General features: G+C 37.4%; 8 protein-coding genes and 1 pseudogene across 9 annotated transcripts in view; 4 read left to right on the top strand and 5 right to left on the bottom strand.

Moving 5' to 3' along the window:
• LOC141610830 (putative phosphopantothenoylcysteine decarboxylase) overlaps positions 1-1408 on the top strand; it is a 6606-nt gene extending 5198 nt beyond the window's left edge. The window contains exon 3 of the mRNA XM_074429089.1: positions 873-1408. Within this exon, the coding sequence (XP_074285190.1) occupies positions 873-1163 (291 nt within the window). The 3' untranslated portion in view covers positions 1164-1408. The remainder of the gene's footprint in view (positions 1-872) is intronic.
• A 16397-nt stretch (positions 1409-17805) lies between these two features.
• Positions 17806-21588, top strand: LOC141610828 (glyoxylase I 4-like). The gene is made up of 3 exons (XM_074429088.1): positions 17806-18269; positions 18532-18637; positions 21002-21588. The coding sequence occupies exons 1-3, from the start codon at positions 18115-18117 to the stop codon at positions 21251-21253; spliced, it is 513 nt and encodes a 170-aa protein (XP_074285189.1). The 5' UTR covers positions 17806-18114; the 3' UTR covers positions 21254-21588.
• A 3094-nt stretch (positions 21589-24682) lies between these two features.
• Positions 24683-25511, bottom strand: LOC141612667 (auxin-binding protein ABP19a-like). The gene has a single exon (XM_074431474.1). The coding sequence runs from the start codon at positions 25420-25422 to the stop codon at positions 24784-24786; it is 639 nt and encodes a 212-aa protein (XP_074287575.1). The 5' UTR covers positions 25423-25511; the 3' UTR covers positions 24683-24783.
• A 3403-nt stretch (positions 25512-28914) lies between these two features.
• On the bottom strand, positions 28915-29847 carry LOC141612666 (uncharacterized). Its single transcript, XM_074431473.1, has one exon. The coding sequence runs from the start codon at positions 29685-29687 to the stop codon at positions 29172-29174; it is 516 nt and encodes a 171-aa protein (XP_074287574.1). The 5' UTR covers positions 29688-29847; the 3' UTR covers positions 28915-29171.
• Positions 29848-33377: 3530 nt separating this feature from the next.
• LOC141612811 (protein NUCLEAR FUSION DEFECTIVE 4-like) lies at positions 33378-36245 on the bottom strand (annotated as a pseudogene).
• Positions 36246-36952: 707 nt separating this feature from the next.
• LOC141610827 (ferrochelatase-2, chloroplastic) lies at positions 36953-44362 on the bottom strand. Its single transcript, XM_074429087.1, has 11 exons — positions 44072-44362; positions 43847-43910; positions 42323-42638; positions 41690-41833; positions 41459-41560; positions 39463-39566; positions 39214-39340; positions 38766-38918; positions 38388-38488; positions 38092-38293; positions 36953-37491 (listed from the first exon to the last, which is right to left on the bottom strand). The coding sequence occupies exons 1-11, from the start codon at positions 44118-44120 to the stop codon at positions 37267-37269; spliced, it is 1587 nt and encodes a 528-aa protein (XP_074285188.1). The 5' UTR covers positions 44121-44362; the 3' UTR covers positions 36953-37266.
• Positions 44363-46311: 1949 nt separating this feature from the next.
• On the top strand, positions 46312-48354 carry LOC141610826 (uncharacterized). Its single transcript, XM_074429086.1, has 3 exons — positions 46312-46567; positions 47145-47376; positions 47700-48354. Exons 1-3 carry the CDS (start codon positions 46464-46466, stop codon positions 48102-48104), a joined length of 741 nt encoding a protein of 246 aa, XP_074285187.1. The 5' UTR covers positions 46312-46463; the 3' UTR covers positions 48105-48354.
• On the bottom strand, positions 48239-53486 carry LOC141610825 (uncharacterized). Its single transcript, XM_074429085.1, has 9 exons — positions 53321-53486; positions 51382-51567; positions 50951-51039; positions 50684-50743; positions 49887-50132; positions 49739-49801; positions 49172-49240; positions 48850-48895; positions 48239-48758 (listed from the first exon to the last, which is right to left on the bottom strand). Exons 1-9 carry the CDS (start codon positions 53328-53330, stop codon positions 48679-48681), a joined length of 849 nt encoding a protein of 282 aa, XP_074285186.1. The 5' UTR covers positions 53331-53486; the 3' UTR covers positions 48239-48678.
• A 3049-nt stretch (positions 53487-56535) lies between these two features.
• Positions 56536-67521, top strand: LOC141610824 (polyadenylate-binding protein-interacting protein 3-like). 2 transcript variants are annotated; one of them, XR_012528420.1, is made up of 16 exons: positions 56565-56930; positions 58503-58701; positions 59009-59170; positions 59323-59459; positions 59650-59840; positions 60021-60201; positions 60284-60526; positions 63204-63289; positions 63693-63747; positions 63853-63886; positions 64331-64647; positions 65100-65444; positions 65618-65871; positions 65926-66541; positions 66633-66695; positions 67134-67521. XR_012528420.1 is itself a non-coding variant. In XM_074429084.1 (15 exons), the coding sequence occupies exons 2-15, from the start codon at positions 58569-58571 to the stop codon at positions 67161-67163; spliced, it is 1878 nt and encodes a 625-aa protein (XP_074285185.1). In that variant the 5' UTR covers positions 56536-56930; positions 58503-58568; the 3' UTR covers positions 67164-67521. The 2 variants fall into 2 exon arrangements, 1 of the variants encoding a protein (XP_074285185.1); XM_074429084.1 differs by lacking the exon at positions 65618-65871 and having other exon boundaries at positions 56536-56930; positions 65100-65246; positions 66443-66541.
• The last annotated feature ends 3305 nt before the right edge of the window (positions 67522-70826 follow it).

Here is a 70826-nt window from a genome sequence, read left to right as displayed (position 1 = left end):
ACATGTCAGTCTGACTCATTTTAAACAAATCTTACAGTATATTTTAAGAATTCTTCTTGCCAGCTGTGTCGACGAAAACGTCTCAACTAATATTGAATCACGTTCTTATTATCATAGAATACATAATTCAGACATGATTGCTTCATAGTTTTTTTTGTTCTTTGACATAATAACAATGATAGCGTATCACACTATCCGTGGTTTTAGATGTGCTTCAAGTCGTAATCGTAGAATTGGTCGCCTTGTCATGAAATCAAATAATAGGGCATCGAAGTATGATGGTGGTAAATTGACAGCCCTAAATCTGTGTAAAGTGGTCACGATGATGGAGCATTTCGGCTAATTTTATATCCTGCTTTAACCCCCTTGTCTCTGTAAGGGATACTGTATTAGTTTGGGGATATAAAGGTTAGCACCTTAGCAAAAGTCTGTGTGTAAGACGATCTCGAATGTGACACAAACACCATTACTTTTCCTTTTAGCTGTATGATTTATTTATTCATCTCACATGTAAAACTATAACATAAATTTTTTCAAGAACTCTGAGCTGACAAAATTACGTTAAAAAAAAGACTCGATCATTCAGGACTGTTAGATTCACAATGTTTGGATAAACTTTTCTTCAACATCTTTGTTGTGTTATTTTGATATAGGCAGGGGCGGAGCCAGGATTTTAAGTCAGCAGGGGCAAAAATTTTCAGCGGGGGCGGAAGGGTAATATTATAAGGGGACCTTGAAAAAATTCGAAAATTTTAACTAAAAATTTCGAAATTTTGAAACGTCAGCGGGGGCGACCGCCCCTGCTAGCCCCTTGGCTCCACCACTGGATATAGGTAGTATTCCTACAGTTAACTGATCATCATCTCTTGTAGGTGGCCGGTGGATTATGCGACAATCTGCTGACATGCATAGTACGTGCGTGGGACTACGACAAGCCCTTATTTGTTGCCCCTGCTATGAACACTATGATGTGGAACAACCCTTTCACAGAAAAGCATCTAATGTCAATCGATGAGCTTGGTATAACTCTAATTCCTCCAGTCACTAAGAGACTGGCTTGTGGAGATTACGGGAATGGTGCTATGGCTGAACCGTCTTTGATCTATAAGACCATACGGTTATTCTTGGAGTCACATCCACTACCACCTACCTCGGCCGTCTAAGGTTTGCTCTATTTCTTTGGCCCCTTCTACATGAAGTCTAATCGTAATTGAAGAATATGGTAGTGTAGACAATGTGTAGTAGTACTATGATTTGTTTGTATATTTTGGTGATTTCCTGTTCATGTTTCAATTATCAGATTGAAATCTATTTTACCTCTGTACTTTGTGCTCTATTTGCCAATTTACCCTACTGTCACTTCTTTGTCTGGCCTTTTCGAGCTTCCATGCCCTCGAAGTATCAAAAACACGACTATGATTTCTTACACGGGCTGACCCTTTTCATCCCAATTCGAGTTACTCCCTCCACCGCAATCAATTATTTGCGTTTTCTTTATTTAGATGTCTATTTACATGATGCTTTTGCATATGCATCATGTAAGCTTTCGTTTTTAGCATGCACAAGTTGGTAATCTATTCCGTGTGCAAGTTGTTTTTTCACTTTTCTGTACTCTCTCGTATCCTTGTTCTTTGTGCAAAAATAAACGTAAAAAATTCATCAGGATTAAGCAAGTAATATCTTGATTTTTTTACGTGCCTAGGCGCCTAACCAACCGGACATTAATCACTTAATAGTTATCATGGGTCGGTCTAAGTTCGGTTTACTCAAACCTTGTCGAGTCACTTATCGGACTTTTATTGTGTCGATTTCGTTGCTCTGAAATTCAACGCGAAAATAAAGAAGCTACTAAAGGGAACTTACTCTTGTTTTTCAAGGAACATTGAAAAGCATAGTTTGGTAACAATCAATATTCAGTACATGTCAGTTGTGTATATAAGTCTATAAGAATACATAGGAAGAAATAATATATTTGTTTTATATACACAAATATTGATATGTGACCTGTCTTAAGCTTAAGACGGATAATGCCGTCTTAGACGAGGATCTGTGCAATCGATTATTACCGACTATGACTATTTGGATGGATCCAAAAAAGAGCCGTCATCTTGTTGGCCATTAATTACATGATTACAATCCATTAATTAAACTAATTCAAGTACTACTAAAGTACTTATTAGATGGTTTACATGTTATTTTGTCATTTTTGTCAATGTTGTTCTTTTGGTTCATGATAAGTCGCGAAAGTATGTTAATTTTTTTTTTTTTTTTTTTTTTGATTAGTTAAGAAAACTAGATTGATCCTCTAGAGTAGGACCAACCTATCTCATCCTTTCGAATGAGGGAGGTAAGTTGAAGCCACCGGCTATCAAACCACCTCGAAAGAGTTGGACATGAATGTCCAACAGAAGCCATGAAGTCAGCAACCTTGTTGGCTTCACGAAATGTTAATATTTTTATTAGTCGGGATATTAGCGAATTTAACGCGTAAATTTTTTAAGAGTGCGTAGTGATAAGTAATAACAATGACAATCAAAACTAAGATTTAGGACCAATATAGTAAATTAAAAGTCGTTTAGGCTATTTGTGATGTTCTTTTTAATTATTTAAATTGAATTTAGTTGACTTTTTTTTAAGAACGAAAATGAACTAATTAAAAGAAAATGCATATGGTATGCATTTAGAATAAACAAAGGCAAAGATACAATAAATACTGTCCCTATTTCACTCTATTATTATGGATACGAGTCAATGAGGGCTAACTAGACTTGGTCATCTCATGTCCGGTTTGTTTAGGCAGGTCGGCTAGTTATGGTCTGTATCGTGGTTACGTCAATTTGAATCTTGAGTCGCTCTAAGGTTGTTCGTTTCGAATCTCGGGGTCAGGTCTCTCGGGTCGGTTGGAACTAGTTTTGCCACTTCAAGTAAATGAAATAGATTTAGCATAACATATTAAATTTTTATTTTGTTTAAATAGACTCCCACCGACTATAACAAGGTTCACTAATTTTTTATGCAAAGTTTTTACAAGTACAGTTTAGTTCGATGTTTACTATCCCGTAATTTACATTACTTTTTTTACTCAACGCACTACACTTTTTATCGCGTTGAGAAAAAACCGTATTGGCGATCGTGCAAGAAAGAGGTGATGGGCCAGGCTATATAGCTTCCATATCCATGTGAAGCCAAAACGTTGATTGACCTTAAGAATGTGCTAATCATATTTGTTCCTTCCTTAAGTAGCTGTGATTGTTCTTCAATTATAAGTGATATATAATCATCCGTCAATTTAATTATTTTAATTTAGATAGCAAATGTCCGTACCTAACTAATAATCGAGAAAAAGATTACGCATCTGAGGTAGTATCTCATACCTTGTAGTTTTTGATCGTATACACATTTTTTCTGAGCATATTACCATTTATAAATATAGTTTTTGAGCATATTATATTTTTTTAGTGTAATGTTTTAATAAATATGCTCAAAAACTTTATATTAAAGCATAACTCAAAAACTTTAAAATAAAACTCAGAAAATAAACAATAAGAGGTACTACCTCAGATGTATAGTCTATGAAATGCTAATAATCCTACATAAAAAAAAATTCTTAATTAATTAAGCACCCTATTACAGAGTACAATTATAGGTGATCAATTTTTTTACTTACGAAATTAAATCCCCTAATGACACAAGAACACCAAAGTATCGTTAACAATAAAATAATTCGCATTTAATTATTTCAATTTAGATAGCAAGTGTCCTCGAGTGTCTTGAGTATACAGATTTTAAAATATTAATAAAAATATTAGTGAATATTTAGACATGGTTTATTAAATGTCGACGGATATTTCCGTGTGTCGTGCAAGTTTCTGTGTGAACACGAACATCCCAAATGATAGAAGTGTCTTTTTTTTTTTTTTGGTACATAAAAGTTTAGGTTCAAAGGTATACCCTACCTAGTCCAAGGCCATGCGGACCACCAACCTCTTCGAGGACTTAAAATGGTATTTACAAATCGTCTACTAACAAGACTATATTTTAACTCAATGAGAATTAACTCCTAACTTTATAATCAGAAAATAAACTCTTTACCAATGAAATCAAGTCCGTTGATAAATGATAGAAGTGTCCGTGACTCCATGCTTTCTCAATGAGGACTCTCTCCATTTCCTAAAAGAAATGGAGAGTCCATTTCTTTTTAATGGACAAGATTTCATTTGGGGACGATCCAACGATTCGGGTTTTATCACGATAAATAAAGGCAAAATGTAGTAAAAAGAGGAGTGTAATATAATATTACATTGTGAGAGGGAAATGACGGAAATGGAGAAGATCCATACTCATGCTTTCTAGTGTTGCCATCAATTAGAGTATCTTTCACCCAAAAGACAAAAACAAAAACAAGTAGAGTATCTAGTACTTATCAATCAAAGTCCACCCAAAAATAAAAAGTAGTATCAATCAATTCAATTAGCACCACAACTAAACTTTAAACATTGCATCTTCCAACTATCTAACATATCACCACTGTTGCTACAGGTCCTTTTCTTATTTTCTATATTCTCCTCTTGCAAAATAATTGCCTATCATCAAATCGTATGTATCACTTCATAACTATACTAGTTAATCTGGTCGACGTTTACTTAAACCTAATTATATATCTATAAACATTTAAATTGCACCAATTCTTATTTCAGACCAAGGTATCCGTCTTATTAATAAGACGGATACCATATTCTCTCACAAAATACCCATTTAGGGTGAGTGGAGAAGCACATGGGAGGTCCCACCTTTGTCCCCTCTACCCATTTCCTCTCACACAACGACCCGTCTTAAAATCCGACCCGTTTTAAGCAAGACTTACTCTTTAAATTGAGTACATATCAACTTTAAAATTAAGATGGATTAAATAACACCTCATTAGAAAAGATGCGATTGACTTTTTGCTAATCCCCCAAGCAATTTTCTTCTATCAGTTGTAGAGGTGACAAATGGGTTAGTCCGATCGAGTATGGCAAGGTCAGTTTGGTTTGGGTCATTCAGGCCTGACATATATTTCGGGTCGAGTTGGGCCGTCATTTCGGTTTTCGGGTGATCTATTGTCGACTCACTTTTGGGTATGGGTCATTTTGGGTCGGGTCATTTTTGGGTTAATGGCTGAAACACTTTAGATAGTACTATTTTAATTAAGAAATACAGTACTAGTTTGCAAATTTAAACTATTTATTAAGAATTGTTCTAACTTGGCGATACTTTATTTGATGCATATAACATTAATATGACTTAGTACTTGTCATTTTGGGTCATTTTGAATATGGTAAATTATGGGTCGGGTATTCTCGGATCAGGTCATCTCGGGTCGGGTCAACATTGGGTCAATCAAGGATCAGGTTGGGTCAGGTCAATTCGGGTTTCGGGTTTCGGGTTACTTTTAGGTCTCGGGTCAGTCTTATCGGATCGGACATTCAGGTTAGGTCAGCTGTGCCAGGTCTAATCAAGAACTTGTGTTGTTGAAATAGTTGATCTTTTTTAAGACGAGAATATTTATCTTAAGGTCAAAACGAGTCAAATAACATCCTGTTAAACATAATGAGACGAGCTTTTTGTTATCCCCGAAGCTCTAAACAATTAACTTTTATCTCGTCTAACTTACTTGAATTTCATCTTAAGTTCGAGAGGGATATCTTCTCCTAAGTAACAATTAGCAGTCCGTCTTGCTTCAGATCGCCTTATTTTAAACCGCAATAAAACCTTTCACAAGTGAAAAGTGGGACACCCTCATGTGTTTTCCCACTCACACCCTAAATGAGTTTTTTGTGAGAGGAAATGGTATCCGTCTGTCAATTTTAGACGGATATGACGGTCTGAAATAAGAATTTATGAACAACTAATGATGCTAAAATGGAACTAATCATTGATATGTGTGACAGAAGGAGGGAAGAGTCGAGAAGTATCTAAAGCGGTGACGAGTATGTCATAAACAGATGTCGCAATTAAGTTGTTCGGCAAAAACCACATCTATCAATCTATCATTCATTCTATCCTACTGCAGCTGCTCAAACGTTGATAGGTGTAACTTTGCGGAATTATTTGTCACTCTTCTCTTTTATTTTCCCTCAAACAAATCACCGATCAATATCATCCAACCAACTTTTGATTGACGGACACTTGGGTTTATATGGTCCAGAACCGTTCCAAGTCAATTCCGGGTAGACCTGGCAAAATAAATCTGATCCAAAAAAATCGACCAAAAATATATGAATTGGATCATCCGATATTAATAAATTAAATAGCATCTGAAGCCTGACTTAATCCGAATCGAACTGAAACTGAATCGAACTCTATATTAACCCAATGATACCCGAACATGAATATATCTGAACCGATAAGAACTTAATTGATTGACTCGAATGAAAATTGTTTATTTTCTCATAAATACACTTAAATTTAGGTGTTTTTTCATTAATTCTTTATTTATTAATAGCATCCCCTATTTACTAAATGAATAAGCGAAACTCTTATTTTTCCCGCCTAAATAATATTTCCCAAAATAAAGTGTAGTATTTTTAGCATATACTATTATCTCACAATCTTTTAATGGCACAATCTTTCCTATTTACTAAATGAATACGCGAAATTCTTACTTTTCCCGCCTAAATAATATTTTCTAAAATAAAGTATAGTATTTTTAGCATATATTATTGTCTCACAATCTTTTAATGTCACAATCTTTTAATAAATTTAATATTTAAAATATTCTATATTATTTCACATAGTACATAAATTTATCTTCATTATTATATGATAAGAAAAACTGTATACTTTTTTTAAAATAATTGTACATAAAAATTCATTGACTTTTAATGATAAGAAGTTGCACAAAAAATGTTAATAGTAAAAATATTTTAAAAATAACATCATTAATTTCTCGGTAAAAAAAAAACTCATTAAAATATTCATTTCATGACTTTTTATAATTTTAATTTTTATTGCTCAAATTAAAATAAAGTGGTGAGAAACGTAAGAAAAATAAGTGAATTATCAATTTAAAATCCATAAATAACACGGAGTACACTTGTTCCGGGTGTAATTCCAGAGCAGATATTTGTTACCACTCGTAGCTCGTAGAATGACGTCTTTGCTTGAATCCTCCTTTCGGTCTCCTGAAACGATGAACAAACTGAGGGCTCGGCTTGGGGCCGAGCGAACTCACTCCGACGCTCAAGTCAGTAAACTTATGGGATAAGTTGTTATTTGACTAAATGTATATTGTAGAGAGATAAGGAAGATAATACCAGATGAATAGTGATTCTTAGGTTAAAATGTGGATCCTTTCCTCAATGAAGGTTGAGGAGTATTTATAGACTTTCACCCTTTGTCACGTAGTGGCCAAGTGGCTAGCAGGTGAAAAGACCGTTCTACCCTCGGCCGATGGACCTATGGCAGGCCAACCGAGGGTTCTTGGATATGAGTACGCGGATATGTGCCCCGGCTGGCAGGTTGCCATGCCGAGACCAGTCGACAGTGCCGATGGGTCAGACGGCTAGGGTGTCTAAGTCGTTGACTTGTTTGCGGATATCTTTGACCTTGCTCAATATGTTGACTTGGTCAGCGGTGCAGAATATGCCCCATCAATTTGCCCCCAGCGTAGTCTATGCCGTGGTATGGGCTCCGATGTATGTTTGAGCGTATATTCTGCGTAAGTAACCCAGTTAAAAAATTTTCTGCATCGGCTTCTTCTACTGCGTCGGCTTCTTTTACCTCGGTCTGGTCTTTCTTAGGCCGTACCATATCCCCCCTCCACATGGATGTGTAAAAGGGCATCCGATGTGGAAAAGAAACTGACGCTGGCCGAGACCAGGGTTGAGAGTGCCGGTTGTTTTTGATTGCCCCCGGCCGGCGCTACCTAGCTTGGTTGATCCTGTGGCCGGCGGAGAACAGATGCTTGGGAATTTGCCGAGGAAGGTGAATAGGCGGAGAGATGTGAACGGGCGTGTTGAAGACGCTTGGTCACTGTTGCATTGATTGACGTTCAACTGTTGCAACGATTGACATCCCGTGGTTGCATGTCCGACACGTGTCTGCACGCTGATTGGTTGACGCTTCATGGGTTGTTCGCTGATTGGTCCTTCTTTATGGGCTTTTCCCTATAAATAGGGGAGTTATTCCGTGAAATTGGCCACCAATTTCATTCTCCAAAATTTTCTTCTCTAAACTTTCAAGGGCTTCATTGTCTTCTAATTTTCGGAGTTGTTATTCCGGCGAGTGTTTTTCTTCAAGGTAAACAAACAAACTTCCCAATTTCTTAACTTTGTAAGTTTTTATTGTAAACATGTCTTCTGCTGATGCCGGGACTAGTAAACCGGCGCCGGGGGGTTCCCCGTCGCGTCTTGGCGAGGAGGAGAAACTGGACGCCCTCCTGATAAGGCCTGGGGGCCCTAGGTCTCCTTCTCCTGAAGTTGATCCTCAAATTTTGGAGGAATGGGAGGATGACGATGATGTCGACGATGACGCAGACGATTTTGGTGATGATGTTGAAAGGGCTCGTCCTAATGAGGGGAGGCAGTACGTTATGGATCACGGCGACGCCTGTAAGGTCCGCCTTGATCGTGCTTGGGCCCATAAGTTCGCCAGTTGTTCCGGCGAGACGTTTTTCGAGGGCCACTTCTTCTTCGGCAGGGAATACAAAATTGTTATCCCTGAGGAGGGTCAGGCCGTCTGTTGCCCTCCACCGGGCTACACCGGCGTATACATGCGGCACTTGGAGTACGGGCTCCGGTTTCCGCTGAATGAGTATGTTATGGCCATTATTAGGGCCATGAACGTTGTCGTTGCCCAACTGCACCCGTTGGCCGTGAGGACCATAGTCGGCTTTGTCTGGCTTTGTCTCTTCAAGGGGGAGGCCCCAACGGTGAATTTATTCCGCCGGCTTCATCATCTCCAGCCGTCGATCTCTGGCCGCGTCGGATGGTACAGTGTGCACATGGAGAAAGGTTATGTCTCTGTTGACAAACTTACTTCTTGCAAGGATTGGAGAGATCGGTGGGTGTACGTTAAGGTGCCGGATGACTATCCGCTGCCCCGCTCCTTTCAGCACCAAGTGAATTTGCGGTGTGAGACTAAGGCGGAACATGACAGATGGGTCACCCGGAAAAAGCTCAAGATGGATGCCAGCAAGGTCATTCTTAAAGAGGATGAGAAGTCAGCGATGAGGCTTTTGAGGCGGACAAGAGTGGGGTGCCGAAAAGATGGATTCCCCCAACGCAGATCATTCTTCGATGAGCCGCTCGCCATGTCGGCCTCATACCGGCCCTAGCACAGGGTGAGTGGGGTCGGTGTGAGGCCCATCACCGCTCTCAATGTTCCTGTTTTTCGAACTTCGATTTATTTCTTCTACTTAATTCTTGCTTTGTTTCCTTCGCACCACTTTGGACCGGATTTGTCCGAGGATATCCTCCGAGAATGGGGCCGCACAAAGACAAAACCGTTGCTAACTTGCATCCCAAGGCTCGACCCATGACCGCAGGACGTCGCGGATGATCTCATGGACCAAGAACAAAAGCTTGAATGTGGTGGAGGCCCGGGCGAAGGTTGTTAGTAACATGCCGCGCCATATGCGAAAAACAAATCCTTCGGCGGCGATGGCGTCGACATCGGCTCCCACCTCCCATCCCCCCGTTCGTAAAGAAGACGGTGGAGATCGTTGATATCACCAATGGGGATGACTCCGATGAGGAGGGGTCTCCCCTTGTCCGTAAAAGAAAGGAGACACCTTTACCGCCGCCGTTGCTTCGCCGCCGACGAGGAAATGCGTCCTCCCGCCAAGAAGGCCAAGCACGATATCGATCTATCCCGTGGCTCATTTAGCCGGTTCATTAGGCGCTGCCGATGACAAAGCTCTCCGATGTCCATGTATGTTGATACGATGCTTTCTTTAAATTTTGCGGATCGGCCCGTTGTCGGCCGCCGCTCTTATTGAGCAAAGTGGAGGAGAACCCCGCGCAGTGGTGATCATAACGTCACCATTGACTCTTCATCCCGTAAGGCTTCCTTTTCCCGATTGCAGGCTAGTGATCGAAACGTCACCGCGACTCTTCATCCTGAAGGCTTCCCCTTCCCACTTTGTAGCGGAAAGCGAGGTTGATCAAGAGGTCGGCGAGGTGGAACGAGCTGACCGGTGCTCGTATCATGGAGCAGGAGAAGGCCGCGGCTCAATTCGCTTTTGAGCTTAATGCCACTAAGAAGGTGGCCGCGAAGGCGAAGCCGGATCTCCTCAATGAGCGAGGCTTAGGGGGATCTTTGAGAAAGCGCTCTTGGGCCGAGAGAAAGCTCGGGAGGACGCCGAAAAGGAGGTCCTTGTTGAGAGAGCCAAGGCCGAGGCTCTGCGGCCGAAGTTGAAAAGTCACGCGGCGAAGTGTGACCTTGTTCGAGGCACGCCGACCTTTATTTCCAAAGCAGAGGAATGAATTCAGGAACGGTTTCAGATCCCGGGGAAGGTGATTCGGAGCAAGGAAGCCATCATCAGACAAAAGGACGATGACATTGAGATGCTCCAAACCGTCATGCTCCCTAACATGTGCGCCGAATTCCGGGATCTGGCCGAAGAAGCTGCCAGGGAAGTGATTGGAGAGCTCTTCCCTCTTGATGGTTCCTTTCCGTGGGGCAAATTTAACGAGCTGTTTGACGACAAGCTCGAAGCTAAGGAGAATGCCGTGGAGGAGAAAGCCAAGGAGGCGGTGAGGGTGAAGATAGAGAAAGAGGCGGCCGAGGAGGCAGCAGCCCTTGCTGAGAAGGCTAAGGTGGCCAAAGAGGATGCCGAGAGAATGAGGGCAGCTGAGGCTGCCGAGGCTGAGGCTGAGGCTGCTGAAGCTGAGGCTGCTAGGGAAACTGCTGGGTTGCCCATCGAAGAAGATGCTGCTACCGCTGCTGATGGCGAGCAGCAACAGACATGGGGAGATGATATCTGTAACCCTTTGCCTTTCTTTTCTTTGTATTTTGTACAACTTTGGTAGGTGGTCTTTTGGCTTATCCTTATGGGGACGGCCGTCGTTTGCATTTCCTGTAATTTGTTGAACATTTTTAATAAGAGCTCGTTTCTTCTGCCTCCGGCTTGGCCGAGGTCTTTACCTCATTCCTTTTTCTTGTGCTAATAGTTGAGCGTCTCAATCTGTACTTAGCGTTTTCACTTTGCCTCTGGCTTGGCCGAGGTCTTTTCTCGTCTGAGTTATTCTCTTATGTTATTAATTGAGCGTCTCCTTTGTTTCCGCCTTGGCTTGGCCGAGGCAGTCTATAGTGCGTTTCTCAACTGTGTTTAACGCTTCTAAGGCGTTTTGATCGCTTTGCGAGTATCAACTGCGCTGGTCGTGACCGTCGAGGTGTTTGTTTCCTGAGGGTGATTGCCATTCTTGCCGGTGTGACAGTGTGAGCCGGCGTCTGCTCCTTGTTATTGACTGTCGTGGCGTCTACCACTTGGAGTGACTGCGACGGCGTCAAACCTCTTGGGGTGACTGCCGTGGCGTTTACTACTTGGGGTGACTGCGACGGCGCCTACTTCTTGATGGAGACTGCCGTGGCGTCTACCACTTGGAGTGACTGCGACGGTGTCAAACCTCTTGGGGTGACTGCCGTGGCGTCTACTACTTGGGGTGACTGCGACGGTGCTCACTTCTTGATGGAGACTGCCGTGGCGTCTACCACTTGGAGTGACTGCGACGGCGTCAAACCTCTTGGGGTGATCGCCGTGGCGTCTACTACTGGGGTGATCGCGACGCGCCTCGTCTTGATGGAGACTGCCGTGGCGTCTACCACTGGAGTGATGCGACGGCGTCAAACCTCTTGGGGTGACTCGTGGCGTCTACTACTGGGGTGATCGCGACGGCGCCTCGTCTTGATGGAGATCGCCGTGGCGTCTACCACTTGAGGATCTGCGACGGTGTCAAACCTCTTGGGGTGATCGCTGCGTGGCGTCTACTACTTGGGTGATCTGCGACGGCGCCTACGTCTTGATGGAGACTAGCTCTTTGTCGGTATGACAAAGTGTGAGCCGACGTCGCTATCGATAAAGACCGCCGCTCTTGTCGGTATGACAAGGTGTGAGCCGACGTCTGCTTTCTAAGCGACTATGGGGAAAATGAACATTTTGATGGAAGACTTGGACGATTTTTCATTAGATAAAAAAAAACATGCGTCGGGTGCCCACAAATGTTTTGGACACCTCCGCCGCTACATAGAGTTTTCCCGAGATTACCAGCGTCCTAATGGCTTATCAAAGGCACACCTTCCCGATCACCGCTAGTTACATCCATGAGGTCGCCCTCCTGTTGTAAGGATAGACTTTTCCCTTTCTCCGATTTCTTTGCCACTTTGAGGGATTGCATGTTGCATCCTCTCGCGCTATCCGGACGTTGACCACCTCGTCTTTCTCGTCTTTGGAGACGAGCTTATCGCTTCCCCGGTCCGAGACATACATCGGTGTTAGGGCCCGGATGGACATCACTGCGTCGGCCTCGCTCGGGGTGACTCGGCCTATGAGAACGTTGTAGGCGGACGAGCCGTCAATGACCACGAACTCGGCTAGGACATTCTTAGCCGCATTCCCTTCGCCGAACATCACCGGAGTCCGATTGACCCCATGGTACCAGGCCGGCCCCGGAGAAGTCCGTATAGTGGGTTGGTGCGGGGCTTAAGTCCTTGACTTTCGTGCCGAGGCCGAGGAAGCACTCCCCGAACATGATGTTCGTGTATGCGCTGTGTCAATCGTGCACCTCTTGACCAGGTGGTTGGATATGTCCAAATTGACTACAAGTGGGTCGTTGTGAGGAGCGATGACTCCTTCGTAGTCCTTCCTTCCAATAGTCATGTCGGGGATGTTGGAAGGGGGATCGTTGTGTTGGGCACAAAGTTGATGGCCCGATATAGCTCGTTCAGGTGTCGTTTGTGCCCATGGGCGGACCCTCCGTTCTCGTTGCCCCGATGACAACATGGATCACTCCTATCCGTTCAAGACGGATTTCTTATCTGAACCGCCGGCGTCGGTCTTTTTCGCCTTTGGCAACGTACTTGCCGAGGCTCCCCTTCCTGGATCGCTCTTCAATGGCATTCTTCGGATGTCGCGAGTCGTTGGTTAAATGGCTGGTGTGGCCGTGGTACTCACAATCTTGGCTCGTGTCACCGTCACTTTTTGGCTTGGGGTCTCTCCCACTTCCGCCCTCGTTTTTGCTCGGGCGAAGATCTCGGCGGGCGATACGACGAGAAGGGTTTTATCATTATACCGCCTCGGTGGTACGTTCCCGAACTCCACCCGCGCGCCGTCGAGTCCTCGTTTCCTGGCAGATTTGTCAGACCGTGACCTATTATTGTCACGGCGTCTTTCATCGGACCGTGACCCGTTGTTGTCACGGCGTCTTTCATCCGGATTGTCCTCCCGGCGGCTCTTCTTTTCTGAGTGCCCGGCCTCGCTGGGGCCTACCCAGGTCTTGTGATAGTCCTCTACCTTGATGGCTTGGTCGGCCATCTTCCTAGCGGCGTCCAAACCCAGACCTCCGCACTTGATGAGCTCGTTTTTTAAGTCTCCCCTTGGGAGGCCTTTCATCAGCGCGAAGGCCGCCAGTTCGGGATTAATTTCTCGAATCTGCTGGACCTTTCCGTCGAACCTCTTCACATAGCTTCGTAGAGACTCGCCCCCCTCTTGTTTGATAGTTAGGAGGTCCGACGTCTCCACGGCCCTCCTCTTGTTGCAAGAGTACTGGGCTAGAAAGGCGTCCCTTAGGTCGGCGTAATAGTATACCGAGCCGTCGGGAAGCCCCTTCTACCAACTTTGAGCCATCCCATGCAAAGTTGTTGGGAAAACTCGACTGCACCTCATCGGGGCTGCTCCCCATACCGACATGTAAGACTCGAAAGCCTCGGCGTGGTCGGCTGGATCACTATCTCCCTTGTATGATATGGGTGGCAACTTGAGCTTAGTTGGCACCTGGACTTCTAGGACGTAGGCGCTGAGGGGCTGTCTGACCACGTGTCGAACGACACGCGGCGATCGGCTCCTCGCGTTCCTAGTCCGGCTCCTCCCCTCGTAGCGGGAAGGACTCCTTCTTCGACTCAGGCTTCTTCTCCAACTCTGCCGAGTCGGACTCCTCCTCGCTCCTTTGGGGTAAGCCTCGTTCATGCAATGGGGACGCTATCCTCCCATGAGTGCGGGAAGGACTTAGGTCTACCACGCCCACTTTGGGCTCCCAGCGACTTGACCGGGTCGGCTTCTCCTAGTGCTCCGCTCAAATTTCTCGAGTCACATTTCGGGCCCGGTCTCCTGGACGGTTTCCGCCGCTCTTGTCGGCGTGACGGTGTGAGCGGGCGTATTACCAATCGTGTCCAGGAGCATTTTCGGTTTTGCTACGTCAACCACATGTCCCATGATGGTGACCTGGTTGGGGGCGGCGTGTCCGTGTTATCGGCATCCCGAATTCCGGTTGGATTACTCCGCCGGTGGAGGGCTGCATGACTCCAGAATTGTTGAAGGTATCATCTTGGTAGAGTGCGGTTTCGTCGGTCACGACTACGTCTTGTTGTTTCGACATCTTCTTAGCTCTTTGGGTGGGTTTTTTTTTTTGTTTGGGAATGAATGTGACTAGCTTCTAGTAGCGATTCCCCACAGACGGCGCCAATTGTTCCGGGTGTAATTCCAGAGCAGATATTTGTTACCACTCGTAGCTCGTAGAATGACGTCTTTGCTTGAATCCTCCTTTCGGTCTCCTGAAACGATGAACAAACTGAGGGCTCGGCTTGGGGCCGAGCGAACTCACTCCGACGCTCAAGTCAGTAAACTTATGGGATAAGTTGTTATTTGACTAAATGTATATTGTAGAGAGATAAGGAAGATAATACCAGATGAATAGTGATTCTTAGGTTAAAATGTGGATCCTTTCCTCAATGAAGGTTGAGGAGTATTTATAGACTTTCACCCTTTGTCACGTAGTGGCCAAGTGGCTAGCAGGTGAAAAGACCGTTCTACCCTCGGCCGATGGACCTATGGCAGGCCAACCGAGGGTTCTTGGATATGAGTACGCGGATATGTGCCCCTACCGGCAGTTGCCATGCCGAGACCAGTGACGCCGACAGCCGATGGGCTGCATCGGCTAGGCTGTCTAAGTCGTTGACTTGCTGTGGATATCTTTGACCTTGCTCAATATGTTGACTTGGTCAGCGGTGCAGAATATGCCCCATCAACACTAAAAAGTAAAATTTAATAAATACCGTGCTTATATTGCACGAGATCTAAACTAGTTATGAATTACAAGTATAGATCTCGCGCGAATGCGCGGTTTTTTAGATAAGAATATTAAAGAAAATAACAATTATACAACTGATATTTAACTCAATTTAAAATTTAATTGTAAAATTTATTATTATTAATGTTTTGTATTAATCGGTGGAAAAAGGGGAAGTTCAGTATAATCCGGCTGTAGATATAATATAATGAAAACCCAATTACAGATATGATATGATAAAAGCCCAATTACAGATACGATGTAATGAAAGCCTAATTACAATCAAATTCATTTAGGCGGAAAAATTTTGGAGATCTCTTATTCTTTTAGTATAAGGGGAATTACATTTAAATTGAGAAGAATAAGACTCATTTAAGCTAATTTTTTTTACTCTCAACTCAAGAAAATTATGACCCCAAATCTCCCTTACTACTAGGGGAATAAAAATTCTCTTAGTTTTCCCTCCAAAAAGCATCTAACTAAATAAGGTAATAAATAAAATTTTATTTCATTACATTATTATCTTTTCAATGAATATATTCTTATAAATAAACTCTTATTTTTTAAATAAATTCATAAATATAATTTTTTTATTAAAATAAAATAAAATTGATATTAAACTATAAAGTATAAGTTGCTAAATTTTTCAGTAATGTAATAATTATTACTGTAAAAAATAACTTGACACATTCTTACTAGCTTCATAACAAAAAAACATTCACTAGAAAAATTCACAACTTAAATAATTTTTTTTATTAGTTTTCCATTTCAATTTTTTGTTTCATATCAAAATACAATGAAGTGAACTGATAAATACTAATAAGGTGCAAATTTAAAAAAATATAAATCCTCCATATACTAAGAGAATAAAACTTCTCTAAAATTTTCCCTTCAAAGTGTTCAAACTTATATATGGAAATAAATTAGATTTTCATTTATTAAGCTAATTTTCCATTTAAAATAATCTATACATAACAACTGTATTCCTATTATTAACTTCGTGCCGAAAAAAAGATTTTTTTTAAAAATAATTTGACGTAGTTAAAATATTTTCATAAAAAACACAATTCATGGAATTATTCAATTCTTTTGATTTATTTTAATATTAGTTATTTTTTATAAAAATTCGTGAGATATAAATCTAAAATCTATAACTAATGGACTAAAAATTAAAAGGCCTATATTTACCGCGGGATCTACACTAGTTCAACTGAACTGAAGTAAACCTGACCTGGATCGTACCCAACTCGAAATAGCATAAACCGATTAAAATTGTTAGCCGAAATGAACCTAATCAAAATCGAAATTAAGTTCAACTCGAATAAAATCGAACCGATTTAACTCGATCTGAAACTGTACCGAATGACCCGTATGCTAGGTCTAATTTCGGATGTGTTATTTGTTATTGTTACACGTATTTTCAATAAGCTGGTTCGAATACCAGATAATTTTTATAATATGAGTTCTCAAATTTTTATCACATTATCAACAATCAATCTCTATTTATTTGGATATAATGTATATTATCTCTTACTTGTTACTTCTATGTTATTTTAGCAATATTTGTCAAAATATTCTTAATCCTATCCACCCTTTCTCATTTAAGGTCGTCTTTACTAACAGCTCACACAACCAAACAAAATAAAAATGAAAATAAAAGAAATTGTGAAGGGTCTTAAGTTAAGATGATCTTAAACAAAACCTACCGAATCTGATCAAGGGCCTATCATATGCTGACTTCATAATTCTTATAAACTCTCTATCCTTATCGATAATTATATACAAATTATTTTTTTTCTTTTTTCTTTTGAGAAAAACCCCAAAGCGGGATTAGAAACTTTCATATAAATCGGCAACTGTAAGATCAACAATACGACTGCGAACAGTCAAATCATTGAAAAACAGACTACCACTTATCTTACAAAAAATGAGCTAGTTCATGAGCGAATTACCTAGAATTACCATAGACAAGTTATTTCTATTTAGATAAAGATAACCGGTTATTAAAACGGGTAAAATAGTACTCCCTCCGTCCCGGTCAATTGTTGTCCTTTCGTTTTGGCACAAAGACCAAGGAATGAGAAAAAGGCCAATAACTAAATGACAAGTGAAACAAATTGAATGAGAATGATCAAATTACTCATCAAGTTCATTCTTAAAATAGAAAGGACAACAAATGACTGAGACACTCAAAATGGAAAAGGACAACAAATGACCGGGACAGGGGGAGTATCCTATATCGGATTACTTAGGATGTACTCCCTCCTATTCCGAATAACTGTCCCATTTGGACAATGACACGAAAATTAAGGAATGAAGTTAAAATAATGAAAAGTATTGTATATGGATAAGAATATATGAGTTAAATAATGAAAAATATTGAATATGATGGTTTAGGGGTGGTAAATAAAGAAACGAGCCAAGGGTCGGAAAGTCAAAAAACATGTCCAAATATGCAAATGGGACAGTTATGTGAATAGACGGAAATGGTAAATGGAACAATTATTCGGAATAGGAGAGAGTAATTTATTACGAATTACGTGTCTGTTGGAATATTCCAACAAAATTATGATAAACAAAAGCCGACCGTCAGCCATGTGGAACCTCCGTGTAATTTGGCATATTATGACTTAACGTGCATGTACTCTACGTACTTTTGTCTATTTATACTCTTCCCACTTTCGCAAATTTTAATCAAAACCCAAACCAAAAAATACACAAAACACCCTGATTAATTTCCTCTGTTTTTTTTTTCTTTTGGTCACAAAAATCCCTTAAATTCCATATAATTAATCCTTTAATTTCCATAATTAGTCAAGAATTTAATTAAAATTATTTACAAATTAAAAAGATGAAGGACATAAAGGGAAATCCACTTCATCTTAAATCTCTTAATCATATTTCTCTTCTTTGTCGTTCTGTTGAAGAATCCATTGATTTTTATCAAAATGTTCTTGGCTTTATTCCTATTCGAAGACCCGGTTCCTTTGATTTTGATGGTGCATGGTAATTCTCTCCATTCCCATCAATCCTTATTAATAGTTATCATTGTTTGAAATTACCTGGTTAATTTCAGACAACGATAACTATTGATAAATAATCACTGTCCGTAAAAAGCTGACAAGTTATCATTGTCTGAAATTACCTTGAAAATTTCAAATAATGATAAATAATTAAGTATTGATAATTATTGTTTGAAATTATCATATATTTTTTTTTTTGGATTTCAATTTTTATATGTTTTTTTTTTTTTTTTTTGAAAATGTAGGTTATTTGGTTATGGAATAGGGATACACTTGTTACAATCACCTGAACCAGAGAAGCTACCTAAGAAAACAGAAATCAATCCTAAGGATAATCATATTTCTTTTCAGGTAAATCTTTACTATAAATTGATTATCTTAATTTATATTTATCAAATAATTACCCTTAAATAAAGCTTAATGTGATCCTATTTATTAGTTGTATCTATTCTCCACCGTAGTTGGTTTAGTTGAGTGGTAATGACTCTCATATGTTAGATAAACGTTAATTGTCTCAACTGTCGATAAAAGATTCTAACTTAATACAGTAATTATGAAAAAGTAAACATAGGATGTCAAATTTGGATTTCTTTAATACGTTAAACCAACGCATTTAGTCAGTTCTACAAGTATTTTGAATTTTGTGGCATTTGAATTAAGACAAGTCTATTGACACTAATTCACGTACACGTCTCTTAGATTATGCATTTGATAAGACTCATATAGAATCAATCTAGTTTCATGTCCTGATCATTTGGACGGAAACTTTCTGAACTGAACTAATTTTAGTTAATCGACCTAAAGTCTAAACTTAGAGAAGTTAAATTGAACTGAATTTATAGACCTGAATTAATAACCTTATATAACTCGAACTAAAGTGAAATTAAGTTCATAAGAACGAGGTCTTAGTACGGTTTTATTGACTCGGATAGATGATGAGTTTTGAACCCTGATCATTAAATCAATTTGGAAAAGTAAACAATATTATCTTAATCTAGCTGACATACATATAATTTATACATGTAATAACAACAAAATTATTACCTCAGAGACAATAGTAAAATGCAACACTAGGGTAAAGTTGCAAGTAAATAAAAGACTACTTATTAAAGATTATTATCTTTGTATCTTAAAATATAAGAAGTTATAGCTACTTTGATGTGAAATGTCAATGCTTAGATAATTTATAAAAAGAAATTAGTCATCTTTCTATCTAACTATCTATCTACTCTGTAGTAGTACTAATGTTCGTTAGCTAGTTTAGCTGATAAAGTTATAAAATCATCCAGCAGTGTTACTCATGAGTCATCATGACTACCAAAGTACCAAACTTTCCAGTTGGATTCTACTAGGAATTTGATTAAACAGCTTAGGCAATTTTAGGTTTTCCATCTAAGATTATTAGGTGGTATATTAAGACTCGATAATCAATATCACCCTCGCACATGTTTTTATATGACTATATGAGTCAATATCAATCAATCCGTCATTTTAACAAAGCCATATATGTATGAGACAGGGTGGTACCCGAGACTCGGTAGTCGGTACCATCTAGAAACATTATTTCATTTTCGTACCGAAAATATATTCCTGGTTGAGATTATAACATGTGATGAATGACGAGGTAATGACATGGCTATTACTAGGAGACGTACAATAATACTCCACATAACAAAGAATGCACTATATAGTACTCCGTATATATGTAGTCACATTATTGAATTATTTGGACTATGTTTTTGCATGTGATTTGTATATTATTCGATGGTCACTATTTATCATAGGTACGGTGATCTGTCACATAGGACAGTTTTCGTACATTAGAAACCGTTCAGGGTCGTTGTCTATATATTATTGTCCACGATTCTTGCGGTCGGATTAAAATTCTTGTGTAGGACGGACTCATTTAGGAAATAAGTATGTAATCGAGTTGATCTTACTATTCTGGTTCGAGATTTGAGTATTACTTGCAAGCTGTACGTAACTCGTCACTAGACGCGATACTAGTCATACTGCGTTAGAAAGGCAATCTAGTGCCGGAATATAATAACAATCAATCTTTGTGATTACGTACGTTAAATTGTAATGCTTCGCTTGTCGGTGATTAACAATTACTAAGCGCGTCATGTACTGATTTTGAATTTAGTATAATTATACGTGATAGCTTGGAAATCACGTGATTAAGACATTAAGTGAGCTAGTCCCCGATGTCCTTTTTTCTAAAGGGTAATATGACCCGACTTTGAAAGTCATTGTTAATTTTACCCGTCACCCTAATAAAATTTATTTGTTAATTTTACCAGTCACCCTGATAGCTTGAATCACGTGATTTAGTCCCTGATTTCCTTTTTTTTTTTTTTTTTTTTTTCTAAACGGTAATATGAACCGACTCTGAAAGTCATGGTAATTTTACCCGTCACCCTAATAAAATTTACTGTATTTGTTAATTTTACCCGTCACCCTAATTATATATGTGGCAGCATGGAAATCACGTGATTAAGTTGGTCCCCGATTTTTTTTTCTTTTTCTAAAGGGTAATATGACCCGACTCTGAAAGTTATGTTAATTTTACCCGTCACCTAATAAAATTTATTTGTTAATTTTACCTGTCACCCTAATTATACGTGATAGCTAGGAAATCACGTTAATTTTACCCGTCACCCGTGGCAAACAATCTTTTGTAAGCTAATAAAATTATTTGTTATCGCGTGCCAGTGCGAAAGCATGGGAGCCGTAGAAAAGAAGCTAAAGGAAATGGAGATCAAGCACGTACGAGCACGAGTCGAAGAAGGCGGGATCCACGTCGACCAACTCTTTTTCCATGACCCAGACGGTTTCATGATCGAAATATGCAATTGCGACAACCTTCCGGTGGTACCCCTAGTAGGGGAGATGGCTCGGACATGTTCTCGCGTTAATCTTCAAATCTTGCAACACCAAAAGATCGCTCCAGTAATCCAACAGTGATTAATTAAGTCGGGTTGAGGTCGAAATCGAGTCCGATTTGAGACGAATAAAGAGTAATCTCACCAATTTGATGGGTTTGAGGTTGCAAAAATGTTTGTACATGTAGGGGTTAGCTAGTTAGGTTCAGTCCCATATAGTTTACCCCCCCTTTTAAATTAATGTTAATTTTATGCAAGTTTGATTAAATTGTTTGAATTGATTTTTTTTTTTTTTTTTTTTCGATTTTAGATGTTCGATTCGGAACATCAATTAAAACTTCTGGTGATGTTTTTAGCATGACTATGTTAGTGAATTGTATCATTTTCTTGTATTATAAAATGTCACAATTTGTGTTATCTCTTTGTTTAGAGTTCTTTAAATTGGCGATACTTTGCACACGGTCCAAGTTAGGGAAATGACAACGCTAAATATGTAAAGTATTCTCGAATATGTAAGTGATAGATGAATCATCTCAACCAAAATCTTAAGGTGATAGCTGAGGCCCAACTATTATAATTATTCTTGTTACGCTCCTTCACTTAAATGCCCAGTTAGTTGTGCCGTGTGCTGGAATTCCACTTCGAGAGTTTTTGAGGAGTTTTGAGGTTGCCAGGATTCGAACCCGTGCTCAGCATCTTATATTGTAAGATCGTCGTATATGAGAGTTAGTGAGAATGATTAATGTCCGATCAGCTGGTTAGAGTGATATATAATGTTCTTTGTGCTCAGCATTTTATATTGTAAGATCGTCGTATAAGAGAGTTGCTGAGAATGTTGTCCGTGTGTGACATTACGGAGTGTTGCTTGGGCTGGGTGTGACCGTGAGTATACCTCCGAATCGCATGGGTACAACATAAGCCCATTATCCGTGTTCCGAAGAAGGCCCAATGTATCGGCCCAAGTATTTGTGTCAACTTAAACCTTTGGGATCACTCTCCAAGTATCCAGCAATAATTCTCACATTACAAGCTACGCAGTAGTTTGACCTGGCCAACAGCATAGGCGAGCCGGGCCTCTCAAGCCAATTTTTGAATGAACCAATGTGGCCTAAACTCATGTTCGCCCGTCCGTGTACTGGGCTGACCCGAATCCACCAATAGAGGCCCAAGCCCTCTTAGGCCCACCAAAGCAAGTAAAATAAAAATAAAAATCAAAGGCATTTTGGGTCAGGTTACGTCCAAGCTTGAGCCAAGTAGCCAACCTCACTCGTTTCTATCCATGTGAGTTGTGACTAGTAGACCTGTCAAACGGGTCGGGCGGGTCGGGTCATACGGGTCGGGTCAAAATATGGGTCGGGACAGATACGGGTCTGGTCATACAGGTCACGGGTCGGGTTAGAGTCAGAATACGGGTCAAGAAATAATTTTTAACGTCTTTTTTAAACGATTTTTTTAATTTAAAAAATATTTTTTTAAAAAGTAAAATATATTTAAAATTATTATTTTAATCATATTCATCATATACAATAATTATATTGATATAATTATTAAAATAAAGTTTTTTTAATAATTATTTTATTATTAAATATTATAAAAGTTATATAAAATTGACTTTTTGGTTGAATTTTTAATTTTAAGTAATAAAAAAATAATTTTGTAACTATATTTTCAAATATAATATATAAATATTAATATTTTTAATAAAATTCATGATTTCCCCTTGACCCAACGGGTCGGGTCTCGACCGTAAAATAACGGGTCATTTCGGGTTCGGGTCAAATGGGTTGCGGGTCGAAAAAACCGGGTTTGTAACCCTAAAAAAATGGGTCAGGTTTTCGGGTCGGGTCGAATTTTGACAGGTCTAGTGACTAGAGATGGCAACGGATCCTGGACCCTATCCAGATCCGCGGATCCGGACCCTGATGGGTAGGATATGGATCCTAATTTTTCGGACCTCGTGGATATGGTTGGATATGAATCCACTTATTTGAAAATGGATCTGGATATGGATCTAGAAAATTTGGATCCGCCGGATATGGCTCGGATATGGATCCAACGTTGGTGTGGCGGATATGGATCTGGATCCTATCGGACCCTACCCAGATCCGGTCTATTGCCATCCCTAGTTGTGACAGGACGGTTTAAGGCCTGAATTTTTGGGTCCAGGCCAGACCCTAGTCTAGCTCGTCGCCATGGTCTACACTCTACAATACAAGTGCAACTAAAAAAAAAAATTTGTTCGGCATGTGACCTATAGTCCTATACGCTATACTAGTTTTTAACCCGTGCAAAATTGCACGGATATGTTGTTAAGAACATTGATATAATGATTAACATTTAAAAAATGTTAACCAAAATACATGAATATTTTATACTCTATTTCTTTTATAATGATAATAGGTTAAAATACGTGCAAAAATTGTAAGGGTTTGAAACTTACATATGTTTTAAATCCGTGAAAAAAATACATGAATTCAGTGTTAAAACATCGAAAACAATTGTCAAAATTTAAAAGGATTTCAACACAATCCAAGAAACATAAATATAAAATTAACTAAAACAGTCTAATATCATTCCGAATATTAGAAAATTTCATGGTAGACTACATTAATTTTAAACCCGTGCAAAATTGCACGGGTATTTTTTTAGGAACATTGATATAATGATTAGCATTAAAAAAAAATAATGTAATACTCCCTCCATTCAACTCCACTTTGCAAGTTTGCTTTTTATACGAGTATTAAGGAGTGGATTAAAAAAAACTATTAAAAGTACATATAGAAAGAGAATTGAGAGGTTAAAAATATTTAAAAACTATAAAGGTGGGGTTTATGGTGGATTAATGTGGGGTTTAGATGACATTTTTTTAAATATAACAATAAGGATAGAATGGTCATTTTCTTAGATAAATAAGGAAAAATGTAAAGTGGAGTTGAATGGACGAAAAATAAATACTTGCAAAGTGGAGTTGAATGGAGGGAGTATACGATTATATAGTGAATAGAATTACCGGATGGAACTTCCACCATTTTGGTGTAGATGCATTTTATGGTGAAAATAAATACTATTAAATTGAAAAAAAAATTCTTTTAAAATTATCTACAACTTCTTTTATGTGCATTAACTATTAATCAATAGTTAATATTCAATTAAACGCTTAGCTTTTGTAAATAAATCGAGTTAATTAATTCTCACATGTTAGAACTTAAAACAGTTGTTGCATAACATGCATTATATATTGACAATTTCGTAATATAATTTAACTCACAAATGATTAAGAGAGTGCGCTTATTAGCGGACGAGATTAGGTGTTCGATTAAAGAGTCTGAGTAAGTACCCGCACCCCTACTCGAATCTCATGGATGGTGGATGACCTTATTGAATGGTATCAAGAGTCACTCTAGGTCTTTAGGGTACTCTTTAACTTAAAACAAGAATGATAAAGCAAACTTGAAAGAAACAACACTATCAAATAAATTCATATCCATATCATATATTAAATAATGGAAAACAAAGATTAAACCGTCAATAGATGCCTTTATTTTTACACAATAAGTAGCTTAATAAATGGACAATAACACATCTTCAATAAATATACCAGGAGTAATTTGATCAATTAGTGCCACCAAATAATTTTTTCATCCTCTTGACTTCTGCAGCATCTAATAAAGTGAGTTTCTCAACAAATTCACTTGGCAAATCATTTGCAAACAAAGATTGGCTTGTAGTTTGGAAACCAGGGTTTGGACTGTTCAAACTAACAAATGCAAGAGCAGGTTCGTCACCTACATTCACTTGAAAATGCAACAGACTTTGTGGAAATATCATAATGTCACCCTTGTTTAACTTTTTATAGTACGCGATACCATTTCCATCAATAAACCCGGCAATAATTGAACCATCAATTACCAAAATCAACTCCGAAACCCTGTGGGTGTGGATCGGGACGACTCCACCCACACCAATGTCAAGTCGGGCCATCGAAAGGCCCAATCCATTTAAAGCAGGGAATGTTATATCAAACGCACCTGCCACAGCGACTTTAAATATGCTGGTGGATGTATCTCCGGCCACAGCTAAGCCAGAGTATACAAAGTCGTCGACAGTTAAATTAGCCGGATTCTTACATGGATATCCAGCTGGCCCCACCGGGCATTTAAGATCTGCTACGCAGAAATCAACGACAGTGGCAGATGATAGGGTAAATAGGGCTAGGAGTGACAATAGAAACACATTTCTTGATATTTCCATATAGGTCGAAATTTGGATAAAAATATAATATATGTTTTTTGTATGCGAAAATTTCGATTATAGGAATTACTATATTGTGGGTGTTTGTGAGTAATTGTGTTTGGCTCTGGTTTTTGTTAATCAGGATGTCACCTTATATATAGAATTTTATTGAATATGCATTAGCTTTTGTTTGAATTAGCCTTTGATTTCGTAGTTGGATATTCATATTAAATAAGAATTAGCCGTCTACTGGAAAATTACATGAACAATTGTATATTGAGCATAGCACAGTTTTAGGATGTCACCTTTCGACTAATTCTAATTTTTAATTGTTAATAACAAGTCTCTTATTGAATAGTTCTATCTTGAATGGGAATGAGTACTCTCATGAGTCATGACCATAATATCGTTAAAAATAATATGTTGAATGAGAATAATTCGTATGCTAAATTATGAGTTCACATTAGGGGATTAAAATATTGTGCCACTAGCTTAGACCCGTGCAAAATTTATTTTACACGGGCATATATAGGTAAATCTCATGACTACCAAAGTACCAAACTTTCCAGTTGGATTCTACTAGGAATTTGATTAAACAGCTTAGGCAATTTTAGGTTTTCCATCTAAGATTATTAGGTGGTATATTAAGACTTGATAATCGATATCACCCTCGCACATGTTCTTATATCAGTCAATATCAATCAATCCGTCATTTTTTTTTTGGTGACGAGGGGTTGAATCCCCCGGGCACATGCAATACCCTGCAAACCACGTGTGCCATGTAAGACATCCTTTAGGATGACAGGTAACCGCAGAACTCCCGTGTAGGGAGTCGAACCCGGAACCTCTCAATTCGTTGCCATTGCAACGCTTTGAGGCACTCCCGCACTCCACTACACTCAATCCGTCATTTTAACAAACCCATATTTGTATGAGACAGGGTGGTACCCGAGACTCGGTAGTCGGTACCATCTAGGAGCGTTATTTCATTTTCGTACCGAAAATATATTCCTGGTTGAGATTATAACATGTGATGAATGACGAGGTTTTGACATGGCTATTACTAGGAGACGTACAATAATACGGAGTAGTACATAACAAAGAAAATACTTCTGATCAACACCAAGGAAAAAAAAAAAACTAGTCATACCGCGTTAGAAAGGGTAATCTAGTGCCGGAATATAATACTTCCATTTAGCAATCAATCTTTGTGATTACGTACGTTAAATTGTAATGCTTCGCTTGTCGGTGATTAACAATTACGAAGCGCGTCATGTATTGACTTTGAATCTAGTATAATTAGTTATAGCTTGGAAACGTGATTAAGACATTAAGTGAGTTAGTCCCCGATGCCCTTTATTCTAAAGGGTAATATGCTCCGACTCTGAAAGTCATGTTAAATTTTATTCGTCACCCTAATAAAATTTATTTGTTAATTTTACCCGTCACCCTAATTATACGTGATAGCTTGGAAATCACGTGATTTAGTCCCCAATTTCCTTTTTTTTTTCTAAAGGGTAAATATGAGTCGACTCTGACAGTCATGTTAATTTTACCCGTCACGCATGGCAAATTCTCTTTTGTAAGCTAATAAAATTTATTTGTTATCGCGTGCCAGTGCGAAAGCATGGGAGCCGTAGAAAAGAAGCTAAAGGAAATGGAGATCAAGCACGTACGAGCACGAGTCGAGGAAGGCGGAATCCACGTCGACCAACTCTTTTTCCACGACCCAGACGGTTTCATGATCGAAATATGCAATTGCGACAACCTTCCGGTTGTACCCCTAATAGGGGAGATGGCGCGGACATGTTCTCGCGTTAATCTTCAAATCTTGCAACACCAAAAGATCGCTCCCGTAATCCAACAGTGATTAATTAAGTCGGGTTGAGGTCGAAATCGAGTCCGATTTGAGACGAATAAAGAGTAATCTCACCAATTTGATGAGTTTGAGGTTGCAAAAATGTTTGTACATGTAGGGGTTAGCTAGTTAGGTTCAGTCCCATATAGTTTACCCCCCCCCCCCCCCCTTTGTTAAATTAATGTTAAATTGTTTGAATTGATTTTGATTTTGTTTTCGTTTTTGATTTTAGATGTTCGATTCGGAACATCAATGAAAACTTCTGGTGATGTTTTCAGGATGACTGTGTTAGTAAATTGTATCATTTTCTTGTACTATAAATGTCAAAATTTGTGTCGATCTCTTTGTTCAGAGTCCTTTAAATTGTTTGCACCCGCGGTCCAAGTTAGGGAAATGACAACGCTAAGTCGCTAAATATGAAAGGTCCATTGTATTGGCCCAAGAACTTGTGTCAACTTTAAAATTTGGGATATACTTGATCGCTTATCCCAAACAACAACTCTCCTATAGGACCGTCATATAGCATAGGACTGACCCATTGGAAGAATAGTCCAAACTTATTATTAGACTAGTTTAGATCCCGCGCAATGAATGCGCGGTATTTATAGAGTTTATTTTTAGAAAAAAAAAATTAACTATAAAACTAATCAAAAAAATTGAGTAATATCATGAAATGTGTATATTTTTAAACAAAATTAATGAAATTTTTTATAAATTTTTTATTAGCATATCTTTTAGGTACGATTTAGCATACAAAGAACGAATTTTTTATCACAAAAATCTTAGAGACAAATTTTAAATAAGGGATTATATCAAAATAAGAAAGTAAATAAGAGATTTTATCAAAATAGAAAATGTGTTTTAGGCGGGAAAACTTGAAGCTTTTCCTATTCTTTTAGTATATAGGGGATTATATTTGTATTTTAATTTTATTTTAATAATTCGATATCTTATGTGTAATACTGACACATTTAAATCAGTAAGTTATCAATATAAAACATTAGGTTATCAAAATAAAATATTTTTTAACTAATTTATTAAATAATTTTATTGGGCTTTTTGTAATTGGACTTGTCTTACACATAAAGTGGTCTTATATAACAATTTGTGTATGCCAAATTTTAAAGTTTTGATGTACCGCATCCCAGCTTTAAAATTAGGGATAATTATTCTCCAAGTATATCCGGCAATAATTCTCACATTACAAGCAACGCAGTAGTTAGACCCGGCTAACAGCACGGATGGGAGGGCCTTGGGCCAATTTTTGAATGGCCATCTGGCCCGAGCATGTGTTGTCCACTTGTCCCATCCTTGTACTGAGCCAGGCCCAACTTGCCTAGGCCCACCAAAAACAAGATAAAAAAAGAACATTTTGGGCCAGGTTATGCCCAAGCTTAAGCCAGACCAGCCCAACTATTCATCAACGGCCCAATTGAAAACCTGACTGACTGAGTGTATGGGTTCAACCGTTCAGGTTAGGACCCTGGCCACGTGTAAGGTTAGGGCCAGGGTCCTAACCTGAACGGCTGCACCCATACACTGAGGCAGTGGCCAGAATCTAAATAGTACAAGTGCAACTTAGGGGGGGGAGGGGGGGATCGGCATGTAACCTATAGGAAAAAAACTGAATATTACTAAAAATGTCGTACTAATTAATAAATAAATTGATATAAAGATTGCAAAAAATTATTACAGAACGATACTCTTATGAGTTATGACAAGATATGAAATAAATACATCCTTTGACACGAGGATTAATCTGAACTCATGTAAAAAATAAACGGATCACAAATTACCGTGACCACAAAAATATACCCAGAATAAAAAGATTATTACATGAATTTTAAATTTGAACAATATAACAAAAAAATGTACTTCTTAAAAACGCTTCCCTTTAATTACATAAATTTCAAAGACCTCTTGCAAGCATCTTATCAGCATTCTCGATCGATTCAAGACGTTGAAGAAGCAATTGTTGCTTGAATTTTTGTATAAATTTCTCAGCACTTTCATTTATATCTTCAGATTTCTTGCTCTCTAGCTTCTTATTAATCGGCACTTTACTATTATTGTTAGACCTCGTACTGACTGTACGAGGTCTAACAACATTAGTAGTATTAAGACTTTCTATCTCGTCTTCATCTATTCTTACCATTTTATACTTACTTGCGACCATGTATTGATCTTGTACTACCGTTTTAGGAGTACTAGTACCATGCTCTCCCAATTTGCGTAGACATTCGAGTTCATCTTCATCTAGTTTCACCGCGCTATAATAGCCATTATCGAATTTACGAGTCTCCACCTTTTTACTAGGGATATTATCATCTCGACGGTGATCTCCCAATTTTCGAAGACATTCTAGCTCATCTTCATCTAATTTTACCATGTTGTTGTAGCTCATGAACTTGTTATTATTCTCCATGTTTATTAAATAAATAAAATATGAGGGTTTTAGTTAATTAAATTGAGTAATTATTTGATGTGGGAAATTAATGGGATATATAAGGGGATAGTACGTAGATTATTTGTGAAGGAAATTGCATGTGAAGAGTCAATTGCGTGTTATGATTGTTGCTGATAATTGTGGGAACTCGCTTTGGTACGCACAAATTATATCGTTGACTACATAGACCATTTTATATTAAAAATTAATTTTTTTATTATTATTTTAAACAGATTATTTTAAAAAAAATAGTCATAATTCATCATAAAGTGATCACTTAATTCACTTTTATTTCTTATCGCATAAGAAAGATATGAAAAGTAGTATGGTCGGTAAATAAGGGAGAAAATAGCTCGTAAAAGGCGGCGTATAACTTGATCTGGTCCAATTTTGCGTCATTTTCTAATTAAAGTTTGTGCATGATTTGTACACTTTTTATTAGCGTACTTAAAGTCTTAAGGTAAGCCATCGCATGTGGGATTATTATTGGTCACCTTAATTTATCAAGATAATAACTAGATTTAGTAGTCACATATGATATCACTTGTGGGTTCATGATATTGTTGCTTAATCCTTATCTTGTAATTTGGGGAGCGATAATGACACTCTAAAATCAAGCGCACAACTAAAAAAGTTAAATATGTAAGTGTTGGATTAAGGAACCAGTGACGGAATCATAATTTGTAATGAGGGGAGCAGATAAATAATTTTGAAGTAAATACAAAAAGTAGATTATTAGAGCAAGTCTAATGGTAAGCAATAATCTCTTAGCTTAGCAAATTCACGTCATCTCCTACGCTGCAACCCTTCTAAGCTACTAAACTATTCCAATGGTTTAGCAACATTTATACCAGTTTGATATCAATCAAATAATAAAAATAAATTAAAAATAAGAATAAATCAAAAATTAGCTAATTTTCTATTGGTTGCTTGGTAATTGTGGGCCCATGTAAGCAAGTAGCTTAAGCCAAGCCGCTCTATATTGTCTTCTCCAATGATTAGCAATTAGCTTACAATTTTTAAAAATTGCAAGCAAATTCTTATACTACACCATTGGACTTGCTCTTAGAAAAAAAAAACATAAACTACATTATATTAGGTATTTCCATAATTGTTGTTTCTAATATTTGGCTTTAGCCTTTAACTAACATTCAAATTACTCCCTTCGAATTAAAGTGTTTGCCCCATTTTATTGAAATATAAAACTCATATAATAGGAAAATGGGGCAAACACTTTAATTCGGAGGGAGTAATAATATAATACACTCCGTGACTCGTGAGTCCATGGTCACGGCCTCACGGGGTTAGGAATACTAAGGATTCTCTCGATTTTCTAAGAGAAATAAAGAAATCTATATTTCCGTTATAACATCAATTTTATACTAGGCATATTATTAAATGACTAAATCGTTTGGAGATGATAGTTGAGAAGGAGAGGGGAGAATATGAAAAGGACTTAGGCTCTGTTTGGTAAAACTAACTAAAAAGGTAGTAAAACCCGAAAAGGTAATAAACCGAAAAAAGCTAACTAAAACCTAAAAAGGTAATCGATAAGGTAGTTTGAAAATTAGAACCGATAAGGTAGTGATTATATAAAAAAATGTTTGGCAAACTAATCAAAAGGTAAATCGATTTTGATGAAATGACGTAAAAGGATATGATAATTATTTAATAGTATAGATTTAAAGGGTAAAAGCGGAAAATCAAACCAAATCAGGTAACTGAAATCTCAAATGCTACTCTAGGTAGCATTTCATTTCAGGTAGCTTATTTGATTAAATAAGCTACTTGCCAAACGTTTACAAAAAAATAAGGTACCTGAAATTTTAGTCAAATAAGCTATTTTGACCAAATCAGGTACCTAAATACCTTGTCAAACGGAACCTTAGGCTCCGTTTGTCAAGATAGTTCAGGTATCTGATTTGGTCAAAGTAATTTATTTGACCAAAATTTCAGGTACCTTATTCTTTTGTAAGCATTTGGCAAATATTTTATTTAACCAAATAAGCTACCTGAAATGAAATGCTACCTAGAGTAGCATTTGAAATTTTAGGTACCTGATTTGATTGGATTTTTCGTTTCTATCCCTTAAATCTATACTACTCCCTCCGTACCACACCAAAGGTAACGTAGGGAAAAGTGGAGTATTTAAGAAAATGTGGAAAAAAGTAAGGGTAAAGAGGGAAAAAATAGGTGGGGTATGTAATTGTGGGTTAGTAGGTGGGGTATGTAATGACATTTTGTATAAATATCAAATGGTTATAAGGATAACTTGGTAATGTTGTGGGCCAAATAAGAAATGTTACATTTGGTGTGGTACGTCCGTTTATAGTAAGTGTTACCTTTGGTCTGGTACGGAGGGATTATTAAATAATTATCATATCCTTTTACGTCATTTCATCAAAATCAGTTACCTTTTTAGTTAGTTTGTCAAACACTTCTTTAAATAATCAGCTACCTTATCAGTTCCTAATTTTCAGCTACATTATCAGTTACCTTTTCAGGTTTCAGTTAGTTTTTCAGTTTTCAGCTACCTTTTCAGGTTTCAATTACCTTTTCACTTAGTTTTACCAAACACGGCCTTAGATTAAGGGGAAATGATACTGTTATTACACCTTTTGTCTAGGGTATGTTATTATTCACCATCTCACAAACATGCGTGATATTAGTAATTTCGGAGTGACATTGCGGGCTTTGTGGCTTTTATAAATTAATGCTCATTGACGTTTTCTAGTGCCCCTCTCACAAGATGCAAGTGGCAATATGCATGAGTGCTCCATTTCCCACCCACTTGCCAACTCACTTGCTTTATTGTGAGAGGTCTTCAGCTTGTGAAGGATATTAGCCGTCACAAGCAAGACGCTTTGTGTACCACAAAATCTCATTGAAGACGGACACTATCCGTCACAAGCTGAAGACGGATAGTGCCCCTCTCACAAGATGCAAGTGGCAATATGCATGAGTGCTCCATTTCCCACCCACTTGCCAACTCACTTGCTTTATTGTGAGAGGTCTTCAGCTTGTGAAGGATATTAGCCGTCACAAGCAAAACGCTTTGTGTATGTATAATTAGGTGCTGATTAGATAAAGGATAAGAAAAACTTGATTATTCAACCATCTATATCACCTTTTGGTATATACTTGTGTGTGTATTGCAACTATATGACGTTGTCGGTCCAATTCGAATAACAAGCGATAATATGATGAAGCAAGAACATTTGTGCTTGAAAGTCTTAATGTTATCTTAATAGAAAAAAAAGGAATATTTTGTAGAACTTGAATGTATTAATGGAATATATGAATGTAGGAAAGACAAGAAAAAGAATAAAATTACTTGTAAGAAACCATTTCTTTACGGTTGCCCAAAAAAAAAAAAAAAAAAAAAAAAAAAAAAAACCATTTCGCACGAGCTGATCCTAAATATTCATATATTTCGTAATTATATGATATCAATAAATAATCAAAACCATCTTGCAGTGACAATAATCATACTGAGCTTACTAAAATAAAAAAAATACCCATTTATAATATCCGATTTTCAAATTCACTAAAATGACGCTTACACGTCAAATGTTTATTTCATTTTCCATATAAGAATCGTAAATCTCGGTCTTATGACTAAATTCATGAACTACTCTCCCTAATTGGAACCAATGTGATTTTTCGAAATCACAACGGTGACCCTGCAGTTACCTGTAGACTCATTGAGGATCTACTGCACTCGCATGTGCAAGTATCCAAGGTACGTTCTACACAGTTGCACCCCTCTAATGCCTTTGTTGCACCATGTGTTGTCACAGCTACATCTTTACCTCGACGGAGTGCGATTTCCTTTTCTGTTTCCACAAGCCAAGTCCCACGAACAAACTGTTTCAGTTGCTGTATCATCAGTACCGAGTTGGACTATTCCAAGTTAAGTGTTGTACGCGCACGTTCGTCTTTTGACGCTTCCACCAGGTCCCTTCTATGTGCTATGCGCTATGCCCATTCTCTGGGCCTGAGTTCTGTTTGTTTCTTCGTAACTTGTTGTAAACTATCTTCAGTTCTGGCAACCTCTTTGCCAGTCCCAATTAGTGTGCGGCATTCCTTTCGAGAAATCCGTGCTTTGTTTGTAATTTATCCTTACTGGTCTGTAACCCTGGCAACAGGCTAACTCTGTTAATAGCTGTGTTTCTTTAATATAATTCAGTTTATTATTGTCAAAAAAAAAAAATTGGAACCAATGTGACGCGTACATTAGTAAATAATCTTATAACCTCCTATTACTTTACCATATGATCATGTACGACAACATCACCCTTGTTCATCTCGGTTTCATCCCTTTTACCCTCTCTAAACTTCTTATAAATATCACTATGATAAAATTTCCTTGTTCTCAGTACCAAAACTATCGATGTAATCACACCAAATGCCGTAACGCAAGCTATAATAATAAATGCAAGACCGAAGCATTTTGGACCATCACAAATTAACTCTTCACAAGCTTCCCTAACTCGACCTGTGACCCGTAAGTGTTTTATCGCTTCTTTGTCATATAAAAAGCCCGTCAACCTAACATTGAAGAAGTACCCACCAATTGGGCTTGCAATTGTACCCACATTGTACAAAGTTGAGTAATATTTAAGCCCAAATAATTCTGAAATTATGGCATAGATTAATGGCCATTGGGCCCCAAAACAAAACCCAATTATAATTGATGAAATATAAAGCCCATTATTTACTCCAAATGCAATTAGAAGATCTCCCACACAAGTAGTAGAGTGATTGTGAGCATAAGAGGTCTAGGGAACTTGTACTTGTTCAACAAGTGTTCCGAAACAAACCCGGCCATGACCCGACCTAAGTAGTTCCATATGCTGATTAGAGAGACGCAGGTTCGAACACTCTGCTCTGAGTACCCGAGAGATTCTCCGATTTGACCTAAGTTGTCGATAGCCGCCAATGATCCGCCAAGTCCACATATGCTAGTAACGAGTAGAGTGATCATGTCGATGCTGAATAGTGCTTGTAATATTGTGTAGTCCTCTCCTCGGTTTGGAGGCCGAAATATATTTTGAAAACATGAATCACTTTCTCTAGACTGGGTTTCAGCTAGTACACAAGTAGGTCGTCGTTCAGATATCACTTTTGGGACATTATTATAGTCCAATTCATATTTCCACGACTTGTATTCCTCCCTAAACGCAACAAAAAAGAGCGAAGAGAGCACAAAGAGAACTCCAACTCCACTCGAAATAAACCCTATCCTCGTGAATAAAAATCGTTGTTGAAGTAACGTCATGACCATAAGAAATCCAGCAAGGCCAAACGATACATAAAGAAATTGATAGAACACTTCTTTGGACCCTTTTACCGGTTGATCAATGTGCTTCATGAATCGAATGATACGTAGGAAAAGAAGCGAAAAGACGACGGGTAACCAAGAAATAAGAAGAATAAGAGATTTAGCATTTGTACCATAAAAAGCCAAGTAAAGTTGTGTGTAAATTCCAGCACTTAAACCAACAAATCCCTTTAGTAAACCTAATACAACTCCTCTACTCTCCGGGAAATTCTTCACACATGGTATTATTGCTGCCGTATTGGTGAACGCCGTGGAATTCGCACCTATACAACAACAACGACAATAACATTACTCCAGTGACTCAGAAGCATCTATATGTAACGGATTGAACAAGTTAAGACGTAAGCAAATTAAACAATCAAACTTTTTTGAAATAGATCTAGAATTTAAAACTTTAATTGCAAACTTTTTCTAAACTGTTAAATCATGCAAACAGGCTGATTTACTTAAAAAATTATAAAATCTTAAAACAATAATTTCAGTACCACTATACTCACATGGAATATTTTAATAATATAGCAATAAAATATTGAGTAATAAACAATCAAATGTAAGAATGATGATACCGAACTTGATATCGCCGGATCGATAGTACCTATGCAAATATAGAACAACATAAGCCAAATAGGTGGCTTGGAAATTTTCCTAGTAACGGCAAGCCAAATCATGAAATACCCAAAAAAATTAAGAACACTTCCAACAATTAAGACCACCCAAGGAGGAGTAAATTCCATTAATAACCCTGCATGTACACCAACATTTGACCCTAGGTCCTTAAAAAAGCTAAGTAAGTTAAGGGTAGTTTGGTCATACCCTAAACTTGATTTTATTTCCGGGGAATATAACCCAAATATGTAGCCCGTTCCTGATGTTGACATCACTAGGAATGTTGCAACCACCATGTACCACCGTCCCGTCACGAGTCTTGTCGTGAAACGGGTTAATTCCCGACCATCGCTACTACCACCAGCACCACCCACTACCATGGCTATATTACAATACGCGAAAAAGCGTTACAAAAACGGTTTAATTTTTTTTTTTTTTAATACAGGCGTTTTATAAACTCGTAATTGTAGTTATTTGCTGGTATGTACTACATGAATAAATGTATAGGTGGTTAGGCTCATTTCACATAAGACAAATATATAGTTTTATGTATTTTTATGGAAATTTATTTGGTATAAATTGGTAGAAATAATTATTCAACTCGTATTTAATTGTATCAAAGAAGTCCTTTGGTCTAGTATACATGCATCATTCATGGCTAGCTAATATCATGGACTAATGTAAATGAAGGTATGCTTTACGTCGAAATTACGAGTTTAAATAGGATAGCACACAATATTGCAGAAAACCTTATATTGTAGACTAATCTCTTTACCTTTGTCAAAAAAAAAAAAAAAAAAAAAAATCACGAGTTTACATTTCGTGTCTATCATTTCACTTGCATAAGCATTAACTCCAAAATAGACATCCTAATTATTTGTTAATCAATTTTTGTTAACTTAATTGGCAATTTTAATTTATGATGGCTACAAATGATCACTCAATTACCTTCATTTAGGAAGTTAGGTGCAGTACACATTGACGGAGCCAGGATTTCAACTTAGGAGCTGAAAAATTTTAAGAGGAGCGAATGGATAAATATATTAGGTACGCTCGGAAAAATTTAGCTAAAATTTACGAAATTCTCATCTGTCGGGGGGTCGACGGCCCTGCTAGGTCATTGACCTTTATGAGTAGACTCTCTCCCCTCCGTTGGGCGTTGCCTAAGCCCGTTGTTGAATTTAACAAATTATATAATAAGACACAAATAATCTTTATAGGATGAGACGGTCTTTTATTGGTTGAACACCCATTTATACGGAAGAACGTCTCACAATTGAAAATCTGGAAATGCTTTGTTGTTTCTATTTGATTTTGACATAAATTGAAAAAATGGCAAATTTTACATTATATCTCTACATATAATTAGAGAGGTTATGTTCCAAATTAAACTTCGACTATACTAGTCGAATATAGATGACAAAACCGGACATAGACGACAACGTAACGTGAAACTATGAGTACTTTATATGCTTTACAATCCCATGTTAACGGTCTCATGGAAATGCACTGCTGTATCTGGGTACAACAGATTTATACAAAATATTTAAGCAGTTAGATTACCGATAATAATGATATTAAAGACGAGGATGAAAAATACATAAGGGTTTATCGGAATGTGGGAAAAACGCCCCATTGATGAAGGAAGCCTTGGCCTGTGGTAACCTCTAGCACCAAAAGAACAAGGACGGCTAACATGGCTGCTCTTCCGTTCCAGGTTTCTGCGCTCTTGGTCCAACCCCATTCCCACATTGTCACTGGAGGCGGTAGTTCTCGACGTTGTGAATCATACGCTGCAAGCAACTCCTCTACACTTCCGAGTGGAACTAGAGACTGTATAATACCAAAGATGTCGTCTTAGTTTTGCAGCGTTAGATTAAATGAGCGTAAATTTGATGTTACCGAGACTAGGTAGATAAGTACTAAACTCTATCCTTCTTGTATCTTAATTTGTAAAGTAACCGAACATCTAGAATTTTTTACGACACAACTTTCATTATGGGCATTCGATCTAGAAACATGTTCAAGTGAACAAGGTTGCGCACATGTGACCCCTCGTTACCTGGCCACAAGCCGGAGCTAAGGAGACACCGGGTAATGCAAGGAAATAAACAACAACAACAACATCAGAGCCTTAATCCCAAAATGATTTGGGGTCGGCTGACATGAATCATCCTTTAGAACCGTTCATGGGTGAACGCACACATCAAAATGCGAAAAAAATAGAAAAGGGAAAAATGAAAAACAAAAGGAAGAGCGAAACATAATACAAAGTCAAGGTAAACTTATAGGTTTTAAAATCAAATTCCGGATTTTTTTTATAAAAAACTTAAAATTTAAATCGAGAATAAAAATTAAAACGATTTTGAAAACCGAAATAGAAGTAAAAAAAAAAAAAGAGTGACACCAACAGTTATAGATCAAGAGTTATACCTGTCGTGCTTCGAGATTTGACACAGCCATTGCTCCCACATAAGGAAGGCTTTCAACAACAGCGTCTGCCAAATCTGAAATAAAGGATGGTTCACATCCTAGGGCGGGAACACGCCCCCAATTCTCTATACCGGATTCTAGAGCCAACTCCTTGTATTCCACGTCGATTTCCTCCAAGGTTTCAATATGCTCGCTTACAAAACTGTAGGAAGTTGGCATGCAATCAACAAATTGAAAATCACGAGAGCAAGCAGTTTTTATAAGAAGTTCAGAACAGTGTAAAATCGAACACATACCTAATAGGCACGGCCAAAAGACTTTTTACACCTTTTTTCCCGAGATCAATAATAGTATCATCTGTGTAAGGTTTTAACCATTCGACAGGTCCGACCCTACTCTGTAGGAAAATTCAGGGGTACTCTCAAGTCATTATAACATACATCAACCGAAAATAAAGGTGCAACAGGTCAACAGTCTCGAAGCCCCACCTCCGTCTATTTTTTATACAAGGGTTATTTCATTATACGCCGAATGATAGAAGTTTCATCAAGAACTTTTTTGTTAAAACGAGAGTAAAACCAGCTCGTAAAGCGAGAAAGACTTGTATACAAAAGTCAAAACAGAGGTAGGATGACCCGAAGAAAGTGGAATTGGAGGATGTCAATAATGGCTACCTGGTAAGCAAGGGTGAAGGAATTATAAAGTTTCCGTTTCTCAAGGTCCTCCATTATCAAGTCAACACATTCCTCCATTTCGGCCTTGTATGGGTCACCAGCTTCCTCAACGTAAGCTAATGGCACGCCATGAGCACTAAAGAATATCACAACCTGTACCATTCAACGTGTCAACTAGCACACAGAAGTAAGATACCGAACCCCACACTTGGAATAATCCCTCTGTTCAGTTGAATTCACTACTTTCCTTTTTTGGAACATTGAAATTTGAAACCAATTTTACTACATTTCAGTTTGCACAAGATGACAAAAGATATCATACAAAAACGTTCTCATACGCTTTCCAACCCTAAAACTTTGGTGAAAGTGAATGTAGTGAATCCAAGTGAATGGAAGGATCTGTTTATTATAGATACGCACAGAACACAGGCATAACCAACAAAATCACCTGATCAGGACGATTGAACTTCTTCAATTCTATTTCAATCAAATCTCCCATGGCCTTAATATACCCTTCTCGTTGATACCAAGATGGAATGACGGTGTGCTGCATGTTGACGAGATACTCATCGTCCCTAGTTAATGAAAGGAAAAATTCTAACAGTTAAAACATACAAAATCAGAAATTTTGACTTCAGTTCTGAGCAATGTGAGCATGCAAAAAACACAGTTTTGCTGAAATGAATTGTTCCCATACCGAAATATACTCTCTAACAATCGCAAGCTTGAACCACTTGTTGATATCGAGAATTGCGGATAAAGTGGAAGCACAACCAGCTTTGAGATGCCGTCTCTTTTTATCTATACGACAAAATGAGCGCATATCAGAGAAGTAGTCGCAGATCTGTATAAAAAGAATTATGTACAAAAAGCAAACAGAAAAAAAAACATAAATAGAAGCTCCCAATCATTCATTTCCTAATGATATTTTAACAGCTGAACCCAAGTAAGAAGTCACGAGCTGATAAGGAATATAGCTTTCAAAAAATATTGTTTAAATATTACTCCCTCCGTCCTGGTCAATTGTTGTCCTTTCGTTTTGGCACAAAGACCAAGGAAAGAGGAATAGGCCAATAACTAAATGACATGTGGAACAAATTGAATGACAATGATCAAATTACTCATCAAGTTCATTCTCAAAATAGAAAGGACAACAAATGACTGAGACACCTCAAAATGGAAAAGGACAACAAATGACCGGGACAGAGGGAGTATTTGACTATCTTCAAAAAAATATCAACACTATAAAAATCTTTTTTCAGTTGCTTTTCTCGTTTCACCTCACGGAAAGTTGAAAGGTGCTACCATATGCTCATCCATTTCTTTCTAAACATGGTTGAAAGAGTCTAAAGGGAGTTCGCCATCACAGTTTAAGCAAAAATTGTATAATGTGGAATGCGGATGGTGAAAGGACTTGACTATAGCATACAGCTTAAGTATAAAGCATCGACTATATTAACACACTTTAGAGAGAACTGTGCGGCTGTGCCATGTCTATAATAGCCAATGTAAAGTGGTAGCCAAGCAACAAGCAAACCTGACACCAATTTTTTTTTTTACCTAAATCACAAGCAACTGAGATACTCTTCTACACTGAGTAGTTCCGATTTCAGATGCTCCAATAAACGAAGATATTTTCTTTAGCTCTAATAACACCCTGATGCTTTCAGTTTCATTCGAAAGGTGAAAAACAACACAAGATTCTCTCCGCTTCTGTATTACTTGAAATCAGCTCCTACTGCCAGACACAACTATTCATCCAAGTGTATTCACCACAATTGAAAATTTAGGCCATGGAGATCTCATCTTAATATAGAACACATATATGTGGATGTCCTTAAAATACAAAATCAGATACTCAGATCTAGAAACAAAAATTATCCAAGCTTCTAATTCGCCATGATTCAAAATATAGCGCCTGGGGATCCTGACTTGCTTAAGGAGTAAGGACACTTGTAACTTTGTAAGTAGATATCTTTAGAACATACTATTATCACTATTTCCATTTCCAATGAGGCCAAACATCCATTATTCTTTGGCATTGTAGAGTGATGGGATAGATAAATCAGTTACCAACTAGCGTTTCTTAAAAGGTAGAGTGGCAGTTAGGTGAATCAATTTTCAATCATGGGGAACGTGAAACAGGGTGTCTATGTTGTCCGCACAGGAAAGGTTGCGTACATCTGGACGCCTTACTCTTACCCGCCTCTGACAAGATCCTTACAGGCTCACTCAGCTTCACATAGACTAGTTGTTCATTTCTTAAGAGCACATGACTACGATGAGTTGGTGAACAACCTGGTGGCTATCAGAGAAACATTTGTTGATGTGTGTGAAAACAAAAGCTCAGATAAAGTCGGTAGTACAAACTCCAAGACTAGTTTTCACCTATTCCTTTCGAGAACTAGCACTTACGTTCTTCAATGATATGCACTTTAATAACAGTGTCAATGAAAATAATAATAACACAAATCTCCAAGGAATATTAATTTCAAGCACGAAGAAGTTCAACTTGACCCAACAAATATTTGAACACATATTTAATCATCCCCGTCCAGAAATACCAACATGAACGAAATTGTATTTTAAAGCACACGATCAAGTTTCCTTATTAAGTATCCAAGGAAAAGTTTCCTTATTTTCTTTACAAACAACAAGACGCAAAAGAATTAAGTATGATATTCGCGTCATACCTCCTCTATTGCTTCTTCGGTGAAGGGGTGCCAATAACGCATACCAACATACACTTTTGCAGGAACATTCTTAGCATGAAGAGCCTTCCTTAACTCTTCAGCCTGAAAACAAGTGCATAATACATGATCAACTAAAAGAGAATGAACTGTATCTGTGTTCCAACAAAACAAAACACGGCTATGGAAGTATTATGAGAAATTTAAATGAAAAAATGATGAGAATAATCATGCCTGTGCATCTGTTATTCGACGAAGAGGAGAGCCACCACCAATTGAAGCATACCCTTCTTTGCTTTTTGGAGCCCTTGCAACTGAAATAAACTGAGCTAAGGGCTTCTGGAGAAATCGGAACAGTCTAGGCAGTCTAATGATATCCTGTCCAATTGTTTTGGTCAAGATAGTAACAGAAAAGTGATCATTGCAACAAGGACAGAACAAAGGGGTAAATGACAGCAGGGGAGGCTACCAGGCAGTGACGGATCCAAAAAGAAATACATGGGGTTCAGGGTCTTCGTAAAATCTCTTTTTTTTTTTTTTTTTTTTTTGCAATTTGCCCAAGTTAGTATTGAAAAAAATCGAAGGACGATAACTTTTACACTATAATAGGGACACAAAAGTTTTTCCCACGGATGACATAACAAATCTTGACTATGTTGTTACTCCATATTGGATTGAGCAAATCAATTACAAATGGTACGTATGGCGGTCAAAGTTAGTTCATCAATTCTAACTGTCGAAGAACAGAAACATAGTGAATTATGTGAATTGCACTAGCGTTTGAGTAGTACGATATACTAATCCATTCAGTGGCAGGGAAAACAACACAAAACTTCATACGCAGATTAACGAAAGAAATTTATGTACCGGATCAGCAAAAAGATTATACAAGAATGGTTGCACATCATCCAAAGTCTCTGGACCTCCAAGATTTAGCAACAATACTCCTATTTTCTCATCACCAATGAGTGATGTTGTCGGTAGATTAGAAGATGTAGAAGTCACCAATGCTCCAACTGGAAAGGAGCGATGTTTGTGTGATGATGTAGGTTCTTCTTTCGACCAACTCAATGAATACTTCCCAACTATCAAGTTTCTTGATTTGCTATTAACGTTGTTCTCCGCTGTAACCCCCACACAGTGAAATAGCCTCTGAGAGGTCCATATCTCTCGTGGCAATAACCTAAAAACAAAGCAACCATAAAAACATTGAAGTAAATAAAAATATTGATACCAAGAAAAAATAGCAACTGCAAGACCGATCACGATTTTCCTTTAATCAGAATTGGGACGATAATTTGCTGCTTCATGAACCTACGTTTATGAGCCAGTTCATGTGGAATTAGTCCATTACATGATTACATCACAAAGTCAAATGCTGCGGGATACATAGTTCTGTCGGAAATAGCTATCCGTTTCTAAACCCTTGTCTTTATCATACCCAACAGTCGAATATTAACCACACCACAACACAAATTCTGCACTGAAACCTTCCTGTTATGAGAAAAAATTAAAAGCTAGTCAACCTACACATCTAACTCTCTCAGTTCCAATATACCTTCCATCTTTCAACTCTAATCTCTATAACCATAAGATTGTAAGTAGGTTTCCAGTTAGTCTCGACTCCAACAAGTAAAATTTAAGTTTCTGCAAATCTCAACCTCCAAATACCCCACCATTGGATAGTCACACAGTGTGACTCACACTAAGGAATCCATAGCAGAAGCGTTTGTTCCTGTTGCAATCTCCCCAAAGAGTACACATACTTAGAACTGTCTTTTTGTTCGCGTCAGCTAGCATCAGTATACAGATCAAGCAAGGGTATGGAAGTACGAAACCTAGGATTCCTAAATATTCCAAACTTTCAAGTAAAAACAAATGCTTTTGCTCTAAAATGAAGTTTCCAACCGCCAAAGTTACTCTTCCAGTTGAAATCAAACCCACCAACCACCACCACAACAACAAAGGCCGCTGCTGCAATATGATTTGGGTTCAGCTAACATGACTCGTCACACTGCTCACCAGCCAAGTCAAGATTCTCTCCATTACTTATAAATTGACGGGGACAAAATAAAGGGCCTGGATCACTTCAATCTCCAACTCAATTTTTATACAATCTTGATAAATCTAAACCGAATTTTTTTTTCTTCAATTAAATCTTTAAACTACTCATCCAGGAATATACTGCACATGCAAGTTATGGTAATTAAAAATTAAAAAACCCCAAATGGGGTAAGAGAATCTAAACCCTAAACTCTAGTAAGCTAAGCATATACTTTAAACTTCAAAAGTAAACCCCTTCACCCAAAAGTCCCAAAAATGATTTGGGATCGACTAACATGAATCATCATTCGAAACCGATTAGACATGCAATTAATTATATGGACATACCTGCAAGTGTAAGAGGGGTTCCTAGACAAATGCACCACATCATCACCACTACAAACCCTTACACCTACATAAATCATTAAGGGCACATAATTAGAGCAATATAAAATCACACTATAACATAACAAGTATTGAATTTTGTAACGGGCGCTTCCGTATAAAGGTTAGTCCTTATTTTCCGACAATAAAAACACATGAAAGACATAATTAAATAAATTAAAGAAATACCCATGAATTGGGATGATTGTAGAGTGGATAATGCACTACCAATTGCCATTTTAGTAGCTTGTACTAAAAATCAAAGCCACATATACAGAGATAATAAAAGAATAAAAACCAAAAATATATATAAGAAGAATAAATTAATTATATGAGAAAATGAGAGAACTAGAGAAGGGTAGAAAAAAAAAAGAGAGATAAAGCGAGTGATAGAAACAGTAGTGTGGGGAAAACAATGTTATAGCTCTGCCAAGCATTTTACACAGTGGCATTATCCATTTAATCAATTTCCAAAATATCAGCAAGTGTCGATTCAGACGGATAAAATGTGAACATTTTTCGATAAAAAGTTATTATCGATTTATTGTACGAGATAACAATTTTAATTAGTCCCTTTCCTCAAAAAAAAAAAAAAAAAATAATAATTTTAATTAGTCCCTTCACATTTTATTGTTCTACCATTTGCTTTATACACGATCTCCTAGACGATACTTTTTTTTTTGGTCTAAACCATCCGGTAATCCGAACCACATTGGGCCGACTAATCCGGATTTCGGGGCGTGTCCAATGATTACGGTATTTAAACCCCTCCCAATCGCAGTTGTGGGGGATCGATCCATGACACTCCTCTGCGCGCATCCCCACGCTTACCATCACAACCAACGATTGGTATCTCCTAGACGATACTTTAACCATCGTTTTATCCATTTATATGTATTTTTTTGAGGATGAAAATAAAAAAATTTGAAAGAGTTTTTTTATAACAAAGTTAACCATGTAAATATCATGTTATGAAATATTATATTTTATACTTTATTAATGGTCAAAGTTTTTAAAAGTTGACTTCTAAATAGATAAATGGGGAACAATAAAATGTGAAGGGAGTATAACTTTTATTCTTTGAGAGGTTGGTATTTTTCTCGTCTTAAGTTAAAGACAGTCTCAAATGAAAAATTTGTGGGTGTAAAATTAGACATACATAAGAATATTAGGTGACGAATTTGTGTGACATTTAAAGCCTCTACGTGTGTGGTTTTTTGTTTGAAAATACTTGTACGGAGTAGAACATTTGCTAGTTTACTAGTGATGCATTGATGCTACATCCAAGTAGTTTGTAGTTGGGTGAATGGGTGGCATGGGTCACATGGACCCACGGTGGCTGATGGAGTAATAGGATGTCGGACTTGGGTTTGGCTCCGGAGTTGTCGAGATGGACTCGATTTATTATTCTCTCTTTTTGATGATATGAAACGTGCAATGGTTGTCTTGTATCAGGTGTATATACACCTGGATAAATTCCCGTATACATAATAAAGTACTACGGAGTATAATACTCCGTAGTTTGCATAGTACATATCAGGTCAATTACTTTTTCTTTTTTTTTTTTACTAAAGGTTACATATGTGAAATTTCAAAGACATTGTAATTTTCTGAAACATCTTGGATTTAATTTATTAAGTAATTATTAATCCATGTCAATAAAAAATATTTTTAAAAAAAATATATATTTTTATTGTATAATGTCAAAATAATTGAATGTAGTGAAAGATTACTCTCAAAGCTAACATGAATACAATATAAAATTACTTTTGAACTTGACTTTTTTTTTTTGGAGTGTTTGACAACCTCAAAGTTTATTGAATTATATGTTTAATCCTACCTAACTAATGTGCATTCTAATTACAATTTTTTGTAAATTATTTAATTAGATTAACCGAGTCGAATTGAATCAATTTATCAAGTTATCATAGCAAAGAGGCTCAAAAAATTTAAGCTTGGTCATCATTTAATTAATACAAAATGGCCTTCCAATTGATGATAAATATGATTATTTAAATAGAAATTTTGTATGACGACAGGGTTACTTTAAAAAAAATTTTACAATTTGGGGTCTCGGTAGCCAAGTCCTATCGTGGTGGACGTATTGGTGGATCAAGTGGATGGTGTTCGGTCCGTGGTAGAGTTAGGATTGTCGCAGTTGGATTGGTGGCACCGCCCAAAACAACAAACAATTGGAAACTCCAATTGTTCAGGTGAAGTCATGTCAATAATGGGGCGTCACTAGGTGATACTGAGTTTCGATACCACCCTCTCACATGCCCTTATGTAGGGTCCATCATTTTAACCGACCTTATATATTACTATATGTTAGAGCCTTAGAGGGTGATTCGAAACTTTTTGTCACCCGATAACGTCATCTCATTTTCCAAACCACCAAACCGATATCAATTATGAAAGGTATTCCAGGAATATTCTCATTCTTTTTTTAAAAAATGGTTCCTGATGAAAATATAGTAATAATAGACCTTGAAAATGTAGAAGCACCAAGGCATGATAGAATAAGGTCAACTGCAAATCAGGTAATTAGGAACAAATAAACCAAAAACAGAATGCAGGAAAAATGGGATCTGCATCTTCTTCTTCACGTAAATGGGCAACATCTATTTCTTCCTTTGCTTCTCGTCTCTTTTTCCTTCTCATTATCCTTCAACTCCCTCTTTTCAGGTTTCCTTTCTTTTTTTCTTGCATTAATATTTTACTAATCGCATTCATTACCGCATTGTCAATCTATATCCGTATCTATATCTATATATCATAACATGTAATACGATCATTTTCCTTACAATGTTTGTTATGTCATTTTCATTTGTTTAGACATTATCGAAGAGATCTTAGCCTGATAGGTCGTAGATTCGAAATCTTCATCCTTGTATCGTACAACCCTTGTAACTCAGGTCGAGACATTCTCGACTTCTTGACAAAGTTTTATAATATCACAAAATATGCAATCAACAATCATAAAAGTGTACTATAACAAAAACAAGGTAATTATAGTCGTGACATTGTTATTGGTAGCAGTCGCCCCGCTGAAGTTTGATAATTTCGAAATTTTTAGTTAAAATTTCCGAATTTTTGCGAGCCCCCTTTATAATATTTCCCCTTCACCCTGCTGAAAATTTTCGCCCCGCTGCCTTAAAATCCTGGTTCCGCCACTAATTGGTTGTAAACTCCCGAACATACATGATGATACGTTCTAATCAAAATATGAATAATGGTGACATGTTGTAATGTTTTCGACCAGGGTTCCTTGTGGTTGCGGAATATGCACAACACCGATACAACTGACATCTTCTCAGTTAGTTGAGACAGAAATCTTGCCTAATGCATTTGTGAAGACCCTTCTGTACCCTGGTGCTATAGTGAATGCCCTAATCAAGGGCACACAGCTCCCTAACTATAATGACATCTTGGAAATCTATAGCATGTCTCATGTTACAGAGGCCCCTTCAGCCTTACATCTCAAACATCTAGAGGTTTGTTTCCCTTTTCGACTCAAACTAGACTCGTTATACTATTTCCGACTCAAATCATTTGTTTACCTTTTTATTCTTTCTGATGGATGTTTTCATCAAAGGTAAACAAATGACTGGGACGGAGCCCGGGGGTAGTATGTTCCTTGAATGTCCAGGAACAAAGCTACCTTCTTCTACGGCGACAGCTGCACAACAAGAATCTTGATAACTAATCTCAGACTAACAAACAAGTCATTCTAACCGGGACATTTCGGTTCTAGTCTATTCCCAAGGTGTTTTTTTCGAAAGATAATGTCACCATCAAATTCCTGAAATGTTTGCAGATTTTAGCAGGGAGTTACTTATCAGTAGCCGGAGCAATAGTCGGTCTACTGCATAGGAGCAGGCTAAGCCTTTTCGGAATGCTATTACTTCTATGGGGTTTGATCAAGGAAGCATTCAGGCAAAAAGCTACATACTTAGATGGTAGCGCAACGGTGCAGGTTTTTCCTGTTATGTTAGTTGTTGTATTCATAGCATTGTTGTGTATCAAAGGTGATGTAAAGCAGATACTAAGAAGCTTTCAGGCTCATAGTTCGGCGACAGCAGCCACAATTTTGCAGGAGCATATACGGAAAAGGAGGAAGGAAAGGGAAATGAAGAGACTTGAATGGACTGTCAATTATATCGGTCCTGCAATTCCTAGGAACACCAAAGTAGCTCAAACAGGAATTACCAACACTCTCTAAATCGCCCTGCTCATTCTTCCTCTTTAGCATTTTATTTGACACACATTTAATAGAAAGTGTAAAAAACCTAGCGGAAAAGAGCGGGTAATTCTTTAGATAGTTTCAGACCAAAAAGGCAAGTATACACAGTAGTCTGTAGGAAGTTTTGTGACAGTATCTATTTTGAATAACATGTTTGAATGTACAGGAGCGGCTATTTGCACGCTCATGACGGTTACATCGACACTCATATATTGAGACGGGTTTCTCTTACTATGCCCTTGTAAATTGCATCACAGCGTAACGCACAGTCAATGTCGTATATTATATGTTACAAGCAATCGCCTTTTGTAATCCTGAGCTCTGTCCCTCACATTAACAATTTCCGGGTCATTTTGGGGAAGGGATTGTGGAAAGGGGTTTAAAATAGAAGAAAATAATGAAAATAATGGCAGTAAATTTATTGAAAAGTCGAAAACTTAACCAAACAACCAATGATGCTTAGAAATAGAGGGCTTTTTCTGGACGGATGAGATCAAAGTGTTTTAACGATTCAGGTTTCTCCAAATTTTGGCAAGTGACTGAGGGGTTCAGGTTAGCTTTCAGCTGGTAGCTTCTTTATACCGGGAAAAGACGGGAGGATGGCGATTATAGGATCACCAAATCCTACAGGTTCTGTTGAAAGACGGTGATTACCAGATCATTAGGAAAGTTGAAAATGAAAACCATATGGAAAGATGGAGGAAATAATTGAAAGAAAACTTACCACCATCCTCACATAGAAACTTCAGTACTTCGCCAGAAACGTCCGACTGCCATTGACAAGATGATATTGAAATAATTTAAGAGGTAATTAATGCACAAGAATCGCAAAGAGAGCCTCTTATTAATTAAATACACAATCACCATACCCATAAGGCTATCAGTATTTGTACGGAAAAAAAAATTTGTCCATATTAACGCGTTTAAGTGAAACGGAATCTTTCAGTCATCTGAAAGTAGACTAGTAGAGTATAGCACAATTCCCTGCATGTCAACAAGTCGTATTCTAACTGAAAACTGCGAGTTCTGAAGGATAAACTCCATACCTCTATTGGAGCTTCCCAACCAATCTGGTCGATGTAACAGATTACTTGCCCCTCTTTAACTGTTTGCTTCTGTATAATCAAGGAAAACATTACTAGCATTAAAACAAAGTTTCAGCCTTTTGAAAAGTGCCATATACGAAGTGATACAAGGGCGTTTCATTTAAAGCCAAAAAAACGTAATATAGCGGACTTAGACACTTGGGACATGCACCCGTGTTGGGAAATTCCATCCTATTGTTCACTTTACATGAAGCAGCAGTCGTAAAATGAACTTAAATGTACATTCTCTTGAGCAAGTTGGATATCAACGGGAATAAAAAGTTCTTTCTGCTTTCGGTTAGCATATAGAGCACATTTTATTCCGTATTAGCAGCATATATAGTGTAGTAAAACAACAGTCAAATTCTCCATATATTCAAAACCTGCAGCGATCATGTACCCAACCCAAAAAAGAATCTACTTACAGATAAATTCGCAAGCTTCTCATCCAGTGAAGCTGGTAGCAACTAAGATTCATAAAAACATCATAAATAGATTTAATTTTGATAAAAAATTAGTAGTTCATACCTCTTTGCAAGCTGGAGGTGCACGCTTCCCCTTAATAGTTCGACATCTTCTGAAAAATCCAACCTGGATCCACCTATCCCTTAAGATTTCCTACTTGTATAATTTATCAAAGAAGATGCAATATTGCAATATACCAAAAGATGCTAACCTTTGGTGATTGAATTACCACCAATCCTTCATCTGCAGCTCTATCAAGCAAGGCTCTCGATTTAATCCCTAAAGGCCCGGTTTTGGTGATGGCGAGTGATGTGGTAGAAACTTGATCATTTAAAACAGGTTCTTTAGAATATGTGTTTGAATTGGTAGAAGTAGAAACTGATGGGACTGGAGGTGGTGATGGAGGGTCAATAACCCCAGACAAGGCCCTCGTCACGTGAAGATGAAAGCCATCAAGCTGGTTAAGGGATACCAATTACATCAATGAAAAATGACAACTGTATATAACAAATACTCCCTCTTGTACTTTCGAATTGCTTCATTTACAATCAACACAAATATTTAGGAGAAGAAGTATGGTAGAAAATAAATTTGATAAAAATTAAAAAGGAGGGCAAAAAGATATACTCCTGTTTCAGATTAGAAGTCTTTTTCACGTCACGACACTCCTCTCTATCTCTAAAACCAGGAGCAAATATTATGAAATGGACTTCATACTCTTGTGAAAGCATTTTTCTTTCGAATCGTAGGGTATAAGTTTCATTAAATATCTCCTAAGTAATTCTTATAAAATCTAAAGTCGAAGCTTTGCCTCAGAAAAATCTGCTTATAATATAAAATACAGGGAATTTTTGTTACATTGATCCTAATTATAGGTGTAAAAAAATCAATTTAGATAAAAACACTTGTCAAAATTAGAAATGGGACAATTCCGGAGAATACGAGGAGGAAAACAATAGCGTTCACGTCACAAACATTGTATAAACAAAAGAGGGTCATTTCACTTACTTTAAGTTCAAATTCTGCAATGGATGTTGTATCACATATATCTGATAGGAGAGACATCACCTGAAGAGGAAAAACTAGTATCAGATTTATGCCTTGAACTTCATAAACAATGTTGTGAAAACCGAGGACGAATGGGGGAAATAAAAGAGAGTACGATACACAAGGTTTCATGAGAAAGAGGAAAGGGGGAGAAAAATACTCTCAATGGTCAATTGACCAATGCAAGACCAAGTTCAGATTAGATAAAACTCGATGATCACCATATACCTCGTTTGAATTTGGAATGAGCTGGCTAGCAGGACGAGGACGCGTCTTCTCCCCTTCACCCTTCTCTAACACCGTCGCCACTGGCTCATCTACATGAGCATTAGAAAGAGTGAATGACAATGAGCACCTTCCGTATGCAAACAAGGGAGCAGCTTCCGAGGTAAAACCATCACACTACTAAGTTCAAGCCTCTTTGGCTGTACACGAAACTTCCTAGAATTTTTTTTTGTGAAGGTATCCCATGTGGGTTCCCTTGAAGCACCGGTGTAATGCTATCGTAGAGAAATGGCATCACTTACTTTCTGAATCAAGTAAAGCTATATTAAAAAGCAAGACCAGGAAGGAAGATTTAGCAGCAACCAGCTGAAGTAACATTAACCAGAATGGCAAAGCTGAAGCAAAAAGCAATACAGAAAAATGGCATCACTTACTTTCTGTAACCGATGATGACAGAGTTGAAGCTTTATTTGAGCGTTGTGACACCACCATATGAGAAGGCCTCCACGCCTTTACCCAACTCCCAGCCTGTACGACATGTGGAGGGAATGGCATACAATAATTACTCTTGTGGATAATCTTTTGGCATATCATTTGCGTGTTTGGAACACCTAAGCTGCCTAATTCCAGACAAAAACAGCAAAACATGATATCTACGATGAGTTACGCGTAGAAACACCCGAACAAATGAAGCATAAAAATCACTTTTATTCAAATTGTTATATGTTTAAGAGTTGAAAGCAATTGGTTGCATTTTCATATTCGGGGAATCTTTTTTTACATGTTGAGCCTTAGTATCAAGCATATAGTAAGAAAGCAATAGTAGAACCGGATATGAATATGACGACTCGGAAATCCAACAACCCAAAATCATCCTGCTTAGCTAGCTCATCAAGAGGAAAAGCTACACTAAGGCTTTCATAACGTGACCGTTAAATATTGCATAGATTAGAGGCACAACTTATAACTCCTCTCCCAACCCACATAAAAATATATTATTCACACTTTCACAGGGTACCTACCCAGTCCCCAACTACCCTGATGCTAATCTTGGAAGAAAACATAAAGAAGACAATTAAAAACAATGACATTCAAATGCATGAAGTTCTTTCCCAAGATTTACGGGAACTTACTGCATTCTTACAGCGGTTTTGTAATAGGATCATGAATCAAGAACCAGATGAAAGCGAATTTATAGAATTTCTAAAAAGACATGTACAACGAATAAAACATCCATTCCACAGACGATAACAACTAAGCAATTAGCAAAAGAGTCTATCTTGATCAAATCCGTATGTTAATCTTCAAATTGGAATATGATACTTAAGCCAACATGATTGCAATTTATAACAGTGAAACACTGAAACTAACCAAAAACTGATACCAATTACAACCATAAATGAAAAGAAGTACCAACTCTAGAGTTTTTACCATAACGAAACCAGGAATTACAGGAAAGCAGGCAAAAACTTCCAGGGCAACAAACTATTGGAATAAGTCAATAAGGTAAGCAATACAAAATTCTTCAAATTTTAACTCAAAAACTTCAAAATTTTCATTGCTTGGAGGTGACCATCCCCTGTTAGCACCCCTAGTTCCGCCACTGAGTCCATAGCTTCAACCGTACATATGAAAATATGATCTACTACTCAAGCCTCAAATACTTATCTAAACCGATTATTAATTTTTCAAAAAATAATCCTACGCTCATTACAAGATAGACTAATTGTACAACCATTTACTCATTTCGTGTTAAATTCAACAACGGGTCTGGGCCGCACCCGAACGGAGGAGAAAGAGTCCACAACACAAGCCCAAGAAGGTTCCACCCTAAAACCAATTGGCAATAGAGGGAGTAGCCCCTTGCCTTATAAAGTGTTAATTCTTCTCCTCTTATATCAACGTGGACAACCTCACGTGGACTTTGGGTTTCTGCACATTTCCGTAAGAAAGCATTGAAAAATTAAAACTTTTCCACATAAATTCGGCATGAAAACAGCCCTATTCTTAAAATTTAAAAATCATAACTTACACAACAAGCCTAAATTAATTCAAAATATCAACAATACCCATTATTATACTCCCAAGATCAAATCAAACCCAACAGCAGTGGCGAAACTAGGGGTGCTAATGGCCAGAAACAATGAAATTTTATTTCTTTCCAGTTTAACTTATTGTATTACTAGTTCGTCCCCGTAAATTTCCGCCCCTTAACTACAAATACTGATTCCGCCACTGCCCATAAGCGAAAACCCGACAATATAATATTGACAACAGGAAACTAATGATAAAAATATAAAATACAACATGCAAAACATGATTAAGATTATAAAACATAAAAATACAATCTTTAAAGTGAAGATTAAGACATACATGCAGGCATGGCAGGAAGTAGTTCAGTTGAATTGAAATAAGAAGAGAAGAAGTGAAATTGAAAGAGGTGGAGGGAATGAAAAGCGCATGAATGAATTAATGCAACAGTCCAACAAACATGAATGTGTGTAATGTATGTGTGATAAATAATAATGTTACAGAGTTTAGCTGTGTTGCTGACATGATATTATACGGATATAATACCAGCTGTTCTGAAGGCCCGTATGATACTTACCAGGGCTGTGGGTAGACCCGGTAAACGGGTCAGTCGGGACGGGTCAGTCGGGACGGTTCAGGTCAAGACAGTTTGTGTGCGTCACGTTTTTGAGTTGATTCGGATTGTTTTGAGTTTGCTTTAATATTTTAGTCGGTTTATTTTGGGTATGGCTCATATTATATTGGCTATCTTGCACATGGTACACCCTATGTCTGTATCTAGTCCTAAGCAGTGGGCCAGGCTAAACGGGCTAGGCTGGGCGGGCTGGGTTGTAGGGAGGAGTTTCGAACGCTGCAGGTTGGGATGGGATATGGTGGCCCCTGACTAGCCCAGTTGGGCAAAAAGGGAGGCGGGTCAGGTGGACAGGGCGTTGTGGAGCTCGATCCCGATCCGAGTTGATGGTACGGGCCATGCAGGTCAGCGGGCTGGGGAGCATGAGCCTGATTAGCAGGTCGGGCTAGTGTGAGATGGACCGTCCAGCTCTAACTGATTCTATCATTTTTCGCTACTCATTTATTCTGCCCTATAATACTGGGTATAATATAAGATCGATTTAAATTTTAAAAGAAGGATGATAATCCACACTTGCTACTTGAATATATTTAGACAGTGACATATTACTTTCAAGCCTAACTTGACTGATACGGAGTATATTTTATTATAAGGTTCGGTCAAGATAGTAAGGTAGGAACAAGTAAATTCTTGAAAAGTTAAATGGCCCCAATTGATATTTCAACCGAATTCTCCAACTAATTTATCGAGGATTTAAGTCGAGAGACATTATCCGCACCCGCTCTTTTGCAAATTGGGCATATCAAATTTACTAAATCAATAAACAACCTTAATTTTATTTTATTTTCTTTTGAGGATGAGGATAATCTTAATTCTTAAGCAAGTCACTTGCAACTTGCGCCAATAAGTCTCAACTTTTTATTTTTTAAATTTTAAATCAATTAATTTGTCAATAATATTATTTATATTTTATTCTCAATTTCTCATGCATCTAAAAATACAATTTTTGTTTTTTATATATCCGTCTTATGATTAAAATAGGTTAAATATTATACCATTTATTATATAGACGGAAATTTAACCCGTCTTATAAATACGAATAGTATAATATCTACATAGTATAAAAGTTGGGTTTTTTAAAGGATTCCTATTGGTTGTTGGCTTTTTTTTTTTTCTTTTTTTCTTATGTGGGGTCCCCCATGATGTCTAAAGAATTAATTAAGACTTGCTATTACACTTCTCATCTCTTCATTATTATTCCTTTTTATATTTATACTTACATTAAAAACCATACATTATACATCAAATGATTTCCGAAAAAAAAACGAAATAAAATTGCAAAAAAAAAATGATTCAAAGAAAAATCCATCATTCACTTTATGTACAAATGTGAAAATCTTGAGAACATTAACAAAGTATAATATTTGAAATACGTTGAATACAATTTTATTGGACTAATTATTGCAGAAAACGGAAAAAAATATCTCTCTTTAGAAAATTAACAAAGCGAAAGCATTTAAAGTAAATATTTTGAAAAAAAATATTAGACGACTTTAATTAGCGAAAACAAATTGAAACTAAAAAGTTACAAACACACTAAAATTATCATTAATCCCAGAAAATATTACAAATCGACATTCACAACATGCATGTACTCTTACCGAATTGATGAGTCGAGCAAACTGAAGAAAACATTTATCATTATCACATCGAACACTTAATCAAATATGAAAATATTCAACTTCATATCAACAAATTTTCAGATTCACTTGATCGAATATTTTTTGGCTAAGGATTTTGATAATTATTTTGAATATATAAGATGAATTAATTGACAGGCTGAAAATTTAAATCTGTGAAAGAAGGTAAAAAACAAAAAATAAAATAAAAAAATAAGTGAGATAGCATGAGAGTGATGGTGAGCTAGGTGAAATATAAAAGTAACTAGGTTAATTAATTATGTTTGCAAAAATATAATAGTAGTCCGTATTTGTCTCTTTCTAAGTACTAGGAGTATGTGATTTGGTTATGAACCCAAATTGTATATGCTTCTATAATACGGAGTATCATCCTACTATTTTCTTGGATCGTATATGATCTCTTTTAGGATAACTTAATACAGAGTATTTTATTTGCGTTAACAAGTTGATATGTTCTCATATACATTTATCATAAACGGTGTATTGTATTTGAGCCATTTGAGGATAACTTTATACGGAGTATTTTATTTGCGTTAACAAAGTTGATATGTTTCCATATATATTTATCATAAACGATGTATCGTATTTGAGCCATTTAAGGATAACTTAATACGGAGTATGTTATTTGCGTTAACAAGTTGATATGTTCTTATATACATCTATCGTAAACGGTTGTAACATAGTTCTATCTATAGTAGCGATTTAATGATAATCGTAATTAAATTATTTCATACTTTTTTTCGTTTGGTCAATTATTTACCTTTAGTTTTAATACAAAAGCCAACGAAAGTCGAAAGGGAAGGGTAGTAATAGCGTCAAATTATAAATTACTTAACTAAAATTCGTATTTATGTAGTGTCTAATACTATTGAAAGGGTTTTATAATTAATAATGATCGAATAATTTTAATAAACGAGATCACACTTAGGCTGATAATTAATAGTTATACAAAATTGGACCGACCAAATAGACACTTTAATAAACATATTATAAAGGAATTTAAATGTAAATGGTCAGCCATATATGTGTAGTCTTGATAAATGAGTATTTTTATATTTTTTCATTATATGTGAGCATGAGCTTACCCCCAATTACTTTCACCACCATAGGTTCATAAAAAGTAATGTATATCCTAAATAAAATATTTAGCATAGTGAGTACACATTTTAAATTCTAAACTATTTAATTCATGTATCCAATGATAGCGTCTGCTACTACAACAATACGACCCGTGCATTTCTTGCACGGGTTTAAAACTAGTTTAATCCATCTTAAATTTCCGTCTTAAATTTAAGACGGATAATCCGTCTCAAACAAGAATATCTTCCCACATCAACACATTCACACTCTCTCAAGTCCCAACTCTGAAGTCTCAAATACATACGGCATCAATTATTACACACACAACCCATCAATTACTCCTCCTCCCTATTTCTCCGGCGAGCCACCACTTTTTACCTCTGTCCTCCCGTTTTTACCGCGGCGGCGTAATCTCCTCCGACATTTTCCGGCGAAACGTATCGATTTTCCGACGAAACGAATCACGTCGCTCGATCTTCCAATTCGCGATTTCCTCGCTCTATTATAAACAATCGTAGCTCGATTTCCCCCCAAAATTAATCTTTGTAAACCCTAAATAAGATCGCGGATTAGTTGATTTACTGTAACGTCCTTGTTTCAGGTATGATTTGTGATTAGTGATATTTTGATTTTTGATTAGTCATTTGTTTTGGTTTTGGTTGATTAGGTTAGGGTTTATGTTTGATTTAGGGTTACATTTGTGGAGGAATGTTTAATTGATGCTTGTTTCGTGATTGGAGCTGTTTAATTGGTTGATTGAACTTTCTGCAGGATAAATTGATAAAACCTAGGTTGATGCATAGTTTGCTTAATCTGTAGTGTGCTCCGATTCGAGTACGTAATACGCATACACGATATGCACTTTTTAGATTGCAGTACAAAGTTTGTAAAGCAAAAAAATGGAATACGGATGTCGAATATGAGAGATTGAGGGATTCAGTTTGCGACTTTCTGGGATTTGAGGGTATCGTAATTACGAGTAGGTAAAAGGGGATTTTACTTTGATGGTTTAGCTTTGAGGTAACAATCTTTAATGTTGTATGCGAATGCTGTTATGTGGATGTCATTTTGTGTGAAAGAAATGTGTGATTGTGAGAAATAGAAACAACCCGTTTTCTATGATATACTAGAATGAAAGACCGTGCGTTGCTGAGGTTAATTAACTTGCTTATTTTAAAATAAAGTGAGTTAGTCTAATAATAAGTGAAGTTGTGTCCGATTATATAATTGTGTGTGAATATTAAAGACGACTTGGACTCTTAGCTTAGTGGTTAAACCTAAGGTACTATATGAAGTATGGGCTGTTGGATATGCATTTGTTGATCCGGTGGTTGATGTATGATTGGCAAAGAGTGTGTAAAGTGTGTCTGATAGTACATCAATGTAACACTGTTATTGTTTGAGAAATGGGTAGGAATGAGTGAGTCGAGTATAAATATGTAGCTCGATCAACTTAAAGAGTGTTATGGAGTGAAATGCTTGCGTTGTTTTGAAAAGGCTAGATCATTCTAGTATAAATGTGTAGCTCCATCAACATTCCTTCTTTTGAGTTGCGTTTAGAATCTTTACTAGGTTTTTGCGGTCAACTGTGATTGTGTCATTTTTATCTGTGTCATGAACTGTTCTCCCTATACGGCTATACCTGGTGGACTGTTGACTTCATGGTTTATTTTCCACTCCATGAAGCTAATACAGTTGTTTTCTTCGATGACGTAGTCAACGCGACTTATTCATTATTTAATGAGGCTGCTTTCTGTTCTGCATTGTGGCTATTATAGTCTTTTATCTGAATCTACTTGGGATAATTGGATCTATTTCCCTGTTGCCGTGTACTCGTGTTCCCTGAGAATAACGTCTTGAACCTTTTTGTCAGGAGAGGGGGCGTCAACGAGTCTATGACTTTGTGTGTATATCGTTTATTAGTACATAAGTGGTCGAGTTGCTTTATATTTTTACTATTATGATTCTCCTTCTATTGGCTGGAGTAATTGGGAATTTCCTAAATTAATGCTTCTTTGAGGGAAGCAGGCAGCTGCCTTTTGTATTTCCGGATCAGTAAACGCGGAACATTCATATTGCTATGAACACCAGCAGTGGTCTTGAGCTTTCACTTCTCTCCTAAACAAGCTCATTTGAATCTAACTCTTGTCGTTTATAATGTATTCACTTACAGATCTTGTGTGTGCTTGTAATTGGGTTCTCGGGTTGTAGGAAGGTTGTGTGGTAAAGTCTTCTTAACATGAATATGAAGCAAACTGCACAACCCAGATCTTCTGCCAATGGTTTTGGCAGGCACAAATTTGATCCCAGCAGTCGGGTGGATAATAAGTTCCAGACAGGGAAATCAAATCCCAATAGAGTTGTCGGTGCAGGTGAAGATCTTTGATCCCAATGCCGTGTTGCTTTCTGTCTTTTTTATTCTCTTCTTGTGATCGAAACAAACATGGCTAAAATGGGTTGTTGAACCTATCATGGAACCTCTCACCTACACAAACTAGGCCCTTAGAAACGGTGGGAATTTTAGTTAGGGGTGATAAATTGTCTTTCTACTTTTTAGTTCCTAGAGCCTCTGGTTAAGAAGAACTTCTAACCCGGTCTTAAAGTACAATCCTTACCGATAATTAGTTGTTTATCATTTTTTTCTCTGTGGTTTCCTAATAATTGTACTTTTGACTGAAGGTATCCCAAGTATCAATAAAGATTCTGGGCCTGAAAGTTCCTCGAGAGACCGGCTCGTGTATTTGACTACCTGTCTTATAGGACATCATGTAGATGTTCAGGTTAAAAATGGATCTGTATACACTGGAATTTTTCATGCGACAAATGCTGATAAAAATTTTGGTATGTCTTATAGATAATGAAATTTATCACCATTATTTATGTTTTTCAAAAATTATTATAAAATCATGATGCTGGTTATTGTTTTAGTTTTGTACCAAATTCTGTATCTCTATGAACATCTTATTAGTTCGCACATTTGCTTTTATTCACAGGTATTATCTTAAAAATGGCTCGCTTGTTAAAAGATGTATCTTTTAGAGGACACAAATCGGGTACTGATTCAGTCAGCAAGGCTCCAACAAAAACTCTTATAATACCAGCTCATGAACTTGTGCAAGTTATAGCTAAGGTCGTACAAATTCCCTCCTTTCCCTCAAGGCTTTATACATACAATGTCAAAAAACTGCGTCAGTGAAGTCAGGAATCGTTAGTCTTAGTATTTCCGTAAATTATGCTGTTGATTAATTTGGTCAGTGTCATAGTCTATTAACAGTCAGGGCAGACATAAATCTCATCATCAGAAGGGTTGTTTCTTTCAGGATGTGCCTATTACTTGTGATGGTTTATCAAGTGAGCCTCAAGGAGAAAGTCAGCAGGATATTATGATTGATTCCTACATATCTCAATCTCGCCATGTTGGTGCTGGAAGAGAGTTGGAACGCTGGGTGCCAGATGAGGATGCTCCACAGCGCCCTGAGTTGGAAAATATATTTGATTCCCCTTGGACTAGGTTGTTATAGTAACTACTGTATCTAGCTTTTACCCTTTTCTCCTCAGTTATTGGTTTTCAAACTTTTGTGGTCATGAATAGTCTTGTAGTTAGAAATTGTAGATACCCAGCCTTTGGTTTCTATAGGTTAACTTGATTGCTGTTTATCTTTCTGACAGAGATATTTACTTGAATTTTCAGAAAGAGCTGGGATCAATTTAAAGTTAATGAGTCACTTTTTGGCGTAAGAAGTACATTTAACGAGGAACTCTATACAACAAAACTTGAGAAGGGTCCTCGAATGAGGGAGCTGGAGGCGGAAGCTAAGAGAATAGCTAGAGAGATTGAGGGTGAGGAAACCCAGGATCTTCATTTGGCAGAGGTGAGTTGCTCAAAAAGTAGCTATCGCAAGTCTTGAGTTTCTAGTATTCACCACGATGAGAACCTTTTCTCTGTTCTTCCAGGAAAGAGGTGCGTATCTCCCGGCGAACATTGATATTGATGAGGAAACCAAGTATTCATCAGTCTTTAGGGGATTTGATGATAGTGGGTGTGCTGATGAGAACGAGGTGTTGGATTCACATGACCTCGAAACTTTTGGGGATTCATATGGCCCCGGCTTTGTTAGATCCTTTGCTGATGTAGCTAGTGGAAAAAGTGGAAAAGCTTTGGAAGGAGATAGAGCGTCATCTGGATCATTGTCAAAGGTGCTTTTTGATAATTTCAATGTTAATTTTTTTTATTGTATGGTTGGTGAAGATCTGCGTCCAAATTCACGCCATAATGAAATGAATTCTGTTTATGAAGCTTAAGCTTAACTTTCTGGAGATTTTGAGGGGACTCGAGAGAACCAAAGGGAAAATAAATACTTCTACTAGAGGTCTTGATCCAAAGAGTGGTGTTTAGTCTATTATATATGAAAATTGCTAACACATGTTAGCACCCCCAAGAGCGTATTTTAAAAATGTTTAGGTGTTTGTGGTTATGCTTAGCGCTCATGTCAAAAGTTTTAAGACCAAAGTATCTGGCAGTTATATACTCCCTCCGTACCACACCAAAGGTAACGTAGGGAAAAATGGAGTATTTAAGAAAAGGTGGAAAAAGTAAGGATAAGGAGGGAAAAAGTAGGTGGGGTATGTAATTGTGGGTTGGTTGGTGGGGTATGTAATGGCATTTTGTGTAAATATCAAATGGATATAAGGATAACTTGGTAATGTTGTGGGCCAAATAAGGAATGTTACCTTTGGTGTGGTACGTCCGTTTATAGTAAGTGTTACCTTTGGTGTGGTACGGAGGGAGTATTATATTCCATGGTTCTCTTACATGCAAATCATTGACTGGTAAACAAGCGTATGAATTATAAGTGAGTTAAGCGTAAGGCAGCCTTTGGTTCATGTTCTTATTGTTAATAGGACCAAATAATTCTGTCTGATTACTACTCACCATTATGTTATCCAATTACTTTATGAATGAAAACCAAGAAGGAAAAAAATACCTCGCAACTGACGCATGATTGATTTTTAAAATGGTCATTTTGACTCTTGATTAATTTTCTTGGTAATACATTTCTCGATTTAGGAATAGTGTTATGAAACCTACATCTGACCTTCTGTTGATGTTGGAAATTTGGTACGTTGATTTTTAACTTCGTTAGAAGAGTATCTGTCACCATCAGGGAATCAATGTGGCATCTGTTGCGGTTGCAGTAGCAGTTGCAAAATCTCAAAATTGCGATATTGCAGATGTAACGTCACAAATATCAGATCTGCGTTAAATCTTCACTTCGTTTTGAGATTTGAATTGCCAGTTGATTATCTATGTTTGTAGTCTTTTTTTCTATATCGACTTCCTTTCCACAAAAAAACATTCAACATATACAAATACACATCAACACATGCAATAAATGGAGTTGTATATTTCACAAAAACGGCTGATGTATATTTAAGCCACAGTGATATCGTTTAAGGGCAATATTTAGAAATATCAGTTTCCACGGCCCAAGTATTGGCGCTTGTAATTCTTTTATGCAACAAGTGTTACGTAACATAGCAGGAGCATATTAAAACCATTGTCACTATTGACTTTTAAAAGAGGATTTTTTCTTACAATTGGTCTCCCTTGTGACGGGTTACCATTTGTGGCGGATATTTTGTGAGATAAAATGGTAACAAAATGGGTTAGTGGAGAAAGGGGACCACATGAATAGTGTTGCAGAGAGAGAAAAAGTGGGTACATTGTGAGGTAAAATGGTATCCGTCACAAGCTTGTGACGGATATGTCATGTCTTCAATGAGAATTTGTGTTTTTCTTATTGCTTTTGACCCGAGAAGATAAAGTTGTTACATGATTATCACTCGTTTAGCACTTGAAAAAGTGAAAAACCTTTTAACTTGAGGAAGTTATTTCTTTTATGCTTAAATTTTATTAGTTGTCTATTTTTTTTGGTAGAAATGAGAATTGTGTATATGCGTCTGCTTTGCATACCATGTAAGAACTCTGTCATTTAAATATTTAATTGGGACTTACTGAAAGAGAGAAGAGAAGAAAGAGGTTGTTGCTCTTGGCACATTTGCCAGAACTGGCACTTGTTGATATGCCTATCCTACTTCATATAGTTGGGAAATTTAGTGTATTATCCCTTTTTTTTTGTTTTTTTTTCTGGAGGAATGTATAAATATTAAGAACAATATGAAATATATGAGCATATATTGTGTGCTTGGCACACCTTACCAAGATCTGGTTAATTTCATTCTCTTTGCTGTAGTGTAAAACATAAGATGTAAATGTTGATGTTTTCTGCTTGATTTTGCTTGGCGGTGCTCCTTTTATGCGCTCTCATGAACTTTGTTTTTTCTGTTCAAGAAAATTGAATGTAGATAATTATTGTCTGAAATACCTTCGAAGTTCGAAGTCAAATGACAAGTTTATATTCAGAAAGTTGAAGTAATGAGGAAGGACACGGATAGGGAGATGTTTTGCCTTGAGAATGCACCCAGTTGTTTCCAAGGAAAAGTTTTTTTTTTTTCAAAAGATAATGTCAAACTCTCATACTTGGTTAAAATTAGCTTGTATTGTTTCTTTGAAATGACACCCGATTAGACTTTGCATCTAGTTTGGTAGTGGAAACTTGATGCACATCCTAGAGACCTTGGAATTAGTAACTCAAAACATGTGATTTATGTAGTGTTAGGTAGCACCTTTGGTAGCGGAGTGTCGAAATGTAATGATTTACAAACTGAATCTATGTTTCACTTCACCTTCTTTGGCAGAAACTTAGGTGTTCTTGGTGTAAGATGTATTGTCTTCTTAAGCCACTGCATTTTCTTTTGCTTAAGGTTTTTGGTTTCTTGATATTTTGAAGTCATCAGTGTGGCATTTGTGCAGGAAGCCAGCGAGGAGTTCTATCGCCCTATATCTCAATTATCCAATAACAGTACATATGTTGCTTATGGGTTCGAAGATGAAAGCAGGTACTTCTCTTTGTTTCCAACTGTGGTATGCTTCTGTTGTGCTGTTGGGAGTTTTGGGACTTGGGAGCTTATAATACGTCGTAGTTACAATTACTCCCTCCTTCCCATAATAATATTCCTAGTTTGAATTGCAGTCTTCGAGACAACACTTTGACACGATTTTTCTCCATTATATTCACCTTTTTTTTCATTCAAAAATATATCTCCGAAGACTTTTGTATGATGAATGTAATTATTTTGTCATAATGTGTTAGTTTTTCTTATTTTAACACTTACTTGTGGTCAAAGTTATAAAACTTTGACCCTAAATGTCAAACTAGGAAGATAATAATGGGATGGAGGGAGTATAAATTTACAGCGGTTCTTTGCTGTGATATTTTCTTAATAAATTGATTTATTGTAGGGCACAAGAGAACTATGTTGATGATCAAGGAGGAAATAATGTTATTAAGAAGACTGTCAGTATTGTGTACTCCGTTATTCTTTATCTTGCTTTGTGAGAGTTATCGCTTTCAAACATTTTTCTTACTCATGCTTTTATTGTGTTTGTTACCATTATGCAGTCAAACAAGGACATTCAGGCAGCAAAATCTGAAGGCGAGTTGCAAGCATGCCTGCTTTTGTTTTCGTGTTTTGCTTTCACTTCTACATAATGTTCCCACTTCCCAGGCGGGCAGGCATTGTCATGATTAAAAGAACTTGTGTCGTCTATGAGGGTTGAATATCGCAAGTCTCTGAAAAATGACTAAAAAATAAAGGGAATTAAGAATAACATGATTACATGACGATGCATTGCGGTTGTTGATTCTATATCAGCTTATGTCTCAGTCATCAGAAGTAATCATTTTTGAGGAAGCTGCTTTATTACAGTGGCCACGATGCATATGTAGGCATGTAGCTATTGTAGAATTGTTGTATGATTCGATGTGTTCTTGAGTGTGTAGATTTAGAGTCTTGTTTAGGAGAGTTGCATTCCGTTGCTGCTTACTTGAGCAAAATAGTTGTGATTTAGATGTACTAACTCGAGGAATGCATGTGTAGATTTCCAGTCCCCGTCGGATATGAGTAGAGATGGCTCAGACAAAGCTGCTGTAGGCGTATCTTCAATAACATCAACATCCTCTATGACTTCTACAAAGGTAGACGAGAAAGCCAGTTCTAGTGGTCTTTCGGAAGACAACTCTTCCAAATTACGTGTTACAGAAGCTACAGATCCGCGTCGTCGGGTAGACAATACTCCCTTGTCCACTTTAGAGGGTGGAGCTGTTACATCGACCGCAAGTGCTCCTTCATTATCACCTAGCTCTTCAGTAGGTTCATTGTCATCAGAAAAATCAACTCTGAATCCTAATGCAAAGGTAGGATTCATTCCTTCCATTGCCTCACTCATGTTTCTTTTTTTTTTTTTCTTTTTTTTAAAATTAACCTACTATTTATATTGTTTTCTTAATGGATACATCATACTCGCTATTTTAACCATTCAGAATTGAATATAAATTATCAAGTCTTGTGAATACTGTTGTGGGGGTATGAAGTGTACAAACCTTGAGCAACAATTATCTTATAATAATCTGTGGAAGATTTATTGCGTGCTACTCGAAAGTCTATAAATTTTCTTACTATTAGGCTATTAGCACCCAGTAAGATGGTTCAAGATGTTTTAGGCTCTAGAGATAAACACTTATCTTCCCTTCCAGCCTGTTACATTAGGTTGTGGTAAGGCTGAGCAGACTTTGTTGCTGCCTCATTATTCATTAATAATGTTTTCTTGATTTATATGATAACCCTTGTCAATGGCTTTATTTTACAGGAATTTAGATTTAATCCAAATGCAAAGAGTTTTGTACCAACGCAAAGTCCGCTTAGACCGGTCTCTCCAGTTAATGAACCCTCATTTTACTATCCCACCAATGTGCATACGGTGCCTCATATGCATGGCATACCAGTCGGCATCGGGGTGAGTTTTTGTTTTTAACATTCATGTGGCAAATTTTGTACGTAATGTCTGTCATCCTTACACTGCTTTTAATTTCGTCAGCATCACTGGATATGTTGCATAGTGTTTTCAACTTTTCTTCTATTGTTGTTCCGCCTTGGTGTTTTTGCCGACGAATTATTTTCAATATATCATTTTGTAACAATACCTTTTTTTCGTGTACTTAAAGAGGGCTAACATGTAAGATGAGGCTAATAGGACAAACGGAAGGGTGAAAAAAAGTGGAAAAAAAAATAAGGAAAGTGTGCTCCATTTGATGCGCCTTATGTACATGGCCCATGGCACCTAAGGTGGCCCTACGCGTTTTGGCCGGTGCCTCATTAAGCCTTGAGCTTCGTGTGCCTTTTTGAACTAAGATTTGCGGTCTAGCCTATACAACCTTTTGTGAATTGTCTAAATGAAACTGCATGGGCAAGTTTCTTTTTGCTCGATTGATTTATTTTCATAACAGGTTTCCTCACCAACTTGCAAGCATTGATGTTGAGATCAGGGGATACACTTTTGGGGTTCGTCTGTTGATTAGAAAATATTTAATCTCTGAACTATTCAGTTTAGTATGTATTTTTTAACCCCAGTGTGTTAAAACGTAAAAGGTACAGTCTATCACGAGTTCAGGAGGGTTGTAGGCACTCAACTTCAGAAGTAACATGGACTGCCAACATAGAAACTTAGAGTGTAGAGAACTACCACTTGTATTTCTGGATATAGTTTTCAGACTTGGTGATTTGAAGTTTGATAGAATTTGGCTTAATGATTTAAGAATCTAGGCTTGAAAGTTAAGACTTGACTCTTGAGAGACATCTTGTTATCAATCTTCCGTCATGCCATATATTTGGATGATGAATAGACACAGGAGTATAGCCATATTTGAGATGGGAACTAGAGTAAGAAAGTTGCTCTGTTTACCCCTATATCTACTTCACCTACAGAAAATGTGAGCTTTCAGCATCAGCACGTGGTCATGAAACGCAAGGTTACAACTTAGAAGTTTTTGAACTTTTGTATCTTACTCGAGTTTTTTCCAAAGGAGCACGGCAACCAATGGAAACTATCAATCTAGTGGGACTTCCAATTTTCTTTCAAATTTCGAATATATATGCTGGTTATCGTAGGATCAACTCCCTTAGGTCAGATATAACTATTTTGTTTCTTCATAGGTTGGACCATCCTTTGCTGGACAGCAGCCTGGTTTTTTTAATCCACAGGCTGCAGCAATGCAATCAGCACAACCATATTTTCCTGCAAATGCTCCACAGGTGAGCGAGCTTATCTCAATGCTAAAATAGAAACACTTGAACTCTTTTTGAGAGACTTTTTCATAAAATGCTGAATATTTATGGTTTCCAGTTTGGGCAACCGATGCTTCTTGGTCATCCTAGACAAGTCATGTACATGCCAGGCCACCCTTCGGTAAGCTCCTCTTCATTTAGAGTACAAACAATGACGGTTTCGTGCAAGGGAGAAATTGTAATTTTTTCGAGTTCCACGCAGATAGGTCAAAACAAAAAAACAAAAAAGCTAAAAAATGCTATATGATTAATATGATGCCTTGCAAAACACAAGACCTTGTCCAAAGACTACTGATCAACATGCTTGTAATCACTAATCTCACAAATCTGTAACTAAGGCAAAATATAGTGATTAACACGATCCGAGGGTAGGGTAGCTTTTACTTACTCCCCCTCCCTCCATTTGGGGGTATTAATAATGTACTCATTTGGGGAGATTACAGTACATTGTCAGCGTCTCACTTTAACCTTCTTGCCATGATCTATTTCTTAATCTGAAACGATTAAATTCAGATGAAAATGTTACTCAATTTCACTTTTTTGCATTGTTTTTCTCTAGGAAATGCCGTATAGGGGGCGCGAGTATTAGATGCAAAGCTGGCTTCAAAAGCATCCTCAATGGCATTACATGGTGTACAACAAATAACGACGTAATACCAGGAAACAATTCCCTTTGGAAACCATGGAACCTGTTTGTTATATACAGTAGCTGCATTGAATTGAGGTTACCGGTGACACTTAAAATGTCTGGAGCTGCCTCAGAGTTGGTGCATTGTACTGTGGTCACATTAAACCTGTATTGTTCCCTTAAGATAGCTGGTTACAAGACCCCTGATTTACAGCTTTTTAGTTTTCTTATGTATTTAAGTGTTGTTTTACTTATTACCTCCCCGAATCTTCCATCTTTAACTTCGATTTTTTAATGCTAATTTAGAAACATTTAGGAACTCTGTGTTGATTTCAAGGTTTCAACTTTTCTGTCCTTGACCGTAATATGCAGAAAATCCTGATTTCTGAACATTTAAGAACTATGCTTTGATTTCAAGTATTCAACTCTTCTGTCCTTGATTGTCAAAAAAAAAAAAAAAAAAAAACTCTCCTGTCCTTGACTGTAAAACGCATTGAGATTTTCGATTTATGAACTTGATGTGGTCGCAAATCGCAATAAACTATATGAACTTGATCTTCTCTAGTAAGGCTCTGAATATCCGGTACAAAATCAACGGCCAGTAAAATCAAAGTCTGAAATGAGAATTTATTAGTGTGCTCTTGTGAGAAAAAATATTGCTTCCTGTCTGACCAAATATCATAGCAGTTCAACCTTCAGATTATCTTTTTTTTTTTTTTGGTACGTAAGAGGGGCAAAGCCCCGAAAATTAAGCGCTAACTATTACACGAGGAGTAGTAGCTCCAAAGATGTCCTCCCTAAGGATCGGACGGAGCTCATTAAGAGGAATATCTAAATGCGTAATTAAAGTACTCGAATTAACTCCTTTGTTGGCTAGAAGATCAGCTGCTTTGTTCGCTTCTCTATATGTGTGCTCCAGTTTGACCCTCCAATGAGACCCTTTCAACAAATCTTTACATCTTTTGACGAGAAACTTCAAGCTGTTGCTCACTAATTGGTCTTCATTTATGAGATCGACACACGGAGAGTTATCCATATGTATAATCAGCTTCGGAATACGCAGCTCCTTTGCTCTTTCTAATCCCGCCAATAGAGCGAGTATCTCGGCCTTCATAGAGGTACACACCCCACATGAAAAGAAGTAAGTAGTAATAAAGTTACCTGTTTCATCTCGGAAAATACCTCCACCTCCTGCTAGACCCGGGTTTCCTTTTGACGCTCCATCTGTATTTAATATCACCCACCCGTGGGGAGGTGGTAACCATCTAATAAAAATTTCGGTTGTGGCCCTTCGGGGGATAGGATTGAAGAGATTGTGACGGTCTAGAGCTTGTTTCGTACTGGCAAATTGTTGATAAAGGAAAGCATGAGGATCTATGGGGTTCTCTCCATCTCGACCAAAGACCACATTGTTGCGCCATCTCCAAATCCACCAACAAGTGATTGCGAAATTCATAGGCCAATCCTCCATGGGGTTATCTTTGGCTTGTGTATTTTTGGCTATTGATTTTGCCCTAGATTGTAAAGTGTTCCTGGGCAAAACTTTTAAGCTCTTATAGTTTATTTTAACTAATTAATTTAGGCAGAGTACGAAATTATACACTTCAATTTGATCCGTTTGAAGGTCGTTCTGGGTCTTGTTTCTTTTCCTTCTAGTTATTCTACTATGTGTCCAAGGTCGCTTCAGGAGTTACATTATTCATTTTCAGTTCCAAATAAATAGTATTAAAACCATTTTTAACGAGTATCCGATTTTCGTCTCACTTAATTATCGTACACCGACAACCTCAAATGTTATCGGTTATTCCTCAATTTGCGAGGCCGCTTTATATGACCCTAGAAATCGTCTATGCGATTTACGGAAATTTTTGTTCCTGAACCTGGAATGCCAAAAACCGTGGATTATTATACACTTCAATATACAGTTCAATTTGAGTCGTTCGAGAGGTCGTACAAGGTTGTGTTTCTATCTCTCCCAGTTTTTCTACCACGTGTCCAGGGTCGCTTCAGAAGTTACTCTGATCAATTTCAATACCAAATAACATTTATTGAACCAATTTCAACGAGTATCCGATTTTCGCCCGAAACTAGTTTATCGCACACCGTCTGTGCGATTTACATACATTTTTGTACAGGGACTCTGGAATCCCGAAAACCGTGTATACACTTCAAAATACAATTCAATTTGAGCCGTTTAGGAGGCCGTATCGGGTCGTGTTTCTTTTCTCTCGTTTTTTCTACCACGTTTCCGGGGTCGCTTCAACAGTTACTCTATTGAATTTCAGCCCAAAAAAACAAATATTAAACCATTTTTTAACGAACATCTGATTTCCACCCGAGACTTGTTTATCGCACACTGGGCAGCCGCAAATGTCCACTTCTCTTTCACAAATTTGTGAGGTCGCTTAGTCTTATCCGAGAAACCGTCCTTGTGATTACAGACATTTTTGTTTTGAAACCTTAAAATCCCAAAAATCGTGTATTATACATTTCAATTACACTTCAATTTGAGCCCTTCGTGAGGCGTACCGGGTCATTCTTCTTTTTCTCTAAGTTTTTCTACCACGTGTCCGTGGTCGCTTCATGAGTTACTGTAATCGATTTAAGCTCCAAATAAAAGTATTCATACATTTTTAACGAGTCTCCAATTTCAGCCCAATATTGCACACCGGCGGCCTCAAATGTCCTATGTCTGTTACTCCTCAAATTTTGTGAGGCCGCTTTGTCTGACTCGAGAAATCATTTATGTAGTAATTTACAAACATTTTTGTTTTGGGACCCTAGAATCACGAAAAACGTGTATTATATATAATACACGGTTTCGGGATTTCAGGGTCCCGGGATAAAAATGTCTGTAAATTATACAGGCAGATCCTTAGCTCATATAAAAGAGCCACACAAATTTTGAGAAGTAACAGAGGACATTTGAGGGTGCCGGTACGTGATAAACGAGTTTCAGACAAAAATCAGGTACTCCGTAAAAATAGATGAATACTTCTTAATTATGGTTGAAAATCGAACACGGTAACTCATGAAGCGACCTCTGACACGTGGTAGAAAAACCTAGAGAAAAATAAACATGACCTAATACGGCTTCCCAAACAGCTCAAATTTAAGTGTATAATACAAGATTTTCGGGATTTCAGGTCTTTGGACAAAAACGTCCGTAAATCATATGGACGGTTCCTCGGGTCAGATAAAGCAGCCACAAAAATTTAGAGAAGTAACAGAGGACATTTGAGGGCGTCGGTACGCGATAAATGAGTCTAGGATGAGAATCAAGTACTTCGTAAAAATAGATGAATATTTTTTATTTAGGGCTGAAAATCGAATACGATAACTCATGAAGCGACCTCTGACACGTGGAAGAAAATCTGGGAGGAAAATAAACATGACTCGGTACGACCTCCCAAACGGCTCAAATTTAAGTGTATAAATACACGGTTTTCGGAATTTCAGGGTCCCTGGACAAAAATGTCTGTAAATTATACAGACGGTTCCTCGGGTCAAATAAAGCAGTCACACTAGCTTTGAGAAGTAACAGATGACATTTGAGGGTGCCGGTACGTGATAAACGAGTCTCGGACGAAAATCAGGTGCTTCGTAAAAATAGATGAATACTTA

The sequence above is a fragment of the Silene latifolia genome, chromosome 11, assembly GCF_048544455.1.
Source record: "Silene latifolia isolate original U9 population chromosome 11, ASM4854445v1, whole genome shotgun sequence".
In the NCBI taxonomy this organism is placed as follows: Eukaryota; Viridiplantae; Streptophyta; class Magnoliopsida; order Caryophyllales; family Caryophyllaceae; genus Silene; species Silene latifolia.
Note: the sequence above shows the minus strand (reverse complement) of the source record. Positions and strands in the feature narration are given on the sequence as shown.

Bases quoted from the DNA above. Each gene is read 5' to 3' on its own strand.
- LOC141610828 (XM_074429088.1), top strand. From the start codon at position 18,115: ATGAAGGACATAAAGGGAAATCCACTTCATCTTAAATCTCTTAATCAT. The intron at 18,270-18,531 runs GTAATTCTCTCC...TTGAAAATGTAG, and splicing joins TTTGATTTTGATGGTGCATG to GTTATTTGGTTATGGAATAG. The intron at 18,638-21,001 runs GTAAATCTTTAC...ATCGCGTGCCAG, and splicing joins ATAATCATATTTCTTTTCAG to TGCGAAAGCATGGGAGCCGT.
- LOC141612667 (XM_074431474.1), bottom strand. From the start codon at position 25,422: ATGGAAATATCAAGAAATGTGTTTCTATTGTCACTCCTAGCCCTATTT.
- LOC141612666 (XM_074431473.1), bottom strand. From the start codon at position 29,687: ATGGAGAATAATAACAAGTTCATGAGCTACAACAACATGGTAAAATTA.
- LOC141610827 (XM_074429087.1), bottom strand. From the start codon at position 44,120: ATGGCAATTGGTAGTGCATTATCCACTCTACAATCATCCCAATTCATG. The intron at 38,919-39,213 runs GTGATTTTGTTG...TGAATGGTACAG, and splicing joins AGTTCAATCGTCCTGATCAG to GTTGTGATATTCTTTAGTGC. The intron at 37,492-38,091 runs GTATAACTCTTG...GGTATTATACAG, and splicing joins CAAATCTCGAAGCACGACAG to TCTCTAGTTCCACTCGGAAG.
- LOC141610826 (XM_074429086.1), top strand. From the start codon at position 46,464: ATGGGATCTGCATCTTCTTCTTCACGTAAATGGGCAACATCTATTTCT. The intron at 46,568-47,144 runs GTTTCCTTTCTT...GTTTTCGACCAG, and splicing joins CTTCAACTCCCTCTTTTCAG to GGTTCCTTGTGGTTGCGGAA. The intron at 47,377-47,699 runs GTTTGTTTCCCT...AAATGTTTGCAG, and splicing joins TACATCTCAAACATCTAGAG to ATTTTAGCAGGGAGTTACTT.
- LOC141610825 (XM_074429085.1), bottom strand. The intron at 49,802-49,886 runs GTTAGCATCTTT...AGGTGGATCCAG, and splicing joins TGGTAATTCAATCACCAAAG to GTTGGATTTTTCAGAAGATG. The intron at 49,241-49,738 runs GTATGAACTACT...TTGATTATACAG, and splicing joins CACCTCCAGCTTGCAAAGAG to AAGCAAACAGTTAAAGAGGG.
- LOC141610824 (XM_074429084.1), top strand. From the start codon at position 58,569: ATGAATATGAAGCAAACTGCACAACCCAGATCTTCTGCCAATGGTTTT. The intron at 59,171-59,322 runs GTATGTCTTATA...TTTTATTCACAG, and splicing joins AAATGCTGATAAAAATTTTG to GTATTATCTTAAAAATGGCT. The intron at 65,247-66,442 runs GTGAGTTTTTGT...GTTTCTTCATAG, and splicing joins GCATACCAGTCGGCATCGGG to GTTGGACCATCCTTTGCTGG.